Below are 72,089 nucleotides of genomic sequence, written 5' to 3'. Positions count from 1 at the left end.
TCTGATGTTAGAGTTGTAACAAAGCACACATGCATGCTGATGACAGAAAAATCAGCTAATTTGACATTTTAACCATGAAGATAAATGGGAAATGTATCATCAAATGTGTCATTTACTTGGTGTGGATGACTCAGAGGTCACAGTTCTAATAACTGGCCATATATTCAATTTGCCAATTTCAGAGTTGGAGGACATGTGATAATAGCAATGAAGACCAGAAGACACTTATGTAATATCATGATTATGTCAGAGTTCACACTGCAACACTGTGCACCTACACCTGTTGAAAGAAAATAACACTTCTTCTTCACCGCTGTAGCTATTTGTGATAACTAAATGTTTTTTACAGGCCCTTATTATGCTTATTTTACCTTTAGTTATGAATATGACTACAAGTACCAGTCTGTAAACATGTACAGTGTAACAGGATTGCAGAGAATGATTTTTTTTTAGAATTTTAGTACAAGAAAGGCTTATGTTCACAGATGATTTCATAGAAATTGGATATCACATTTTTATTTATTATTCAAATATGAAGGTAACAGGTATCTAGTATAACAATGTCAGCTTAAAAATCCCCTGAAGCTCTTCTCACAGAATCACTAGTGCTGCTTTTTTTTACAATGAAGATGTTCACCTTTTGTCAGAGTGATCTTGAATGAAGCAGAAAATGAATGACCTCCACATGCATGTCAAGAGAACCCAGGATATTCAAGCCTGTGACTGCAGGTGCCTGCCACAAATGCCACAAACGATGGGAAGCTATAAAATGTTCAGTTTTGGATTGAAGAGTCATGTAGATGGCAGAGAAAAAGACTCAATTATTGGACAATTTACACATGTATAATTTCTCTGATCATAAACCTAAATAGTTTGCACTACTATAAGGATAATAAATCAAGTGCATGAGAACATTGATTCTCTAACTTTTCCTGTGTAAACCAAAAATTGCATGACACCATTAAACATGAAATGTGATATGAAAGATTTACCACCAGAATTATATCATATCTACAAAATTATTAGACTTGGTGAGCTTAATAGAAAGCAATGGTCTCACCTAGCACAGGAACAACAGTAAAAACAGCAGACATAAATTCTGTACATTTAGCTAAACCTATGTTTTGTGTCAAACTGATCTATGCATGGTGCTGGCACAGACAGAAGACACAAGAACAAAAGAGAAAGAACAACATGAGGCACACTAGTTTTTGTCCCTAATATAACATTACCCTTTATGTGACTGAGATTAAAATCTATGATGCACCTTCTGTACCCTTTTTGGTTTCACTTTTCAGACTGATGTCTCGTTTGTCAGGAGAAATGAATCACCTTATATATTTTCCACTTCCAAGCACAGGAAGGTGTTAAGAGTTCTGTTTTAGCTGTTTTATCTGTTCTGGTTGAGCCTAGAGCAAAGTGAGTCACAGTGAATTACAGACACCAGAAGCTCAAATAGGATCAACTATACTTTACTGACATAAAGCCAAGAACAATCCAAGACAGCACCTTTACCTAAATAAATATCTTTAGGGTCATGCATTTTAGCCTTTGGACACCAAATCCCTGTAATGTGCTTCCATTTAGCGCAAATGGGTCACTTTAACAACCAATGACACTCTAAAGTCATAAAAATAATGTGTATATTGTTTATTGTAACACTGTATATTTTATATGTAAACATATAAAGACATAGCATATTTTACACTTGCATATCACATCCAGTTGGCTGAATGGCAGTCATATAATGTTTAACTATAAAACTAAAAAAATAATTATAAATAAAGAAATTATAAATAAATATATTGCACATATCAAGACACATTACATATCTGGTTTATATACAGAAATATATATGTATTATCATACATAAATGTAGAATTCTGCCATACAGGGCATATGTACAGCTGGCTGAGAGTGAGGCTTTGTTTTTCTTCATTTGCACCTTATCTTTTGTCACCTCCACATTTCCAATGGTCTTGTAAAGCTGGCTTTTAATTAAATTACTCTCCCAGCAAAATAGCTTATAGCATTACCTGTGACCCACTGCCTGTAGCTGTAAGCCAAACACAAGCAAAAGCAGACAGAAAACCAAGAGTGACACAAACACAGAGTGATTGTGTCAGAGTCAATTACATCAAACATATTTTAACATTTACATCTGATGTTTATTTAAGTTAATTAATTTTGGGTCTAGTGAAATGAGCAGAAAAAGGATGAGGACAAAGATATTTGTTCCCTCACAGCAAGAAGGTTCCTGGTTTGAAACCCGGCAGGGACCTTTCTCTGTGGAGTTTGCATGTTCTCCCTGTGCTTGCACAGGTTTTTTCTGGGTTCTCCAGATTCTTCCCACAGCCCAAATATTCAATAACCAATATGTAAATGAACTATAATTCTTAGCCAAGTTGACGCTGCTGTTTTTGTTTTTGTTGCTGACTTACAAAGCACAAGTGAAGCACGGTCAACAGCTGCATTACTAGAGTAATCCCAATAGGAAAAGCTAAGAGAAAACTCTCTAAAGTGGAGCTGCATGTTTTCTGCTCTGGAGAGTAATTCATTTCTTTTTAATATATCAGCAAAACAACCACAATGAGTTGTTCTGGATTAGTGAGTCCTGCCAGACACAAACAAGTGCCAGTGGACTGCATTGGGAGTAGTGAGTGGAAATGTGGTTTATGTGCTCTGACGTGGAAGGACATGAAATATCACTAATTTAAAGTATGTAATTGAGAGCAAGGAAAACAATGTGGCTTTATGGCTTGACCACAGCGAAATCCTCATGTTAATGCTAAATGGAAATATAATTAATATCAGCTTAACAGCAGCACACAGGTTGCTAAGTTTGCCTCTGCTTGACTGGATAAAAGTGTAATTCAGCTATTTGGTCCAACCCTCTGTGCATGTAGGGTATAATGACCTTTGCTACATTTTATAATAAGACAACCTCTAGCAGTAATTAATAATCCATACAGTTCGAATCATTTACTACCACCTGAACTGAGCCCCCTTTAACCTTATGATATGCTTTGGAAGTTCAAATGTTTGCTCTTACTGGTCTGAAAGAAGAGGTGTGTTTCTTTAAACCACACTGTTGTAGCTGAATTGTAGACAGAACACTTAAATGATTTTCCATGTGCAAACTGATGAATTATTTTGTCTAACCTCAGTGTTCTCTGTTTGGCACGTGATGCATTCAAAATGGTATGCACATGTATTAACACCTTCCTTGCACGTGCAAGTCCTATTAGGACTTTCATTATTTACTCCCACCTCGTCATTGATCTCTTTTCATCTCCTGTCTGGACTGCTGTCAGTTAGGTGCCACTGAGACAAGCAGCTATTGTCAGTGATCTGAAATGCAACTTCCCATATGAAATCCCCTTGATCAGCAAGTCTCAGCCTGAAGCTTTCCCTTAAAATATAACCTTTATATCACTGTATAATTCATTATATGTTTTCAGGAGTTTGACCTAATGGCAGGACTGAAGACTTTATTGACTACATCATAATATAATTATACAAATGCACTGTACATGCACAACACAGCTTTACTTTTGTTCACTGGATATTATAGATGATGCTCACAAACAGAATAATTCGATTATATCGATTATAGTCTATCAGGCTTATATGCACACATTTAAACATAATACTGTATGCACACACACTTGCTAAGGTTCCTCAGTCCTTCAGTGACCACCAGCTCTACACGTGCTGTTTCTTCATGTGACACAGCTGTGCCTGTTGTTTAGTGACTGCCTGAGCCAGTGACTTGACCCAGCTGGGTCCACCTACTGTACTTCTGCACTTATGTGAATGTGTGTGTCTATGTATGCAGACATTTGTGCACATGTGAATGTGTTCTACATGTACAGTACAGAGTGTATGAGTGTATTTGAGTTTAGTTGTATTAGTAAGTCACTGAGAACTGTAGACTCACGTGCCTGGGATGAATAGAAAAGCCCCCATTGCAGCTGTATGGTAACTTAGCACTCTGCTAAAACAAACTGAATATGTTGGTGTCATGTTCACAGCTTGTCAACTAATAAATGTTTTCTTCTAAATTAAACACATAAATAAAATAAAGCAACAAAGCAATTGTAAGCACTATAATTTTGGTAGCTTTACTGTATTTCCATACAATAATGAAGCTACAGCACATTCACGTGGCTATTAAATATTGCTTTAATCAGATCGATGTAAACGTTCAGCAGCATAATGTTTAAACTCTAAAGGCTTTTCTCACTACATTTTATAATTAGACTCAAATGCAAATAAACACTGAGGAGCCACATTTATACTTGATATACATGAAGTTCTAGAAAGGTGTTTACTCATCATCATTCTCATCCTGATTCACTTTTCCAAAGTTGTGTGCTTTTTGTTTAACTTACAACACATTCAAGTGTCATTTATACACTGAAGTTGAAAATCATGATCTAAATGTATAATTTGAAATCATACAACTCGTAAATGCTGCCTGATTGCTGCTTCACCTTAACTGTTCACCTCACTGATTCAGATTTGACAGGATGAGGGCCTCTCTCCACAGCTGTAGTATTGGAACATGGTATTAAAATAATGCTTTTGTTAGCTGCTGGATTTAAACAGATTATAGTGGCTGATCATCTAGGCACCCAAAGAATTATGATTCTAAATAAACTGCAACTTAATTAGGTCTCTGGGTCGTTGACACAAATGCCCAGTGAGACTACTAGTTGTTTTTGTTCTTGTTGGGGATTTAGTTTAGATGAGCCCAAATAAAAAGAGGTGGTCAGTGATGCCTGACTAAGCAAAAAGCAGGCTAAGGACCATATGTCCTCTGTTCATGGTGCAAAGCAAGACAAGTTGAAGTGAAATGAGACAAAATAAGATGAGACTAAACTAGAGAAACTGGGATTAGATGAGCTAAAACGACACAAAATGAGATTATATGAGATGAGACGAGATGAGACAAGGCAACAAAGTCAGATGAGACAAAATAAATAAGAAATTGAGAGATGAGTTGAAATGGGATGTAATAAGATGATGTTTAGACTAATGATAAAGTTCTTCTTGCAGTAGGAAACATCCAGAAGCTTTTAGACTTTGGGGACATAAAATCCACATGAAAACTCATAATAATCCCATAAACCTCCCTCTGTAGATCATTAATTAGTCTATTTAGGTTCAGGCTGTGTATAAACAGCATCAAAGTTATTTAATGAGCAAAGATGTGGGTACAATGCATCAACAAGTGTGACTGAGGTCATTTGTTCCATGACAGCAGAGCGGGTTTTTGATATCTGTCTCCAGGTCCACAGAGTCTCTCCCCCTGGCAAGGTGTCATATTAGTCCTTCTCTAGAAATGTTTTCTTCTGACAGACAGATGAGTACAGGAAAAAGACATAACATTAGCGTCATTTTCAACTGAAGTTCAAAAGACAGTAAAGTATATTCTTTTTTGAAAAGGTTTTAAAAGAAATGTTTTATATTAGAGTGGTCTTTACAAAAACCCATCTGATAGCATTAATGTTTTGTCTGTAATTGTATTCAGTACCTGGACAGCATCTTGTTTGTTATTAACACAGATCCATCAGAATAAATCAAAATCTTCAAATGGTTTGAAGTTGCTGAAAGTATGAGGGTGTCTATATGGTGTGATTATAGTGTGCAACAGCTGTGTGGACAGAGCAAAATTAACATATGGATGTCAAACTTAACGGAAAATAAAGTGAATTTTGACAATTATACTTTGTTTCCATAACTGCTGACTCATGCAGAATAGGATCAAAGTCATGAACCTTTGAGATAATAATTGCTAGTCACCAGATGTCCCCTGCTAATACTGATGCTGAGAAGTATTATCTCTAATTATCAGGTCTTATTCTTTAAAGTGGATAAGCATTAATTTAATTTCCACCCAGTAGACAGCAGACAGCAGTAGGCAGCAGACCAGGATGACAGTTGCAATTATTACACAGTATTTGTTGGGGAGCATAGACTTGTTTTCTATTGTCCTTGGTCTATCTTCATTTCAGGGTAAAACAAAAACTGATGCACTCATCAAAGCACTGACACAGAAGACCCAAAGTTACATGGCCAGGTTTTGTCATCCTTGACTCCAACTCTCTTCCCCAGAAACAACATTATTCACATATGTTGCCTATCTTTCCATGTTATTGATAGGGATTAAAACAAGTCTGACTGGTCTGGGGAAGTTGATGTCCTGAGCAGGGTGTGGGATAGAGATCCCAGTTTTTTTTTTTCTTCAAAGTAATAGGAAAAGGTTTCTACATGTTCTGAATGCCAACAAGAACAGTCTGTGTAGGTTGTCTGTGTGTGTGTGCAGCTCAGCTGTTCTGACAGGGGAGAAACAAGGAAAAAAATTCAGCTGGAAACAGGAATCAGCAAGGTGTAAAGATGTGCACAACAACTGTGCACACACCTACACACGCTGTCTTTGACCTGCTGCGTCAGGAGAGAGAACAGTTTGTCCATTGTGTGTGAATGTGTTTGTATTAGTTAGCCAAAGCTGGGCGTCCTCTCCTCGTAACCTTTTTCCACTACAGGTTCTACTTTTGGACCAGGCAGTGCTAAGCACCTGGGATAATGTTCTTCTTTGCTAATTATGCTTGGGCCATGTTGGCCTTACCATGAAGGTCTTGAGATACTGCCACTGAGCTTATGGCAGTCAGCACTTATCCTGTTCATCCTGTCTTTCTATGCTTTTCTGTGTCCTCTTGGAAGAACAGAGTGTTATGGCCAAGGTGACCATTTACATTGGAATCCTCATGAAAAGAGATTCAGTGTTTCATCCTGGGAGAACTCAATGAGGCTTTTCAAATATGGGGACAGAATGCCATGTTCCATTTTCAGTTTATACTTGTTGCATAACAGCATAATAACATTTGTTTCTTTCCTAAAAGTTTGTGAATTTTCAGTTGTCACGTTTCACTGTGGTTAAAGTTAGAGTCGGTTAGAGCCCATGCATAAAGGGAGTTAAAGTCTGTGTCTTCACACTTTTTGTCAACTTTGACAGATACCTGCAAAACACATTAATAATAAACTTCTGCTCTGTTTTTTTTGAAACTGAGAGCTCATGTCAAATGAAATGAGTAAATCCAGTCAGCTGGAGTAAACGTTCTTGTAGCACTTACCTGGTATGTCTGGCTTTGATCACAGATAAGCATATAACTACTGTCTTACACCTTAGTGAACTCTTCTATGTACAGTTATTATAGGTCACTAGATAACCCAACTACAACATCATATAGACCAGTGAAGGTCTACGTGAGGGCAGGTGTGTCCTTGTCTCAAGCTGTTCTGAGGAAGAACATGTCTTAGATAATGGCCCTCCCTCCCTCCCAGCTGCTGCTGCTGCCTTTGTGGCCGAAACTCTGTGTTCAGACCTGTTCCTTGTGTTCCAGCCACTACAATGTCCGACTTAGTCATAGATAATGTAAATGTTGTGTTCTTGTTCATATAAATAGCTTGTTTGTGAGGATTGTTTCACAATACAAACCTGCAATAAAATAAATAAAGATATATATTTTTAATTTGGTTGCCATAGGATACATGTGTACACACTGAACCAAATTTTTTGAGCTTGCAAAAAATAAAAAAATTTTATTTGATTTTAATTTACTCTGTAATCTTCATACTTTTCCTTTTCTTACATACAGGGCCCATTCTGTTAATTCATATGGTACAGCTTGTACATGCATAAAGTAACTGAGCTCACATTGTTATTGTCTTCTTGACCACTGCTGGTCCTAACCAGATGTTGTTTGTCCAAAGGGGAAAATGGAAGGACATGCACTGGCCAGAAGAACATAAACAGTACAATTAAAGACTGACTAAGTTCTGTCTTTAGTGCTGAATATTTCAACTATAATAGGTGTTTAAAATAATAAAAAACTTTTTCTACCATTTTTTCATTGGTAGAATGGATTTTTTTCTGGTTAACATCAAACATAAAACATGTTTCGTGGCGTTTAGTGACTTGTAATAGTTTGGTGCAGAGATACAATGGTGTTGTTCTGTTCACTGAGGATCAGTATATGTGTCTATTTGTCTTTCAAATGGCAAAACTGGTTGTTTAATTTTGAGACTTCTGATCACCTGCATTTTGTACTTGCCTGTAGATGGCAAAGATGTTACAATGGCAGCAGCTATTACTTCATTTGCCTGTAGATGGCAACACCACCATACATCGGCAGGTATGATATGCAACTGCTATTGAGTTTCACTTCAGATAGTGGCATGGGTTGTTGTTTTTATTGGACCCACAGGGACCAAACAGCTCATCTTTGGGAAGAATTTGCAGGTAGCTAAAAGTGAGTGAGCTTGAAACCTCCAAGTCATTTGCATTAAAAAACTGTCCAGGGTCATTTTCATTTGATTAATCCCAGTTTAGTTAAGTTAACAGGGACATGTACACATTCATTCACTAGCTATACAGTACAGCGTATGTTGATACTTGCTATGCTTCCCAGACTATAAATAAATGGTGAGAGTACATGCACAAGCAGACATGCACTTACCACAGTCCAAAGAGGTTAGTAACACATTCCAACAAATCATGTTAACTTGTGCTGCACACATTGAAATTTAAATTATTTTCATCAAACTCTTCCTGGAAGTGCAGTTTATTTTGTTGTATAATTTATCATTTGGGCAGTTTTATCTATTGAATAGTTATATAATCTTCTTTTCACTGTGTCATTAATAAACAAAATGTCACAGAGTCCATGTCTCTTTAATCTTCAAAGACTCCAAGAAAATCCCTGAAAAATGAAAGCTCATGGAGGGGTGTCATAGCTAGTTTTGCTTTATCATCACAGCCTAGCCGCCTAATGAGATTTAAGTCTATCATCAAAAATCTTTCTGATTTCTTTTTCCCTTCATCTAATACACAAATGTGTTTTGCCTGACATTATCATGTAATGCAAACCAAAGGCTTCCACAGATGCTTAATGTAGCTCCCACTACTGCCCCTCATCTTCAGATGTATTACATAAGACCTGATGCATTTCAAGAGGAGTAACTGTGTCATTATACCATTTAATTTGAAATGTCTTTTCAATGTAAGAACATCAAAATTTCAAAAAAGATGGCAAGGAACAGAAGCACAGTGTAACATTATATAAGATCTTTTTCCACAAGAAAATACACCAAAGAATTTTTTCCACTGTAATATTATGTTTGACAAATTACTTTGTAAGTACTACAGATGTTCAGCAATGAAAAGCAGACTGACGTAAGTGTGCGTGTAAGTGATAGTCCTGGTTATGAGAAGGCCACCTCTGTGCTAATTAGCATACATACACAAAGTATTTTGATTCTGTTGTGCAACTTCTGTTTCACAACTGGGAAATGAAAACTGTGAAAAGTAGCAAGAGTATTTATACTTGGTGAGAAATACAAGACTACTGCAAGATGCCAAATTAAAATGGTTATAGTGTTCAGTGTTTTTAATACATTTCTTAAGTTGCTGGTTGTTAAATTGTGAATATCTAATATTTTTCTAATATTTAATTTGCTGGGGTCATGATTACAATGGAAACCAAATAGCCTTGAATTTCATTTTTATTTTTCAAAGCAATAAAACACTACCCATTGTAGTGTATTATATGAAGTATTCAAAGGTAATACACAATACAATCAGATAGACAGTAGTACGCTTTGTACTCAGGTTTCCTGAGGTCAGACAGACACTGGGTGCACAGGTTGTTTAATGGGCATGTTGATCACTATCATGCTTCATAAACATAGTTGGTCAAATTAAGATATGAAGCATATTCTGAAGAGAAATGTTACCATGACAGAGTGAACTGAGATGGCTTATGGGTTCAGGTGAGAGCTCAGGTAAGAGACTCCAGTGAATTTAGTATTTCTGTGTTTGAGTGCATAGAGATCCCTACTGTGTAAATATAACTTCTTGTTTCAACTTACAGAAGCACATGCGAGGGCTGCCTTAAAATATTTTTATGATGTCAAATGATGTTTCTTTAGAAGCAGGTGAGTGAGTCAGCAATTCATAACTGAACACAATTCAAATCAAAAGATGACCTCAAGTAATAAAAATAATTAGGTGCTCAGATGGTCTGAAATTAAAAACTAGAAATTTTAGCTGAACTAACTGCAACATAGAAAACATAGATATTTTTGTGATACTTTGTGTATATGCATATTATGTTTGCACCTGTTTACCTCTGCATCCAGTCTCACATTACGGAACATCTGTTACTCTGAAAGATTAATTCTAGGAGTCATTGTGGACTCTAAGCTGCTAATGTACTCACAGCAGCTAGGACCAATTATACATAATTAGCTTGGTGCAGTGGCTAGGCTAACAGGTAGCCTGTATTGACCCAGTCTGTCATTCAGTCAGCACACTGTGTGCTACTGCTGTTGGTAATGGCTGTTTGGGGCCTTGTGTTCCCTTGCTTTGTCACATGGTCCAAGAACCTGCAGACATTACAGCCTGTCAGTTTTAGCAACAGAAACTTTCTATTTTGGTCATTGCCACATAGAATACTGGGTAATTTTAACTCACCACACCTATCCAAGCACCCCTACCCTCACTGGTCATCACCAGATCTAACTTGGTGTATGAATTTGTGCAGTCATTGGTGTTGCATGTAGTCGTCCTTGCAATTATCAGCAGAATGGGTGAAAAGGTGCTAGAGGAAGGGCAGAGAGGCCTTGTGTGTCTCCAGGAAAAATAATTAAATGTTCCCATTAAAGTTGCAGTTTATTTACCCAGACAGTTTATTTCATTGAAACTCTGGCCTGTGTAATTTTAGGCCGTTTTGAAAACATTTCTTGTTCTTAGTCACTGAGGGCAGATTAAGAATATTTTAGTCAGCTCTCTGCTTTTCTGTTCTTTGCTTCTTTGCAGAGAAGCTTTGATGTAACTTTACACAGAGCCCTTTGTCTCAGGAATTAATTGCCTGAGAAAATAATTAAAGAATAGGAAGACAATAGGGATTGTAATAGAAGACACAATTAACCATGAGAATTCTAAAAATGGATTCACAACTTTTAACAACTTGTCTAATAACTTTTCATTCGATGCTTGTGAAACCATGTTGTTGTTAGCAAGGTCTCCAATGTTCTGCCACATCCACCACCAACCAACAAGCACAGAAATGTCTGAGGAGCCTATGATCTCGGGGGCTCAAAGGCCATAAGTTCTTTGTATTTGGTGCTATTTATTTTGGGTATAAGGTAGAAGGTATAGTTAAAGCAACTGAATCAAAAGTTGAACTTTATTAAAAATGATTTGACTTCTGGTACTTTAGTTTACTTACTTTAGTACAGTATATAAGCTATGGTTAATATTTCAAAATAAAAGTCATCTTAATAGAGTTACAGCCTCTGTTATGGGTACACCTATGCTGTCTCATTCCCCTTCTGGTATTTGCGTTACTCACCTGAACATTAGCCATCTTTCCGCACAGCTGTTCCTGCGTGGCTCCTTACTATAAATAAAAGTCTGTTCCAGTGCTTGTTCTCTGGATTGTTAATGATGCTAGTACAGTCTTGCTCTTCCTGTTCCAGGGTGCCTCACCATTGCTACTTAATATCAAAAACTTTATTGTTCTAATGTGTCTGACATTTGTGTCTTGACAGTATTGAACACAATCTATTTGACACCACAAAATAATGACCAGGTAGTAATCAAGAAGCCTGTTTCTGGAACTTTGTGACCAAATGTAACTGGGATGTCACGTTGTCCACTGTGTGCACTGTACTTCAGATTATGTATAATGGGAAAGGGAAGCATGACAGCAAGGACTGATTACAAGTTTTCATATATTTATTCTTTGTGTTTTAATATTATGTAGACACACTGTAGGTAACACAAAAAACAAGAAAAATAAAGCAGTACAGACACAAAGAAATGATTGATTTGTTGAATGGCTGACAGGAACCCAGTGGCTAGAAAGGGAAAAGATAAGGAAGCAACTCTGCCTCAGAGGAGATCTGCTACTGCTGGTGGTGCAAAGGGAGGAACAAAGGTGAAGTGTCTGGCTGTGCACAACAGGAGACTCTCTTTTCTTGCTGTGGACTAATTAGCTGGCTTGCAACTGCAGGGTGAGGACAAGACTTCCTGTAAGGATTTACTTTTCCATTCACCTTCTGTCAGCAGCCACTGACCTCCACATGTTCAAAAGGATTCTGTGCTTTTGCCAAATAATGTAGTTGATGTAATGTTGACGTATTTCTTGGGAAATTTTGATTTTTATTATTGTATCAGTTTTTTGTACTGTAAAACCAGAAAATGTCAGTCAATCTAACAGGAACAGCAGAAGAAACTACTTTAACTCAGATATGGCTCTCATTTAAAACACAGAACACCATGTGCTTCTACCATGTTACATAAAACACCAGTGGTCCTATTTGATGAGGTTTGAGTTTAATAATAAAATAATGTTATTTGGACATATGTTTTGTATTAAATAATGGTAAATATATTTCGTTACTGTTTTCTTTTATTATTTTATTTTTGTTACTGTTCTTTGCAAGAAGGTTTGAGCACAAAATCTGTGACTTATATTATATATTAGCTATATCAAAAAGTCTTCTTCCGAGACACTTGTCATTATGGAATTTGTTATTCCAATCACATAAACATTGGGGCACGAGGTCCTTGAAACTAGAGTCACCTTATACTGTCTATCCATCAGGATTATATTTGTCCACACTAGTCAAAACCTCCTGAAGCAGCTTAAATCAAATCAAGCTAATATCCTGTAGCTTTCACAATCTACTATGATTATTTAGAGTTCAGCAGCAGCTTTTCAGCCTGTTTCCATGACACAGGATTTTAACAGTTTGGCCATTTAACCGACATAAGTCAATCATAGTGCATTGAAAATATTGGTCACAAGCTTTTCTTAATATTTTGTAAAGGTCAGGTTGATTTTTATTGTAACTCTGACACTGTAGCTTTATATTTCAGCTTTCCTCAGGTGGGTTCTCTGAATGTGCCTCCCTGTCATTTATACAAGGGATATTGTGGCTTGACAAACCTGCATAATGAGACCCTTTTCACTATTGTAACAGCTTCAATGGAAACACTGTTGTTGAAATCAGAAAATTAATATGAATTCCTTGCTTTAATTAATTTATTAATTTGTTAATTTATGCGACCTGTCCAGGGTGTACCCCTGCCTTCCACCCGAGAGAGAGCTGGGATAGGCTCCAGCAGATCCCCGTGACCCTGAGCCAGGAAAAGCGGGTATAGAAGATGGATGGATGGATGGTTAATTTATGCCTTTCTTGGAATTTACATGTACGGTTGTTTTCAGTTAGCATTACATGACATAACAAATGATAGTCACTGAAGAAGTGTCTGGTCAAAGGTCAATCTGCCCCGTGCAAAATAAAACCTCATTTACTACTTTTTTCTTTTTTCAAATTAGTGTATGTCTGTGTGTGTGTTTGATGTGTATACTTCTAATCATACTTATGTGTGCTCGGAGATCCATGTGATAACTTCCTGTTTACATGTTTGAGCAAACTCGAAAAGACGACAACAGTTGTTAGAACAGATCAGCACAGAGAGACACAGACACACACTGGTTGTTAAGAAGCCTGATTCATGTGTCTAAATTGAAGCCCACTGTACCAGTCTGGTGAGCACGCCTGTGCATGCTGCCTATTTAATTATTTGAAAAGAACGTCCATATATGCCTTATTAGCTAAACAGTAGGAATGTCCATGTTAGCCACTGAGCACTAAGCGTCCCAGCAGTTGGTGAGATTGGCATCACACTGAGTCAAACTGGATGCTGGTTACACAGTGTTGATGTAAACAAAAACAGAGAAACAGGGCAGTACAGGCCATGTGTGCCCTCTGTGTGTGTATATGAGCTGTGACTTGTCTTGTGTTACAAAATCCTGCTTACAGATGTATGAGTTACAGTGAAACTTATACATCATGTTGTTCTACAGTGGAAACTATGTACCTCCAAATGTTTTTCAGATGAACTGAAAGATTTATTTTTTTATTTATATATTACTGTTTTATACTACTACTACTATGTTATTTTAATTAAATACACAAAAAACACTGGAAAAATACTATATAAAAGCTGAAGATACATGTTTACAGGACAGTGCTGAAACCTTTAATTTTTGTATTCCAAAATATAGACATTTAGCTAAAACTACTAAAACAGACTTTAACTAATGGAGATTTATTCTTTTTATGAATAACATCCCAATCTAACTATTTCTTTGTGATGTGTCTTTTTCCATGCATCAGTACACTGATGTAAATGTCGCCTACAGTGAACAGCAAGTAGGCTTTTAGCAGAATTAATCTTGTCAAGGTGTGCATTAAACCATGCTAAACTGTGACGCTGCTCTGACTCATAGCAGCCTCCTGTCAGATGCTTTAGCATTAGAGGAAAAGGATTTGTGTGTCAAATATGTGACGGCAGTCAGCACTTGAGAATCTCTTCAGACTTTCCTTAAATTAAGCTTTATATGCTGACTTTATAAAAAGTACAGAGCTACTTTTGCTAAGAATAGGGATCTTAAATCATAGTTCAGTACAATTTGTTACACACTGTCCAAGTATCTTAGATTTTTTCCATATGAATCTACGTACCTGTAGGGGAGTTTATGTAATATTTTTAGAGTGGTGAGAAGGTGAGTTTAAATGCTGACATAACAGCTTGGAGGGTGGTTCAGCTGGTGTTATTAATACGTGGTATTAAATGTGTGTGTGTTTGTGTGTGAAAAGCGGAATTAAAATGATCAATCCATGTTTAACACTTGCTACCTTTCTTTCTTTCCTTTCCTCCACCCCACCTTTTTTTTCCTCTGTGTGAAGCTGTAAGAGTTACGCAAACAGTGCTGCAAAGGGCAGCAGCTCACTGACGTCTAAGGTTGAGCATTTATAAGATCACTCAGTCAGTCATATTTATCAAATACACTGCTCGGTGAAGTAGCCTTCGCAGGGAATCAGCCATTACCTCAGATACAAATCTGCAGAATCGCTCATGGAAAAAAAGTACTTTTAGCCAATGTTCCAAAACTGCTTTCACTGAGCTCCTTTGTCTGAAAAAATGATCTTACATTACATCTGTGACACACAGTGCTGAATAACAGGCTGGATACCAATTTAAAACAATATTTATTCTGTACTCTTACTTGACTGAACCTGCTGAACCAGCAGGTGTGTCTTAAAACTGGCCACTTGGGGCAGTGCAACAAGCTTCACTGACATGGTTTGGCTAAATGTTATGTGCACTGGGGCTGGTGAGTGGCTCATGTTGAGCAGGGCACTTTAATAACTAAACACTGACAAAAAGTGACATGTAGGCAAGCTAAATGCTCCACGTTTGGCTCTAAATTACGGATGTGTTAAAGAGAACTTTTGCATGCATGGATGATGTCATCAGCATGAGACACTCTGAAATCACTCTGTGAAGTCATGTTTCTAACCACCTGACAAATGTAAGTCCAGTATTCATTCTTCTTTTAGCTCTGAAAAAAATGCTGTATCTGGCTTCTAACCTGTATTGATTATCTATTGTAGTTTGGTGCTGTAGGTAGGTAGCATACGGTGAATTTCTAAGAACAATTTTACATATGAACATACAAAAAAACAAAAATGCATGGCAAAAATAGTCTACAGTCAGTAGATTAGAGACACCACTATGCTTTGCAAGCCATGTTTTCAAAGGAGCTCATGTCTTATCAAGAAGAGCCAAGATCCCCCTGGCTTCCAATAGTCCACATCATAACTGTGAGTGACCCTTTCACATACACACTCATTTGATCTGTTGTAAACATAAAATATTGATTACAGTAGCTCTGAAGTTGAGTGGCTTATGTAGATAAATGTCACTTTTCTCTATACTTGCATACTGGCCAATAGTGTTGCAGGATATTTTTTTTAAGATGGGAGCATGCATATTGATCTGACTGACATCTTTCCAGCACTGTAAGGTGACCTCAGGTCTCCAGGTCTTCATATTCATATAATCAGACATGTTTGTACATTGACTGCTCCTCAGTCCCCTATGAACATAACCACCTGGAGGAGAGACAGAGAGGATTCCAGATAGGTCAGACAAGGAGGATGCAGTGAACCACCATCTGTTCAGTGTATGTGAGGTTATCAAATAAAGCCACATCCGTGATGATAGTTCACAGAAAGAGGCTGGAAAGCTGAAAAAACCCACTGCAGGTAGTTCTGATAACCTGTTCTGTCAGGATGAGAGTTCCATGATCACCAATCTTTCAAAAGGCTAAAATTACATAGATGGATCAAACGTGATAACCTTTTTATTCTTATTCCTCAGGCTAAGATTAAATTTCTCCCAACACACTCACTAAACTGGTCAACTGGTCAAAACATAAAATACTAAAAATACAGGCATCGCTCTAATGGTGCATGGCTTCCATATCATGATGTTTTGTGTCACATATTGACAAACTTGTGTTGTACGTCATGCAGGGAGTCTAACATCAGATTACAAGTCACAGACAATAACAGAGTTGACAGACTGTTGGTTTATCAAAACATGCAGGTGGTCGGCAAACTAAACCTGGACTGAGGTCAGGACTCTGATTGGCTCTGAAACCTAAATCCTTTGTACTGGAAACCACAGTCTCATGCTTCATTCAACAGGTTCCCTGCAAAATGGGCTACCCTGACACGCAACAGCCCCAAGTCTCACGCCATGTAAACACAGCATGAATCACTCCTTTCCTTGGAATACAAGTTCAGCTGGCCTTTCCTGCACCAGGAGTATCAAAGTCATCAACACACACAGTGGCAGATTTTATAGTATCTCATGGATACACATGCAGATCTTTTTGGGAGTTTTGTAAGTTTTGACCTATTTCTGCCAAAGTTTATCTAATGTACTGTAACTGGAATACTGATAGGATTGCCACTGTGATATTGTCCAAACAATAAAATTTTTAAGTTTTCAGAAAATGTATGGGCTTTGTGCAAAAGTCCATATAAAAACATGTCAGACTCAAGACCATTTAATGGTTATATTATTGTAATCAAAATGCAGTAATTGCTTGCCATCATGTGCCACTCTTTGGCTTGAAGTTGCTTTGTGCATCTGTCTCCACATTATGTTGCAATTGCAGAAATGTGTTCAAGAATTATGGCAGATGCTAGAAATGTGATGCCTGGAAGATTTATGAAATGTTATGTATAAACATTTGTGATTCATTAAAATTAGAAGTGGAAAACCTCTTTTGCAAACAGAATGACTGTGTCTGGGAGAAGTTTTGGGAACATCTGCGGGTTTTATTGTCTAACAATCAATTGGCCTGTTTACATGTTGCAAAAATATTCTATAGAATAACCACTCAGCAGTCTTTCATGGTCTGGCTGTAAGACCACATAACTGCAGATACACTGATAGTTTTGCTCCATATTGCCTTAGTGACATGACCCAATAAGGACCATACAAGCTCAAAGCAGTGAAGTCAGTGTGTCCTAGTTACTTCTCTCCTCCAATACACTCAAAACTACTGACACATATGCACAACACACCTACTGACACACATGCACATATGCCCCTGCTGACTGTCAATTACGTGTCAAGCATGTTGCACACACGTGGCTGTTCATGTGTGAGCTGGCGTCACAAGAAACAAGGATAATGACATAATGCCAAAAATGTTCTTGTTCTGTTATCAGATTTTTAGCATATGTGTTAATATTAAATGCATCTCTGTTGTTTGTGAAGTCAGTAAGTGAGTGTGTTTCTTCTGCTAATTTGTGTGCATCAGTTATAAAGTCACGAAGGAAGTCAAACCACAAAACATAAAAAATGTCTGTAGCTCCTTTCAGCAAAAAGAATCTTGGAGAATTTCTCAGCAAGCTGCAGCAGCTGGATCACCAGTCTTTGTAGCAGTTCCACTGACAGAAACAAGGAAACTGAAACATCTAAGAAGAAGTTTTATTGCTAACACAATTTTGTTTTCAAATCGCACTGTGCAGTGCTGTGTCCTCACAAATGGTTGTGGCATCTTTTTTCTAGTCTTTTCTGTCCACTTTACTAATTGATGAAGGCAAACATGGCAGAGAAGGAAATTAGTGTAATGTGTATGATTGGCCATGACCTGAGTGGACTGCAGCTGGTGTGTTTACTCTGCTTGAGGGCCACGTTGCTAGGACAGTACATGTGTCGAGGTCCAGCTAGGCAACAGAACAGCAAAGAGGCTGGGACTCAGACATGGTTCAAGACTGACTACAAAAGTTAAAACACACACAGAGAGTGTCTGTGTACAGTGTATTTTGTCCAAAAGGACACACTATACCGTACTGTATGTTTGCATTTTCCAGGACTGACCCAGTTCTCCCTCAATGTCCAAGAGAACTACCAGTGAAATTGTTGTTTCTCTTCCTCTGAACAAACAAACAATGAAACTCTATTAGATAAGTTCTTGTCATGACCTGCTCTATTTCAGCTGCTACCAAGAAAAAAAAAAAATCTAAATCATTCTTTTGAATCATTAATATGATTTTTTTGTTCTGAGGCTGATTTACAGATTACTAATCACTGTACTTTAGCTTTTCTGGGCATATGATGCATGTTTGCTGAAGTCTGTTTGGCACTTAATCAATGCAGGAACAGAAATCTGCAGCCACCTCATTATTTCCCTTAGTATCATGAGTGTAGCCTCATTTTTTAAAAGTACATTTGAATAATTACTTCATTAATACTCTTGACAAGAACTGTCTGAAATGCACATAAACAAGTGTGTTTCTCTACGGATGTGAATATTTATGATCTTCTCTGTGTTTTGTTTTTGTGCAGGGAGTGGTAACGACAAAGCCTTGCTGGATGAGCCATTCTGCACGTGTCCTGTTACAGGTATTACTAGGAACACACTGGCTTAATTACTGACCAAAAAAATTACTGAGCAATAGTCAAGGTAGCAGCACCAGTTCCCTCCACCCTGGTTACACAAGACTTGGACAACCAGGCTTAAGTACACCTATCTGATTTCATCCTTGACACCCCAGAGTGGACTTAAAAAGGTCATCCATGCCAACAAGTTTTAGGTTTCCCACAAAATTGAGGTAAATACCAAGACAAATTTTTCTTAGAGTGATTGTGGGCTTTGTTAAAGATATGATATATTTAAAGACAGATGGAGAAGAAAATTATTTAGATGTCTTCAATGACTGTCTTGCTTCAACAGGGCATCTTACATTAAATGAAAAAAGAAAAATCAAAAATGTAATAATAATAAAAATGCCAATAAATTAAAAAAATGTAGATTGTTTACACAGTCAATATTAGAATGGATGGTGACACTGCCACAAGTAACATGAATCACACAGAAGACTTACTCTATTAAAAATTATCTTTTGTCTTTCCACTGATGTACTGATGGAAGATAAGAGTTTGAGTCACAAACAGTGGACTCTATCTTTAGACTGTCGGTTCGGTACTTCAATTAACACATGTGAGAAAGTCAATATAAACTGCATTAGATGGCTTCCAGGCACCAGTTACACCCAGCTGTTCTTCAGTTGTAGTTTTTTCTTCATTGTGACGTTTGCTGTTTGCATCCATGACATTTTGTCTGACCTGGCAGAGACAATCCACTTATATTTTTAGAAGGTAAATGAAGAGAAAGCAAAGAGGATAAATGCATTGCCTATTTTCAGAGGCCCTAAAAAAATTTAAAGGATCTTGAGAAGATGCTGGATTTTGTTTTTATTCTTTCACATGTGACATTATGTTTTATTGTACACTCTATTTATTATTATAACAATGTTTTTATTCTGCCCTTTTGGTAAATGCTCTAGAGAATAATTCCAGTGAAGCTTTAATCTTAAGTAACGGAAAATATTCGCCTATTATAGTTTGTGAGACTATGTAATTTTTTAAAGTAAAAACAATCTTATTCATCTTTATTGACTGGCAAGTTAATAAAAGGACAGTTGAAATACAGTGTGAACAAAGTTGAGACTACAAAAAAGAAATGTTAAAAATAAGAACAATAAAAAATAAAATGCCAATAAAAAATGATTTAAACCACTAAGATGGATGAAAATAGCAAATAAAATAGATAAGAGGAAAAAAATTAAAACATGAATACAACACATAGCAAGTACATCTGAGGAATATGCAGGCTCAAATAGGATTTTAAAAGCAAAAACACAAATGTACCACTTTAACATGTCTTGTGTGTGTATACTGGTGCGCCCCCCTCTGTTCTCCTAACCTCGCGTAGCTTTCTCCCGAGGGAGAGTGTTTTTTTTCCTAATTATTGGTGACTGAAACATGCTGTCCTTCCAAGCAGTTTGACTGCTGCTTGAACGTCTGTGCATGCGCATCAGATGTATCAGATGTTGGTATGAGGTGTATACATGGTAATGTCATTAAAACATCATCATCTTTGGTCAATTATAATGCACCTACACAAATGTTTTCATGCTGATAGAATTTATTACCCATTTGTGGTTTTTACATTTCAACTAAAAATATTATTCATTTTATAAGCAGTTCATATGAATCTGAAATTATTGCGCAATTAACTTAAATTATTGAACAATTCAACATTATATGTGAAAACACGCCCGGGTCGTTCCCGTTTTCTGTTGATAAGGAGTGGACATGGCTGACGCACTAAAAATTCTATAGTAACATTATAATTTCAGCCCTTGTTCCAGCTCCTAAAGCTGGAGCGTGACGCATGACGCGTTGGGGAGGCGCGGCAAATTTCGCCCATATATTCCCAGCCTGCTCTCCACTGACTTCAGCGACAGAGCGAGGTCAGATCCCTTACATCACTGAAAGGATTTAAAACTATCTCCAGCTACAGCACCGCTTCGACCTCCGGGTGCAACTGCTGCAAGTATGATTAAGAAAATGTCACCATCCGAGAATCAGTTCGATATACCAGCCAAGAATTGCCACAGGATGGTGGTTCTGGGCTCCACTAAAGTTGGGAAGACAGCCATCATCTCTCGATTTCTGAACGAGAGGTTTGACGACCAGTACACGCCGACTATTGAGGACTTTCATAGGAAATTCTACAGTATCAGGGGAGACGTTTACCAGCTGGACATTTTGGACACATCTGGAAATCATCCTTTCCCTGCCATGAGGAGGCTTTCAATTCTTACTGGTGAGTTGAGCTTTAAACCCACTTCAAGCCAATGCCACGCTGCTCTATGCAGTTACTTCAGTACTATTCTTATTGTTATTATTATTATCTAGTATTGAACGCGTCCTCTCTTGTTTTTGCAGGTGATGTGTTCATCTTGGTATTCAGCCTGGATAACAGAGACTCCTTCCAGGAGGTGCAGCGCCTAAAGCACCAGATTTATGAGACCAAGTCTTGTTTGCGAAACAAAACCAAAGAGAACGTGGACGTCCCGCTGGTCATCTGCGGCAACAAGTGCGACAGGGACTTTTATCGTGAGGTGCAGGAGGACGAGATCGAGCAGCTGGTTGGTGGAGACGAGCACTGCGCTTACTTTGAAATCTCAGCAAAGAAGAACACTAACGTAGACCAGATGTTTCAGACTCTCTTTACTATGGCCAAGTTACCCAACGAAATGAGTCCCGACCGTCACTTCAAAGTTTCCCTGCAATACTGCGAGGTTCTCCACAGAAAGTCCTTCAGGAACAAGAAGTGCAAGGATGGGAACGCATATGGGATTGTGGCGCCGTTTGCACGCAGACCCAGCGTGCACAGTGACTTGATGTACATAAAAGAGAAAACCGTAGGGGGAAGCCAGGCCAAAGAGAAAGGATGCATCATATGCTGATCATTTCTTTGTCAGGGTGCAAGAAACCTTCTGAGACTTTTCATGGTTGGACTAATGACCAGGTGTCCTGCATTCAGGGGCCCATAAGCCCATAAACTGCAGACTTCATCACCTGAGCCAGACTCACCTGAGGCCACAGGGTCACATCTGGTCCGAACCGGTTCAGGACACACGGTGCAAGTGGCTCAGCTGTTAGGCCTATGGCTGTGTAGTGACGCAGTAGATGCTCTGAAACATGCTGTAAAATCTGCCTCTGCTTGCCAAGAGAAAAAAAAACATGTTTACATTTTCTTATTTTTGTTTTAAAGTTGGCAGAACTTGAATGTTTGTTGCTTTATGAACAAATTTGATTCTGAATGTGTATTTATTATGTCTACATCAACTTTTGCATAAAAAGAGAAAATAAAATCACTTGTTAGATTCATAATTTGTCTTCCTCCCCTTTCCTTCAACAGTGAAGTCACATGAAACAACAGACTTTGTACTTTACTAAATATTTCATTCATCAGTTTCATCACCTCAAAAATGCTCTTTAAAAAAAAAGCTTAACAACTTTAAAACTGCAACACTTGTTTTAAGTAATTTTACTCAATTTATGTTAACCAGTACAGTCTGGTGCCTCCAGCTCTTAAATGTTAATATATGCATTGAATTATTGGGTTCTTAAAACATCCTAGAGCTTCTGTCAAAGTCAAACACACCAAAAAGAATGAGTGCAAATTATTTTTATTACAAAACAAATTGTAAGAATATTACATGATAAAAGAGACAGTGAAAAACATTTACACATAACCAGGCTTGCATTCTTGCAAATCAAAAAATAAAGAACAGACAAGACATTATCTGACAATTCAAAACATCTGTCACTGCAACGCAACCGAGGAAAATCAGTCCTTTCCATTTAGACGGTCCATCCCTGACCCCGCGGTCCTCTGCTCCATCGGGATGAACACACAGAGTCCCCCCTGCATCTCTCAGCTAGAACTGTGCACTAACCCACATGTGAGCGTCACGACGCTTTGGGCACATCAAACATGCACAGACCTTTGTATTTCTGTAGCAGCTGGTTCTTGGTGCGGACCTGCTCCCGTAGCGTTGCCAGCTGCTGCTGCTGCTCCAGTGGACTGCTGTCTATCCCGGGCATGTTAGCGATCTGCTCCCGCGCCTCCTGGATCTTTGCCTTCAGTTTGGGCAGTTCTTGATGGATGTCCTGGCTGTCCTTGTCCATGCTTCAATGACAAACACACCAGTGAATAAGCTCACACACTTTTCGTTTGGACATGTACATCTTAAAGTTATTAAGCGCCACAGCTAGCATTAGCTTTAGCTAAACACGCCAACAAGCTTAGCAACTCTACCAAGATTTACGACAATAAAAACGGCTTCCATAGAGCCGTCACTAAACGTGTAACTACCAAGTATCTCACCATTTGATAATATCATGAACTAAAGGCAGCAAAGACCAATCCCCGCTCTCTTTCTCCAGCTTCGTTTGTGCCACCGCCATGATGATCTCCGCTTCTCGGCGCAGAAGATTTACGTCATGAATCGAGAGCTTGAGTCACAAGGATGAATCCCAATTCCACTAATTGCATCCACGTTTCCTTCATTTGTATCTTTTCCTTACGTCCTAGTCCCGATGAGAAACTACAAAGAAAGGTGACTCCAGGGAGCATGTTTGAACCGCCATGAAACTTTATTTCCTTAAATGTGAAGCGTCCAATCATGATTTCCAAAAAAAGTGTCGTGTTGTAACAAACGTCTGCGAAGGAAGCACTCTTTAGCATTGGATATGTCTCCTCAGGGCAGCTGATAAGGGAACTACTCAGAGCAATAACCTCGGTCTCTGTCTCTCAAATGCAGCTGGTAACACACAGATTATTGATCTGGTGTCAACATGCTGTAATGTAAACTATATGTAACTCTCCAACTATAACTCTAAACGAATCCACTTTTTTCTCCCACTTCACTGACCTGTATTACTGAGATATTAGGTCTCTACCAACCACCTCCATCCTCTGAGTGCCATTTGGAAACCTCATTACTCTGGCAGATAATTCACAGTGTGGTCATATTTGTAATGAGGATGTTCTTTGTATTATCTGTCTCTTATCACCTCCCTGCAAATGGAAGGATTATGTAGACATCTACAATGAAAAGCATTATGCATTACATATTGACCTTTTGTCAGTCTTAGCCTGTATCAAACAAACATTGCAAATCCCTCATAGCTCCTGCAGACTATAAGCAATTATTCTCTCACAGCTCTACATGAGCTACATCACTAACCTGAAGAAGTGAATAATAATAAGAAGTCTAAATTGTATATATTTTGGATATTCAAGCGCTAATGTATTCCTTGGAAATTCTATCATCCTTTTGCACATTGTTGTGATAAGCCATTCACAAGCACATAACAAAACATTTTCATTAAAATGTGTGAATTTGTTTTTGTGAGGGTTTTTTTAGAAAGCTTAGATAAACACTGGAAGCTTGCATGTCAGTGTGTTTGTCTTGAGAAATAGTTCTATAAAGAAAAAAATCTAATCCATTGAGACAAAGAAAGTCCAGTGAAAAAAATCAAATAAAAAAAATCTTTCTTTGTATTATACTTCTCATTATAAAACACTTGTAAAAGCAATGTCAAGGAGGAATAAAATCAGTGAGAAAGCCAGTAGTGCAGTGGTTTGTATAAATTCTGGCTCTGAACACAAATTCCCATGTGAAGAAAACATTCAGTTTATAGCTCAGAGTAAATGCTGCTTTATGACCATCAAGAGACTTCTGCAGAACTTTTGGGCCTCAGTCACCAAAGGTCATTGCCAACTGAATCCTTTCATAGCACTCCCCAAGTGAATGACCTTGCACCACCCGCCCTCTGTGATGACGTGAAAGGGTTGTTGTCGCCTTCCAGCATCTTTGGCAAAGAGCTAGCAGGATGCAGATGTCCTGCGTGATGGTCTGTGGTCTAATCTTATCAAGCTTTTCCATAAGAAAAATAATTCAAGACAGTCAGTCACTAAAGTTGCAGATTACTTAAATGGACATTTAAGAAAAGACAAACCTTTCTTAATATACTGTAGACTCATTAAATATAATAAATGCAGAGAATTAAGGATAGTTACTGTAAGCACCAATTGGAAGGACTGTTTCATCAGTTATAGCTGCCCCAAAAAGAAAATAGTCAGTCAGCTGTTCAATTTCCATATCATTCCAAACCCACATTTCATTTAATAGACAATGCTTCCTAATATTTGGCATCATGCATCATGTAATGAAGAATCGCAACAGGGTCCACTGCCATTTAAACTTTTTTGTGTAGTGTGCCTTTACTTGACCTGCATGTCACACAGATAGCGAGTAACATCCTACGCTTTCCCCTCACATTTTCCTGTTTATTTGGTCAGTTGGAAATTGGCTGCAGCAATGCTCAGTCACGTTTTTATTTAGAAGGCAAAGACTTTGCTCAAAAACACATTTCACAAATTCTGCAGAAGTAAGGACTGCATGGTTAGTCAGAACCATAGTTGGAATGAGGGGGGAGGCATGGGAGCTGTACTGTAGCACTACAGTAAGTCCAGAATAGGTCCAATAAAAATATTTCTTGTACATATAAACATGAAGCAGCTCTGTTCAGCCCAACACTGATTAGATGCACCATGTCGCTTGCACTGTTTTGCTGCTGTATGTGCAACACACAGTGCAATAATTGGACAATGTACTAACATCAGTTAAAAAATGTTTTCCCCTGTGCTCAGAACTGTCTCAGTTACTAGATTATTAGCGCAGAATTGGTGTGTCCTCATCAGCGTCAGGGCATCACGTTTCATGGAAAGCTGAGGTTCAGTTCCACGGAGCCTTTTTAATCTCCTGGTTATAGCAGGCCTCTTTAGTGCCATAGTTCCATTACAGCAGGTGTTATTGCTGCAAAGAAATCATGCAAGCATTGAACAAACAGCGTAATTGCCTGTTCAAATAAATGAATTAAGCACTATGAACAAAAGGGTATAACTGTTTACAAGATAAGTACTTAATGTGTTTATGTGATTGTGTGTGTTTGCTTGCATATGCACGGGACATTGACGGACATAGAATTGTTAAATGAATAAATCTTTAAGTTATAAAACAGTAAACCTCCAGAAATCATTAAAATTCATTGTTGATTTTAGTACAATATTAACATTAATACCTTTCATCATTTGCATTGTTTTCTACCCTACAAGTTAGAAATAAACTTATAAGTAGAAATAAATCTTATTTTGATAAGATTTCCCAGAGAACCACATGTTAATTAACTGTGTTATGACTCCTTGAAAACAGACAATGCTGTTCATCCACTGGGAGGATCATGATTGTGAAAGATCCGCCCTCATGCTGAGAGTCTGTCCCTAAGACCACACTGTCAAAAACAAGCTTTTTTTCTCTAGTCCACAATAAGACAGAGGCTGAGTGAAACCTAAACCAGAACTACTGTGTCCCTGCCATGTGTGGTGATCTTTACTGACTAAAAAGCATAGTCCTTTCTAGCAGATGCAACAATAAAGGTTTATTTTGAGCAGTAACATAGATGCATCATGTTTTTCTGCACTCACTAACTCCACAATGCTCAATGTTCTTATGTATTTGTACAGACAAATTCAAGAGATATTAATTATCATGTGGAACTAGCTTTGAGGAAAGGAAAGAGGAAAGAGGCCTGTACAGATAAAAATTCATATGTACTGTAATTATGGGACAATTATCAAAAAGACTTCAATATAAAATATAACAAAAATACTGGAAAGATTTTCTGCTGAGGGCTCAAACTTTCAGTTGTTCAGAAAAGTAGACCTACACTGCCCCCAAGTGCAAAATCAAGACAGCAGCACTTTAAATGTGTTCCACGTACAAAAACAGTCTTAGCTGTAAACCATGCCATCCAGACCCAAACATGTGCATGTCAGCTGAGCAGTTTGTTTACTGTATGTTATAATGGTATGTAGTGGTAGTGTAGTTACTCTACACTACCACTACATACCATTATAACATACAGTAAAGTGGAAGTGGAAGTGGAGTGGAAGAATGGAGCCTAGTCTCAGGTCTACTCAATTATAATTACCTCTCCCACCTTTTCCTACTGCCAGTCAGAAACTGTCATCACTTCCACCTGAATACATAACTCACTGATCATAATGTACAATACAAGTGACAGTGGCATAAAGTCCCTCAGTGCGTCTCCTACGTGCTATAAATTGTTCATTATGATTGAATATTATTTAGACTTCAGACCTGTGCTAAGGCATGTTGTCAGAAAACTATACATGGACCCTGGTCCTATTAGTATGCTTTGTTTCCTTCCATATCTTCACAGTCAAGTGACTGAAATTGAATTTTATGTCAGTGACCACATACATTCACTTTATAACCACTAGGTGGTGGGCTTTAATTGATTATACTAAAAATGGTTGAACTTTCACAAATTAACGGCGAATTTGTATGAGAGATGTTTGTTGGAATGTAACCATTTAGGCTAATTTATATTAGTCACTGATTAAAAAATAATTATGTATAATGTATGAATAATGATGACTATCAAATACTTCAATTCGTTAGACAGAGGACGAGTATAATCTCAAAAGAATATCCACAATGATCGTTATGAGGTAAGAGCAACAACAACTGCGTTACGCCTGTTTCAGAAAAAGCACAGCTTTGCACCATTCAGAATAAGGTTGTAAATTTTTTCGATTGCTTTTAATTCCAGACTACTCTGAGTGGGAGGTGTTTTATCAAGACAACGTCATCCGTGCAACCCGTGGTTTGAATGCAAAATTCACCCATACGGAACACGCTGTCGTTACAAACCAAGCGCACCCGGCGTGCTCCAAAATCAACGTAATGACGTAACCTTTTCGTGCTGGCAAATCACGGTGGACGCTGGGCGGGCTTTCTCGAGCTGTGGTTGAATGTTAGCAGGCTAACTAGAGAAAGAAAGCTAACTAACCGTGAGGCTGCAAGTGGAGCTAACGTGAAAGGAAAAGGCAACTGTCAAAACAGCCAGAGGGACAGATATTTCAGTGGAGTGATTATTCTGTTAGATGATTACATGGACAGATTTGTAGCTAGTTAATCAAAGGCCGTGTTTGTCAGATGTTCGAGGAGTATTTTGGATACTACATCGATTGTCCCATTTCCAAACGGAAACCATTTCTGGACAGACAGTTCGTGTTAGCTAGCTAGCTAAGTGAATCATCCAGGGGACTTTTTATTGTCACCTAAAAAGCCAAACTGAATGTTTTGTCTGTCATGAGTCCGGCCGGGTGCTCCCATGTGAACGGTTATAAGGTGGATAATTGGAAACAAAATCTTCGAGTCATATACCAATGCTTTGTTTGGAGTGGTACTGCTGAGACCAGGAGACGCAAGGTAAAAACACAGGAACTGCAACGTTAGCTTCTGAAAGAAAAGTGAAATCATTTTAATGTGGCACAGGCAGGCACAGGACGAGGGTGCAGGTGATGTCCCACGTGAAGCACAATCACTGAACGGACTGCAGAGAATGACGGTCTTAGAGGAGCAGGAGTGATGTCTCTAGTACCATAGTTAGCCAGATGGGGTATCACCGGTAAGTTAGCTAGCAAGACTGGCTGGGTGAGCCGCTGAGACTGGTTGCTTCTTTGCAGTTTGAGCTGCAACACTTCATGTCTCTTCCTTAGCTCCATCCATGATTACTCAGCCTGTTTGAAGTCAATCAGTCGGGCTAACGTTGGGTGAAGTGAGCGGTGCTGTGTGGTAGAAGCCGAGCAGCTAGCTGGATGGCTAAACTTAGGCTTGAGGGGTGTTGTGGCCATGGGCTAACGTTACCACACCAAATGCACCCATTGTGCATCTCCACACGCACACACTGGGACCGCGGATCAGCGGCTCTCTCTGGGGTTATCCCAGGTCAGTGTGTTTTTTCCTGCATTCTGCAACTCACGAGTTTTGGATGCTGGGACATCGGCTCATTACTTCATTGCCAAATTCCTTTTTGGCTCATGTCTCACTTGCTCGGCCTACACAGCTCCCAGTAGCTCTCTACAATGTGATGTCATCACATTGTGTTGCAGTTATTTTCTCACTTTACTACCCTTTCTCTTCCTTTATCCCAACTTAAACTTGCTTTTTTTTGTTTTGTGCCACCATGTGCATGTTGAAAAAATCCAGAAGCACCAGTTTCTCTGTTGATTAACAACAATTATGCAGATTGCTTTTCATGAGAAAGTTGCTTGTTTTTTTTTTTGTTTGTTTTTTTTTATATGTCATACATTTTTATGCTTTGATAAAAATAGGTGCTTCAGAGTGATGCAGGATGGACAGAGCTTTTTCCCTCCTCATCTCCACTGACATACAATAGGTAGTTCAGATGAATCTGAGCTGACTTCCTGTCTCTCACCTACCTTTGTGCCCTAGTGCATATTCACTGAATGGACTAAATTGTATGTGTAAATCTATGCAGCAGAAGAATTCAGCCCCATTAGTGTATTCGCTGTGACACATCGTTAGAGCCAGTAAGACTACCTGGATGTTGGACTGTTAACAGAATAGCCAACAGCATAGCTCAGTTCCATTGCGGGCATGTCAAAGCAAATAGCTAGTGCAAAATGGTCGATGACCCTTTTTGTTTATACGGTTTTGTACTGACATGCTTTGGTTTGAGGCCAGTGTTCATCTTATCTTCATTAATGCTTTTTACGCTCTGAAGTACATTTGAATTTAAATGTGCAAAAGAGCATATGACAGTGTGTGAGACAGCCCTGAAAGGTTATTAGACAAGTGTAAAGGGCGACACTGCAACATCAGTGAATGTTAATTTCTGCTGTTTGCTCCTCACACTCTACTCAAAAAAATGCAGTCAATGGGAGCTGCAGAGGAAATAACACCGGTCAAGGGATGCTTTCTTTTCCTCACATTATAGTGATTCACAATGTTCTGCTCAGTACTCTAGACATGTGAAGCTGTTGCAAACTTGTTGGTTACTTTTACAAGAATCATTTCTGTGTAATTTTTGATTGGGTCACTGTCTGAGTGCCATCCGCGCCAACCTCACATGGTCCAGTGCGTCAATAGCAGCCACCACTTTTCACCTTAGCGTTACCTCTGAGAAAAATACACGTATGTGCCTTCTTGGGAGAACCAGAATGACATTCTATATGAGGGGTTTGGTGAAATTTCTGCTTCATGTTTTTCTACCATCCCCTGTACTTTTTTGGCATGCTGCAAGCCCAGTAGCTGTCAAAGACACTCAGACAATTTTACACAGAAACCCACTAGGCTATTCTGTTGAGAGCATGTTTCTGGAGACTTTAAGGCTGCAGTTGATAATTTAAGACTGAATTGCATGGTGCTTTATTGCTCAGTCCTCCATTAGCCCATGTCACTTGTCAGGGCTGTTTTTTAACCAGGAATAAGCACTACCTAGTTCCCTTTTCATGCCACTGTGTTGCAGTATCCCTGTGGCCTTGGAATGTTAAAATAATCTTACATAATAGATAATACATAATCATACATAGATCATACATAATAGGCCTTGCTGGGGTTTTTTTTTGTCATTGAGAAATTGCTGTGTAACAGCAGTAGTGTATAAAATAGTGATGGCTTAGATGTTTTATGTTTTTAGTTATTTTTCTGGCTGCACTGCAAGTGAAAATAGGTCACATCTAAAGTTGGTTTTACTTATGAGAACCAACCTTGTAGCATTGTATGTGATCTTGTCACATAGCAGCTGTCCAACGTCTGTTATGGTGCATACCTAGTGCTTCTGATCAACCCATCTGGACCCAGACACTTATGATCCAGGTGACTGATACAGAGAAAAAGCAGACAGCACTGGCTCTCTACTGCCTAATTGCAGCTGAGGACTGCTATATGAAAGTATGAGTTTTGTTTGTCACGCCCCCTCCACTGAGCCTATTTACAATCTAACTAATATGACATGAAGAGCAGATGTAGTGGCTGCTCTAGTTGTACAGAGGTACTGTATTCTCCTGGCGTGAATTATGAGTTAACTAGCTAAAACTCTGTTAAAATGGCATTCTGCTATCTTAATATTGTGGAAAGGACATACGTATACAAATAATGAATCCGTCCATGCTATGTTGAAAGGTTGTTTGAATAGCTGACAGTGACACAGAAGTATTCTGAATGTTTAAATGATTGGTTGACAAACCATTTATCATAGCAGTGCTTACTGTATATTAATCTTGCAGTATTACAATAATGGACAAGAGAGGATAAGTACTGTTGTGAAACAGGCATTGAAAGACATCCTATTTCTTGACTGAAGGATAGAGAAGATGCATTTTGCATTGTGTTCAGGCCTGGTTTCATTAGCCATTGCCTTTTATAACATTGCTGTTTTTCACCTCCTAATTCCATATTTTGTTTTTTTTTCCATGTCTTTAGTCTGTCCTCAGCAGCCTGCCTCCAAGCTGTCATCCTCTCTACCTCCAGCTAAAATCAATTCCCAGGTGATACGCAGGAACATTGGTAGAAAATCTGTCACCTGCTCTGAATGCACAATCTAAACCCCACATGGGTTCCAAATGGCAGAATGAATAACATGCTTAGAATTTCCAGAGATAACACAGTGGCCTAGTGTGTCTTGGATCTCATATTTTTTTTATTATGAGACAATAACATAATAGTTCTTTTGGCATGCTGGTACTTGATGAAAAGCCTCATTAGCTTATGTTGAGCATGTAGGTTTATACTGACACACTATGTGAGATTGTGTTCTCTGTAACTGGCAGGCAAGTGTCAGGCATAAATTAGGAATTCAGCTTGATGACAAATTTGACATTGACACAAATGCCCCATGCAGAAAACAATTAAAAACAAATTGGGTCCACTAAGGGAAATGGCAGGCATGAAGAAGTATGTACTAGCGTTTTCACTTTGGTGTTACTCGGCATTAAATCCAGGCTAATAACACTTACATCTTTTGTGCTGCGCTGTATTCTGGTTGAACTAAGGTGTGTTACACTGCTGTCATTTAGCAGAAAGGTTCTGAGTGGCCATGCCACATAGCCAGAGGGGCTACACACACTGTAGACTGTCCGTTTGTGTCATGTAGCAAAAATCAGCTCCATTTGAGATTGCAGAGGAACAGCTATTGTTGTTATCTACCCCCCTTCAGTTTCCTCGGCCTCTAACTTTGACTCTCGTCTCTTACACTGTTACTGCTGTGTTATATTTAGTGAACGATTGTTAGAGCATACATACTAAAGCATTAGTGTGCTTTTTTCTGAATAGATGTATGATGTTTCTAGTCTTAACTAAGACTTGCATGGAAGGATGTCAACATAGCTTGTAGATAGAAACCTTAACAGTTCCATTTATTCATTTTTAGGACTCATCAGTCATATTCATAATTTATAAATTGTGAATGGCTTTGGAGGTGGAGTGATATTGTGAATATTTATGAAAGTCATGGTCTGTTTGCTATCTATAAAAGGAAGTTCTGTATCTATTAAAAGACTGGCACCAGGGAAGAATCTGCCATGCAGCTAAACCAGAGTTGCTATCTTAGGTTAAGTGGAACTTGGACCAGAGGAAAGCAGGGTGGGTGGGGTTTTGAAGAACTTGTCATTTCGATTGAAGGTGTAAGCGTCGTGATTATAGAGCTGACTATCTCAATTTCTGCTTTAATCTTTAGGTTTTAATAAATCATATATGGCCCGGTCCATAACCATAACAACCCCTTGCTTTCCCACAAACACCAGCCTCGTTTTTGCTTGTGATGAGAGAAGATGAGAGAGAGAGAAGGTGTTTGCTAGATGCTGCTTGGAATTTCAGAGGCAAGAAAATAATATTTTCAAGGATGACTCGCGTACCTCCTTCTGTCATTCTTTTCTCCCACTTCACCCCCACGCACACACAAATCGCAATGAGGCACGGCCTATCCCAGCGAGCGCCTGATTCATGTGCTGTGAGCAGATCTCTTTGTCAGATCAGTCTCCATCACATCACAGGCCTGCTCCCTGACTCATCAGCATACGTTTGTAGCATCCGGCTCTATTCCTCCAGTCTCTTCATTCCCTCTCTTGTTCCTCTTCTGCACTCACTCCCACACTGCTTCTTCCTCCTTTTGCTTGCTTTCACTTTTTTTTTTTATTTTAGCCCATGATTCTTGTTCCCTCTTAATTATCCTGTTTAATTTGTACTAAAATGTTTGTGTTATTTGGATGTAGTGTTCAGTAGCATTTTATCAGTTCCAGACCCAAGTTCTGAATCTATTGGTTACAAACATACTGAAAATTAGACATTAACATTGGATTCAATATTTTAATCCAATCATCATCATCATCAATAGGTAATTTGGAAATTTCCCTTTGCTATTAGAAACTATGATGATTAACTACCAAACCTAAACCAAAGAGGTTCTACTGTGTTAAAGGGTTGATGAGGGCTCACAGATGTTTTGCACAGGTAATGCTTTTAGCATAACTTGTTACTGCTATAGGTCACAGAATCAGATGGATTACAGAATATAGTGCAATGCTGGTGGTACACTGAGCTCTTGTCCCTTTCCAGTTATTAAAAATGGCAAAAGGATCTTTCTTTATCATGTTGTATCCTGCCTTATCTCCTGCTAAATCTCAAGTTGCTTCATTGCAATTTGGTGGGTTTAGCTGGACTTACTGGACACAGAGCTTAATGAATTCAGGTATTTTACCAACTTTCAGTGAGAACCAAAATGGAATCAGATATTGGAGCCCATCTCTAGTATTTTTTATAATTGTAATATTGATTACAATTTTAATTTGCTGAAAACATTTGTAAATTTTTGTGCCGTTAAATCTATATCCAAGCCTATAACCCTCTTATTTTCCCCTCTTCCTTTCCTCATTCAATTACTTCACAGACAACACTCAGTGGGTTTGGTGATGTGAGACATTGGCTTCTGGCACACATACAGGCGGCTTTCCTCAGTGTTTGTGCATTTTCTGTCACTCCCAAATCTTGTCTAATGTGGCTTTTGGTTTGTCAGTCACTGTGACTGCCTTAGTGAGTCAGACTAAATAAATGGCACAAGGTCTGTATCCTACTCAGTTATCGTGGGGCTGCTGTGTCACCTTGTGGTGTCCCTTTCACATGGCATTTCTTCCCAGTCTCTGACTGTACTGGGTGTGTTGTGCCTTTGTGTTTCCATTCTTGTTCTTAATTTCTATTCAGAGATGCTAAAAGAAAGGAAATGCACTGCTACAACAGATTTGTATCTAACTAGGCTATGATTTAGAAATCTTCCATCAGTGTTTAATCTTGCTCACGTACATATAACAGTGACATAGGTGCAATAAAACTGGTGGTAAAGATGGGTGGGATGCTGCAAGAGGCTGTTAACTGTCTGTGTACTTGCCTTCAGAGAAGAGAGGAAAAAATGCATTGACATGATAAACAAAGAAGTGGATTTGTTTTATTTTTGGGGCTTGTTATAGTTTACCAGATTATGTACAGTCACGATATACACATACAGGGCTTGATAATTTGAAATTTGAAAATGTGTGTGTGACTAAGGCCGAGCATTTTGTTGATGTTCATCAGTGTGTAAGCTGCGAGCACCTCTGCTCTCAGCCCCTCCTCTTCTGCCAAATTCTGTTTGACTGATCCCCCTCTTCCATCTCCCCCTCCTGCTGACCATTTCTCTTTGCCCTCTCTTCAACTGGGGACGATACTTCTCATTTGACTGTCCAGCAGGCTCTGAAAAGACATCACTGCTGCAAAGCATGCTGGTCATAGTCAGTGCCAGCCAATGAGGCTGCTGTCCAACCTTCCCTTAAAACCACCATCTGGCTAATGAGCTGTCAGTCACTCTCCAGGGGCCGACCAAGCCCAGAACCTGGAGGTAATCAATCTCTTCTAGCGTGGACCCTCAATTATTCCCTATTGTGAAAACCTTGGACCCATGTGACAGCTTTTTGTGGCATATTATCTGGAAATGGTTGTCTGTCCTTGTGAAAGCAGTAAAGATTGTGGCATTAAAACTAGAAAGACACTTTATTATGTAGGTTGACTCACTTTTAAAGACTTTGTAGTGCACTAATAGCCCCACTGTGCCTATATTCTGTAGGTAATGCTCATAGATTTTCCTTGAAGTTAAGAAGGCTCTATGGAACCTGATTAGTGCCATGGGGATAAAAAAGAAAGCAACGTATGATCTGATGAGATTTTTGTCCAGTGGGACTGAGCTTCGTGCACTGGTCTGTCAATCACAGACCCCCTTCGTTGCATCTGCTTTCGGTGGGGCAGTGGGTTTGTGGGCATCTGGTAGCTGCAAGGTTTGACAAATGATCACACAGCCTTTGTTAAGCTAGAGCTAGACAGTTAACCATCTGTGGAGACGAGCACAAATCACAAACACAGCCTTCTTGCCATATATGTTTGTCAGTGTTTTATTTTGATGATTGATTTTGTTTGTTTTTTTGTTTTTTTTTGTAGTTTTGCCAGCCTTGGTCACTCTAAACACTGGTGTGTTGGATAAATGTTGGCTTTGGTTCATTTGAGTATTGGGTCTTTCTGTGCTGAGTCATGATTGTTTTTTGAGTCCATTGTCAACTGACTTCTGGAAATCAGAAAAACAAACACAGCCTCCCACATGGTAATTGAGTGGTTGCAGTCAGATTCTTATGTGTATACATACACGTGCATTATCACGCCAACGTATACAACTTGCCCAAACCCCCGAGAAGCATTAGCCATGAGTATCTCTGTGTAGTTCAGGTCTGCTCCCATTTTATTGAATTTAATTTCTTTTGCTGGAGATGGCAAGAAGCTAGAGTCTATAGGCTGGGACTAAGGGTTTGGCTATAATGTGTTTGCAGCAGTGTGTGACAGTTTGAGGCCAAACTCCACACTCCAACAATCCTTGTTTCTCCCACAACTAGGATCCATTTGGATGAGGTTGGAATACATTCTCATGCAAATATTATACAGCATTTCATTGTCAACAGCGGTTACAATGAGTTGGAGAATGGCGGAATAGAGTAAGATTCATGTTTTGTGTATCTGTAACGCTGCTTTATGAGACCTGAGAGTGTGTTTTGCTGGCCAGGCATTGTCATGTGGAGATAGTGGGGGCAGGGTGGGGTAACAGCATCATCCTGCCAAGGCACTGACAGGCTGTAGCCCCATGGGGTCAGTCAGCAGCATGGTTCTAGAGCATCACCATCAGTCTCTTTACCCAGCATCCCTTGGTTTGTGCATATTAACTGTATAGAATTGAAATGAAGTATGAGTGTGTAAGTGTCTGAGTACTCAAAATCATAACTTGTGGAAAGATTCTGTCTTCTTATGCATGTTTGTGTTAAGCATGCACAGACTGATGACTGTGAGGCAGCATGGTGAGTCACTGCTTTCATATAGCTGTGCTCTGTATTCTCTGTTGACACGCTCTCCCCTCCCCGGTCTGTTTTTTGCAGCAGCAGGAGCGTGCTCAGTAGAGCCAGACCTTTGTCCACATCATAACTGGTATTCTCATTTGATCTCCTCCTCAGTTACAGCTCATCATGTTATCAGCTTCGTTTAAATATGTGAATGAATTAACCTAAATGCTGATTGAGGAATAACACAGCCACATTGCAAGAGGACAAGCTTAGTTTGATATTGGATTAGTGTCTTTATGTTTCTCAATTTAATTTATACATATACTGTGTATATATATGCAAGTTGGTCTAGAACACTGGAGGATTTCAGCTTCTGACCCTGGGTCATTGTTAGCTGACACCCACTCACAGCTTCAGTTGACCCACAAATAATGTAATGTTACCTTATATTCACATTAAAGATGTATTGGAGAATACAGATCTATTCATCCAGTTAAAGCAATTCAGCATCTCTTCTTCTGTCTGTCATCAGCTTTAAACATTAGTGGGTCATTCACTGGACACAGTTTCCAGCCTAACTGGCTTCTAAAAGCACATCCCAGGTGGGAGTTTCAGCTTAGCGCAGCACAAATGTGAGCTTGCTACCTGTCCAACACTTGTTCCAGTCATCTGAGCCAGCAGCTGATCAATAGCAGATCTGATAGAACATTAAAAGCTCTGGGTGCGCAGAGATACAGGAGTGCTGACACTGAGGAATAGACGGCCTGTGAACCATGGTGAGAGCGAGCGAGCACAGAAAAGCAGAGGGGGGGGGGTTGGGTGTGGAACTGTGATAGATTTTCTGCCCGCTAAAGGGGTGTTGAGGGAGGGGAGCGTGAGGATGAGGGCAAGGCGTGGCATTGGCAGGGTTTCTTGTTTTTCCCTTGGAGTCCTGGTGCAATGGAGGTGGAGTGGGGATTAATGGCATCATTGCTTAGGTAGGATAGGCACAGAGGGGCAACTAAAACCGTACATTTAGGAGCTGTGTTTCCACACAGTGTATGCTCTATCCTTTACCTTTTACTAGTGCATAAAGGATCATTTACTTATACCCGTTTTTATCTTCTGTGTTGTTCCTTTCTCTATGGATGTCAGTGACCCAACTTCTACCTTTAACAGTGTAAAGAGTCAGGAGAAGATGTCATAGTTTAGGTTTTAGAGTCAGTCAGCCCTGTGTTTCTTCTCTCTGCCACTCATTCACCATTCGTGCCTCTTGGAAAGGCTCTCCTCCCTTTTTTTGAGGCTACCTCTTCTCCCATTCAGATTTGGTAGACCAATTTAAATAAAAACAGCTTAGTGTCCCTGACCCTGAATATCCCCTCTACTGCAATGTCATCGCAATTTAGCCTACGCCTTCCAATGCTCAGCCAAAACACAGGCCTGTACGTTAGTTTCGAGGCCTATTCACAGCAGTGCATAGTAAGGTATGTTTTTAGACACCCATCCCTAGCGTGCCATATTGCAAGCCAATGTGACGTGAATATTGAATCGATTAAGTCTCTTGGAGTCAGAAGGAGCAAACGTCTGTGCAGAATTGTTGCACCCACCTGCTCATGTAGAACGTCCGACCATTTCCGCCCACTCACAGAGACGAGGCAGGTCTCAGTGCAACTGTTTTTCTGTTACAAATCTATCAGTCCTCTCCCACTAGGAAAATTAGGCCAAATTCTGGAGAAATGGAAGTTATTTCTCTGTTTATTTAACCATCTTTAGAAGGCATGTGCAGAATATAAATATTAAGCTTAACCTTAGCTTCAGGCATCATGAAACTATAGTATATATTATACAGTATAGAAACTATGATATATTATCATTACCTGTTTCTATATTTTTTGCTTTTGCCTTCAGTGATATCAGATTTTATAGCAACAGCAGTGGTCTCATTGTTTATGTATACATTAAACTGTGGTCTTGTAAATCCTTGATTGGAGACATTTGTGTTTGGTTTTCATGGGAACCAAAACTCTCTAAACATACCTTCATAATAAAAATAACCTGAAATGTGTGGTCCTCGATTCTGAGCTTTTGAGTCACCATATGTGTTATTTAGTGAACTCAGTTTTTTTTTTTTTTTTATTCTGTGTTAGTAGTTTGGTTGTGTCGTCATCCCACAGTTGTGTGTTATGTACCCTCCAGGGAGAAGTAAGTGAAACTGACTTCCTCAATGTCTTTTATTTCTCTGGTACAATAAGCTGTAATGTTATTCAGATGGTGTCAGGTTATGCTTTTGTATCTGTAGTCAAAAGAATGCAATAGACACACTATACAGTACAGGGCATGTCTATGAGCTGTAGATTATGTAGGGGCGTGTGAGTCTGTCTTATGGGTGTACAGGAAGCCAGAAGCCGGTAAATGTCTGACAATAGTCACTTTTTCATTTTGTGTCTCTTCACCTTTGCTTCACACCTCCTTTCCTTCTGTCTACTCTCTGAGTGGGCGACTCATAGCGGCAGGTCTGCACCCTGAAAGGATTTGGTTAGATAGCTCTGTGGTTCCTCTCCTTCCATCTCCTTTGTTATTCAATCTCTCCCTCTCTAAGCAGGCATGCTGACGACATTCTGCTGTACTTTCACTCACAATATCAGCAGGACCGTTTAGGCAGGAAGTGAGTGTAATTACTGCTCAAAGACGGTTTATGTTCTAATGTTTTCAATGACCCAAATCATAGGATTTCAGTATACAATCTGCTTACTTGTATACTGAGTAGAGGTTCTGAAGTGAAACAGAATCGGGGGTAGCCCTCATACCAAATTACCACAGTCTGTGCCCAGTATCATAGTCACATCTCTTTTATTTTATTTTTTTTTATTTTTTATTTTTTCAACATCAGAGCAGCTTTTGAAGTGTCCAATCCCTGGACAGTGTCACCTCTACATTTTCTGTGATGACAGCATTAAACAGTCTGTATGTCTGTGTTGTCTATGCAGCTGAGTTCATAGGCTTGAGTGCTGTTGGATGCTTTTACAATGAAACCTGTTACAGAGGCCATGGGGATGTGTGTAAGATGTAAGAGCTCTTAGACAGCTGAGGTTTTTAGCCATGAATAATTCAGTTATTAAGACTCCAACTTATGTACATGTGCACCTGGCTCACACACGTCTCTCACATTTATCCCAAGAATTTGAAACTATGTTCACCATATCTATACTCGTCTACCACGCCGTGTTTGGTTTTTGTGTTCTCTCTACGGACTGCATTTGTCAGAGTGTTAGATAGTGACCTTTCTTTGGACTCCTTTGTCATTTATTTTCATCCGTACAGCATAACATCCAAATGCTGTCTGAATTGTGCGGACCTCTGCTAGCCTGTGTTGTGCTCTTTTGTTTTTTTTCTTGCAGATTTGCCACTGATGTCAGATATTCAAATGCATACTTTCTTCAGTCACCTCTGAGTGCTGTAGTCATACACACTCCAGCTGCTGTTAGTGTGTGCTTCAGACAGATTCCACTTGCCTTCTCCAGTGTGCTTGCCAAGCATTAAATCCCATCATGCCCTGCATGTGTTAGAGAGCAAAAGATGTTGTTATTCAGCTGCACTGGGTTTGTCAACAGGACCAGCAATTTTTATGTCTGTCTTCATATCAGGTCTACTCAAGCACCATGTCCTCTGAAGTGTTTGTGTGACTGACTGGAGAGTTTGCCTATGCCGGTCTACATTACAACTGCAGGATATTCCTGTTGCAGAGGATTTTCTCACTATACTGACTTCTCCTCTTCTTCCCTGCTCTCAATTCCTTGTCCCTTCTGTCCCCACCCCAATCCCCATCATCCCTTGGGTCTTTCTGTCCAGGCCAAGTCGTGTATCTGTCACATGTGTGGCGCCCACCTGAACCGACTCCACTCTTGTCTCTACTGTGTCTTTTTTGGCTGTTTTACGAAGAAACACATCCACGAGCACGCAAAAAACAAGAGACACAATCTAGGTAAGCCTCACGCTCCATCAGTTCCTCTTAACCATGTCAGAAATTATTCAAGAATTTAACAGCATCGTGATTCCAAGTAGAGCTACAACGATAATCCCAGACTGAGTCCCTTCATGTCAGTCTTCATATGCACCCCTGTGGCCCACTGCAGCATCAGCTATTATTAGTGTAGGATTATGGCACCGCTTTGGGCAACTTCTTCTCAGCAAACAGGCAGCACATAACCATTTTGGTGGTAAGCCAGTCAGATGTCATGGGTTTACGTTACTACACTCTGCTTCGTATGGCAGTGAGGAAGGGGTAGACATCGCTAATCCAGAAAACCTAACTTAAACTTCACATGCTATTTATGCTGAACAAGACAATGGCACTAATGAGTAGGATTTTGATATTATCCTCATGAGGACTAATATATATGGAAACAGGGGAGACACTAGGGTGGTGTGGAGGTCTGAATGGCTTTAATTCATTCAATGCACTGCAACAGTTTGGACACACACACACACACACACACACATCCCAAGTGCACGAATACTGTACAGTCTTAATTAGCTTTGAGCTGTTCACAGGAGCCTCTCCTACATTGGCACTCTGTTCTTCCTCTTCTCTAATCAAATTAATCCAAACGTTCCTGTCTGATTCAATGATAGATGGAAAACCCCATTCTCAGGTTGCCTTTTACATCTTTTTCTCCTTCTTTTCCTAACAACATCACTCCTAAGGACTCCTTTCATATCGTCTTCCTGTTCTTTCCACATCCTTATGTGGACTCCCCTCACATTGCCATCATCTCATTTTCCTCTACCGCCGCTTTCATTCTTTGCTCTTGTCCTTCACATAAGTGAGCAAGATTTATGAATTCAAGCCCATGTCCAGTATGCGTAGTCTGTATCATCTTCCTCTTGCTGCTGCTTGTGTTGCTCTCAATTTTCTCTTAACTGGTTTGTTGTTGTCCTGTTCAGTGCACAGTTACCAATTGTGGCCATGCTTTACCAGAGAAAAGAAAGATGACATCAAAAGACGATCATGTTTTTCAAAGTAATTCATTTTTTTATGCATTACTTATCCCCCCCACACACAGACAAACACATAAACCCACTAGAAAACATGGCACTATGACACCAATGTAACATTCAGGTTTCCAACATGATGTGTTAGCTCATTGTGTGAGTGTGGGTAGCACTAAAAACAGAAAAATGTCCGATTAAGATAAAAATAGGTTGTCACGGCAACAGAGATGAGGTATTGTTGCCGTGGAGTTTGAGAAATGAAGAGGATGGTATGTTAGTTGAAAGCGGGTGTGGGAAAGGGGGTGAGGGAGGGTTGCGGGGGAAAGACAAATACACCTAGTCCATCACTGGTTCCCCACACATCTCTTATAGTTGTTCAGTGCAGGCAATGAGATGAAAACATTTTGTGGTGAGTGAAAAATGCTGGGGTGGGCATGGCACCAGCAAGGTTGAACAGTAAATATAACCAAATGTGTGTTATTTTGTTGAAAATATTTAATTGTAATTATGGTGCAATCTTTCGTTCTCTCTTTCTGTCTCTCCTCCTTCTAGCGATAGACTTATTATACGGTGGAATATATTGTTTTGTGTGTCAAGACTACATATACGACAAAGACATGGAGCAGATTGCCAAAGAGGAACAGAGAAAAGCCTGGAAATTGCAAGGTATAGCATTTTGGTTTCAGTTGGAGAACATTACACAGCTTTTTGAAGCAAAACCACCTGATACCTTACTGCTGTCACATTTGTGTTTCTTTGTATGCCCAGGCATAGGGGAGAAATACACAACATGGGAGCCAACCAAGAGGGAGCTAGAATTATTACGACACAATCCAAAGCGAAGGAAAATCACTACGAACTGTACCATAGGTAGGTAATAGACTGCACTTTTCAGTTTACTCTTCAGCACAGCTTTTCATCCCTGGATAGTTATGCGTGTGTATATATCTGCCTATGGCACAAGTGCTTATGAATTTTAGTATGATACCCAGAGTCAACAGGACTAGGCGGTCCTACAGACATTGCACTGGGAAAGGCAGAACATAGTATTCCCTCTGCCACCGTGGACCTGAATTTGTCTGTGTCTCCTCGGAACTTGTTTTCTCTGTTGTCTGTTGCTTTGATTTTTCTATTTTGCCTCTGATTTTGCACATATATTTTTGCTGATTTTAGTCTTCTCTCTGTCCCATTCTCTCCTGCCAGTCTTCAGGCCTTTATGTTTTCAAATGGCTTTGTAGGCGAGCAACGATTGGCCAGTAGATCGTATGTGTTTATCTGTGAGCATACCAAGACTGGGCTGAAGTGTTTAAGCTCTCACTGGGCGCTCTTTTCCAGACCCAAACCTTGCTCAGTTGGATTTGCCCCAAGACATTGCTGTGTCTCACCTGTTCAATGGAGGACTGTAGCTTTACTTTCTCAGTCTAAATGAATCAATTCACAGCTTTGGGGCTGCCCCAGGACACACACAGCTTTGCTGGCAGACCCAACCCAATAGCAGATTGTTAACTTTCCAGCTACAAATACAAAAAAAAAAAAAAAAAAGAAAATCAATCTCAAAGGGCCTTTAATTTTTATGTTTAATAATTACATAGGTACTATGCACAATTAAAGCACAAAGGGACATTTTAAATGTTTTTGTCTCATTAATAGTCCATAACCCAGAGATATACAGTTCACTATGACATAAGACAAAGAAAAATGGCACAACTGAGGATGTGTCAATAGATGAATAGATGACCTTTCAGGTTTTGTTGGTGTATATTAAGACTCAGCCAGTCCAGAGAATGATCATGTCTTCAGTGGTGTTTCAGATTCCCCACAGGATGAATCATACACACTGTAATGTTTTATCTTTGTTGCCATCTTGTTCTCACACTTTCTTTCCTTCTTCTTGTCCTTCAGGTTTACGAGGGTTAATAAACCTGGGCAACACATGTTTCATGAACTGTATTGTTCAGGCTCTAACACATACACCGCTGCTGCGAGACTTCTTTCTCTCCGACAGACACAAGTGCGAGATGCAATCAAACTCCTGTCTGGTGTGTGAGATGTCACAGCTCTTCCAGGAGGTATGATGCACAGTTTGCCTGTGGTAACTTGTTACAGAGGTTTGTATAATTCTAAAGAACAGTGTATAATTTTGGTTAAAGCAGAGGCATAGTTTGATTTTTGTTACAGAGGGTAACCCACTGCAGAAAGCTGAGTCACACATACTGAATTGCACTCTTCTGTCAAGTCCAAAGAAGGAAGTAGAGGGGAAAGAAACAGTCCTGCCTGAAAGGAATGTACAGAACCATGAACAAATGAATGAGCAGAAAGCAGTAATTACATCTTTATTGAATCTAATCAGTCAAATGCTGGGATTTATAGCCTTTTACACCTGAATGTGATACAAAAGCTGGCCATCTAACAAACCCGTCGGCCCTGAATGTTATATAATGGCTGCCTGATCTGCTCCCACACCACCTTGGTTTTTTTTTTTTTACACCCGCTCACTTCTCAGTATATATGGGTGCGCAGATGACAAGTGGTGCAATAATGAGTTGAGTCACCACCGATCCCCTCTCTCCACAACACGCACGCACGCAAACAGAGAGTTGGCTTAACTGTTCAGGTACTTAACACATCAAGGAGGTAATCACTTACCTGTGTCACCCAGAGCTGCTTCTAAGACAGATAATTCAGGGTCAGTCATACAGAAATAATATCTTTAAATGCACAAGTGTTTGCACCTCCTTACCTTGTTCCTGTTTTATGCCAAAATGAGAAAAAGATGCTTACTTCCAATCCACCTCCAAATTGTCATCAAAAGCTGTCTTCTGACTGTCTCACGCACATGCACAGAACTCTTCAGCTTTGAAGGTGAGAGGCACAGCCTGCTTTGATCAGGCAGTTTTTCCCATTCTCTCTCCCCCCATTTCTACTTCATCTTGTAGTGCCTTGCGTTTGTCAAATACCTTCAAACTGCTGAAAGAGTAGCAGAGTTTGTGAGATCCAAAAGAGACGTCAGCATGGCATGTTTTCCAGTCTCACAGCTCAATCAGACTTTAGAGAGAGCTGGAGAATGGAGTGAGGTGTGTGCAACATATACGTGTTGAGAAATGAGAGCCCTCTTTGGTATTTAAAGAGTTTCGTTCGCATTTGTACCCTACCAGGTCTGCTCAGCTCTGTTTCATTCTTATCAATGTCTACTGACCCTAGCATGGATTGTCACTCGTCTGATCCGCTTGGCAACCCAAGGACTTCATACATGGATGTTTTTGCACCAAATGCTTCTGTTTTTTAGGCCACTTAGTCTCCTCTGTCTAGGACCTCACACCTCCTCTGTCTATGGATGTGATGATGTTAGAACTGGTGCTGTTGGGTGATGTCGTGGATTTCCTTTAATATCTGGCAAGACTAAAAAAGTCATATAATCACCTTGAATGTCAGAATATTTGTGTTAGTTCAGCAATGAATTATAGATGACAGTGAGTGAGCAACGTGGCATAGAGGTGATAAAATATAATTACCCATAACACCTGGAAAAATAGGCTAACCATTTCTTCCATATTTGCTCTCTGTTCTCAGTTCTACTCGGGCCACCGTTCGCCCCACATTCCCTTCCGGCTGCTGCACCTGGTGTGGACCCATGCACGTCACCTCGCAGGCTATGAGCAGCAAGATGCTCATGAGTTTCTCATCGCAGCGTTGGATGTACTACACAGACACTGCAAAGGGGATACCATCAGTAAGCCTAACTTAATTCCCTGTAATCCGGCTCTGCTGTTTTTAAAAAACAGTATAATAATTTCAGGGTCAAAAATCAGACCAAGTTGTCTTTAAAAGTATGTTTGAAGTTTCTTCTATTTGTTTTTCCTGTGTATTGATAAGTACAGTATTTTCTGTCAGGATTGCTTGCTCAAGTCTGAATGGGAAACACAGCAAAGGGCAGTGTCAGCTGAGATTGAGAGGAATGTGTCTGGGACTGTGCCACCTACTGATCTGGCTTGTGGTGTTCCAACTTAGATAATCTCACACTGCACAGTGCCTTACTTCACTCAAAACATACTGAAGGAGACTGTCAATTGTGTGTACCAAGGGACAGCAAGCAAGCAGTGTCATGAATGTCAATAGGCTCTGCTGCAGTGCAATGACAGGCTGACTCACCCACACACCATGCAGTAAGGTTTACTCTGATTGGCTATAGAGGATTGAGAGTTGTGAAGTAGCATAGAGGCTCCGTTGCAGGAGAATGGTAAAGTGAGTAAGAGGGCCAGGAAGAATCAGTGGGAGGTGCTAAAGAGGTTGTTGGTGTTGCCTGTGTATTTATATTTACTCTTTTCTGTGGTCCACAGGAGACGACAATGGGAAGAAGGCCAACAATCCTAACCATTGTAACTGCATTATTGACCAAATCTTTACTGGGGGTCTGCAATCAGATGTTACCTGTCAGGTTTGCCAGTAAGTTTGTGTCTTTTGTGCGTGAAGAAGCCAAGAATAAATTACTGAAATGACATCCCACCTGAGATGTTTACTTTCCATCCATCTCATTGGAGTGTTGCATCATCACCTACCCCGCTCCTCCCGCTTACACTACATTTACTCATTCATCAGTCATCCATCCATTCCAGTTGTTCTCCGATACTGTAGACGCCTCTTCCTGCTGGGCTAATCGATGTGGACACCACATGTACTCACAGAAAGGCTGAACCACTGGTTGTGTCTTCTCCACTGCTCTTATTTAAAGCTCCAGACCTTGCTGAGGTGTTTTAAAGGGGGTTGTCTAGACAGCAGCACAACCCAAGCGTTGCCTGCCTGCCTGCCCCCTAGAGCTGTCCTGTCACATTAGCACTAACACGCTGCACTGAACTGCAAAACACCTTGCCCAGACTAGCAGGCAAGCCCAGCCCAGCTCAGCTCAGTGTGACGTTATGTACCTCTACAGTGAGAAGAGATGATGTATGGCTGGTGATGTTGCCTTATATATCATTCTTTCACAAAATGAACTTCTTCACAATCCCTTAACAAATTTAGTGATGAGTCCAGGTTATGTTTGTGTAAGGCCTTAAGAAACAGAAAATACTTCTCGTAAGGCCATATAACAGCAGGGTTGTTGTCTCACTGCCATAAATGTGTGCCCACTTGCCTTAATAGCCACCTGCTGGTACCACTGGGTATTACAGTACAAGGACTCTTCTAATCAGCAGTGATGATGTGTGACAGCCCATCCGCTGTGCCTATATATTTATATACTGTGTGCATTCGATATTGAAAGCCTCCATTTTGCTTGGCTGCAGTCCATCACAGTCCTCAGACCAATAATACATATTCCTTATGTAAAGACAGTTTTCTCTGATACAACACTTCACTTAATTGCAAATGGGCCTGGAAGAACAGTGTGGATATTCTGCACATGCACGCACTCAATCTCCCAACAGGTTTAAACAAAAACATCATTAGAATCTACAGAGGCTCTGTGAATTTAAGCTTTCATATTGCTATCTATGTCATCGTTTCATTATGACCTTTAATAAGTGACATACAATTGTACACACAACAACCCATCATAAAGCTTTATCATTTTATTCACTCCACTTCTTAAAACTATTTTTCTAGTGGGGTTTCGACAACGATAGATCCGTTCTGGGACATCAGTCTGGACCTGCCTGGATCATCCACGCCTTTCTGGCCCCTTAGCCCTGGAGGAGACGGCAGCACAGTCAACGGAGAAAGCCACCTGTCCGGGTCCACCACGCTTACAGACTGCCTACGCAGGTTTATTTTTATTTTATTTCTTCCACTTTTATTAACCAGGAAGTCTAATTGAGATATAGTGTGTCACAGTAGTCCAAGACTGTTGAAAGTGTTGTCTGAACAAGGTTTTTTCTTGGTAAGTAAGGAAAGCCTTTTTAAAAATACAAATAAAAAGCTTTTTTTGAAATATGTTTCTTTACAAGATTGTCGATATCATTAGAAATTTGCCATCCTACCAAATTTCACGATATTTGTACAGAGACAGCTGCAAATCCAGTCTTAGCTGAAACCGAAGAATGTCTTTTTTTTCTGCCATGATTTTCCTTTCTGACTACAAAAACTGACCAAATTGAATTCCCCATCATCCACCATATGTAATAATGGTCACATATATTTCATTCATCCCTCCACTTGCATTAGGGGCATCTTCTCTGGCACAACAACTCTGTTATCCCTGAATCTCATCTTCTCCCATCACCTGGTTGGCAGAGCAGGTGTGACCTTTCATATCTGCTCCTCTGCCTCTTCAGTCTTGAAAATTTTGTTCCTACTCTTCTTATCTTATTTCATTCCCTCCGTTCTCCACCTAATTTTTTTTCCTGTGCCCTCACTCTGCCTCTTGCATTCATCTTATTCTCCCCCTCTTTTTCTCTCACCTCATTCCTTTCTGTTTTTTTTTTTTTTTTTTTTTCACTGCAGCTCCTTACACACCCCTAGTTGCTGCAGCAAGGCTCTTAAAGGTACAGAACTGGTTGATGCTGTTGCCCTAGTGATAGATGTGTTGGCAATACTATCAGGGCTGTGGGTCGCTGCACCAAAACTCTCCAGGAAGACTTGAGGCTTAGGCCCTCACATACCTTCTGATTAATTTCAAGCCAGAGCTTTATGTGTAAACAGGTGTGGTGGGGTGCGTATTTTGAAGGATGTGTGACTTAGCCAAAGAAAATATGCCCTATAGACACTATAACAGCTTTCATCCTCTTTCTCCCAGTTTCTACTTCCTGTCTCTTTTTGCCCACGTTCTCTGCTCTTACCATATATATATATTGTCTCTCACTTATTTTATTTTTTTTTTAAATTCCAATGCTCTTGCTGCAGGTTTACACGGCCTGAGCATCTAGGAAGCAGTGCCAAAATCAAGTGTGGCGGTTGCCATAGTTACCAGGAGTCCACTAAACAGCTGACAATGAAGAAGCTCCCCATCGTAGCATGTTTCCATCTCAAAGTGAGTCAGCCAGTAACAACGTGCTGCCAATTAGCACTCGTTACGTTATCTGTCCCTAATAATTAATTGTATATTGAATTTGATTTTTTATGGATGACACTGCCATTCATAACAATCACTCTACACATACACAGACATAAAAATAATATTGGGATTTTATTTCTATAAATGTACAAGTACAGTTACAATACATGAATGTGTTTACACATAATATAGGATGTGTGTGTATGCGGCCACTCTGCTGATGGAACCAAAGTTCAGATTTTGCAGTCTAGCAAAGTGCCTCTGTGTAGGTGTGTTTATAATTTGATTCCTTTGTTATTGCATAACCTCCTACCGTGCAGCCCTTTCACAAAGTGTCCCAGGACAACTATAATTTTAATAAGTCATACAGTCCTCCACTGTCCATGTTTTATTAATCATACAGTATTGGAGACCTCTAATGTATGTATGTATAATATTCATAAGAACAGGCTACAAGAAGATTGTGTTAGGACAGTTCAAGCCGGTCATTTACTTCTTATGAATATCTATGCACTCCACTTTTCACTGGGTTTGTTTTTTTTTTTGTATGTTGAAATGATGTTCATTTTCTAAATGTATCTCCTCCCTTCACACCTCTTTTATCTCGCTCATCCTCTTATTTTTCTGCCCCTTCCCCCTCTTTCCATCTCCAGCGCTTTGAGCACTCTGCTAAACTGCGGAGGAAGATCACTACATATGTTTCCTTCCCTCTAGAATTGGACATGACGCCTTTCATGGCATCTAGGTGAGAGGTCACTGTCACTGTGTTTCTCTATCTATATATATTAAAGGCTGCGCTGCCAGTGTGAACATCCAGATAGGCAAATATTAATTTTTCTAAATATCCAATATCAGCTCCCCCACTTATGTATTTACATAGTTAACATAATAATTAACATTGAATGTTTTTAGGTGTGCTTGTGATATACTATGTAGTACATTGTGTATTTGCACACATCTGCATGTATGCCAAAACAGCTCTATTGAATGCTCCCTATAAATATATATTAGTGTCAGTAGAGCATGCAGCAGTAATCTTGCCCCACCCATGGTTGTAGCATCCATTCAGATCTGTTCAGAGACAGAAAGCTCATTAGTGGTACAGGCAGAGGAGATACCAGCTTTCATAGAAAGAATAATTCTGCCACCTAGTGGATATATATGCCAGTGTAGCATTTTTACACATGCACGTAGTTTTTAAAATGCTTTTGTTTTTCTTTGTTCTGTCAATAACAGTAAAGAGAGCAGAATGAACGGGCAATATCAACAGACGGTTGATGTATTAAACAATGACAATAAGTGAGTACCCTGGGAAATGTGTATTACAGAAACTTGGTTTGTTAACACTCAGTCAGTCAGCAGTTGCACAGCAACACTTATACGATGGGAGCAATGTACCTCAGCACAGCAGTACATGCTAATGATCTGAAGCATTTGGCTGTGACCTGCACAGATTAATTCAGTTTGAAGTCTATTAAAAGCTGCTTAGTTGTCTGTGTCTATGGCAGTTACAGTAGTTTTCATTTTCCAAGACATTTGCCATCCAAAGAATGTACTGTCCTAATACCACTGACAGATTGCCCTGAGGAGTAACATTTATAGGAATCTACATTTTCTTTTTTTTTTCTTTTTTTTTTTTATTAAGAATTAAACCACCAGTGTATGATGAAGATGCACTGGATTGTTAGATATGTTTCCATATGTTAAAAGTAAACATCAAAACAAGGTCATGGAGGTTTAGCCAACCTATCATGCCTATTTAATCACCTTTTTATTTCCAGGTATTCCTTGTTTGCGGTGGTGAACCACCAAGGCACATTAGAGAGTGGTCACTATACCAGCTTTATCCGCCAGCACAAAGACCAGTGGTTCAAATGCGATGATGCCATAATCACAAAGGCCAGCATTAAAGATGTACTCGATAGTGAAGGGTAAGAATGAAGACATCAGCAGTACCACAAGATATTATACAGTATGAACCCTGATTTAAATGTTTTTTCTTTCCCCCTTAGGTATCTCTTATTCTACCATAAACAGTTTCTTGAGTATGAGTAGTCTTTGTAACCACTGACCATGAAGAACCACTGCTTCTAATGAGAGAGCCAAGGGACTGGGGACAGGACGAAACACAAAGCTACCTGAAACTCTTTGACTACCAGTCTGCTTCTCCAACTCTGGAGGACAAAAATATAAAGACGTGTGAAATCATGCAACCTTTCAAAAGAAAAAAAAAAAGAACAAGCACTGAGCTACTTCTTGGTATCTACTTGACAAACTGAAACTAAATGAAGAGGAGAGAAGGAGGAAGAGTCTGTTGTCAGTTCCAGGCTTGGGTAGAGGTCCTATGCCCTTTACTCTCTCCCTTTCCCTACCTGCTGCAGGGGTAGAGTTTGAGCGTGACTGACTGTCATGTTGATTGGGCACATCTGGATTTTTCTCACAGTATTCGGACTCCCTTCCACCCCCCCACCACACACACACACACACCCTCAACCTCACCCTCACCCTCACCCCCACCCCCACCCCCTCACCCTCCATATCTCTCCCATGGTGCTTATTGTTTCAACTGACCAAGCATTTAACTCAGTCATGATTGAAGAAAGTTTGTTGTCATATGCATATGGGACTGAATGCAAAAAAAAAAAAAAAAAAAAAAAAAAGTACAATAAAAATAAAATCACCGTATTATGAACTTTGCAAGAACATTTTTAAAGCTATGGTTATGATTCTTATCATTTGTGAATTTAGTTACAAAATACTGTACGAAGCTCGTATACAACTATTTTTAAGAGCAAAGAAAACATGGGAGAGCTTAGAGACACTGTTGCTGAGGAAGTGCTGCCATGGAAACTAAGCAGATTTGAATCTGAGTGTGCTCATGTTCCATTATTTACTGTGTTGATTGTTTTATTTTTAAGTCTGGTAAAGGGCAGGGAATTTTTTTTTTTTTTTTTTTTAGCAAACTCATTGAATTTTCAGTTTTTGTTTACTGTTCTTTTCTGTGTCTTTTTAAAAAAAAAAATTCAGTACAGTCATATGTCCCTCACTGTCCTAGTACTGGAAATGTTTTTGGACGTATTATACTTTCATTCTTGTGGAATTGTTGGTATAATGATGGTGGTGATTAAATTGGCTCACCTTTGCTGTTTATGAATTGTATGTTGAATGTCAGCTTTGGGTTTTGTATGGCATTCAGAAGAGAAGACTTAATGATGTGGTCTCTCCTCAATCAAGACCTTGAATGCTCTGTGCAAAAGAGAAAAAAAAAAAGCCCATTTAACAACACTGCATGCGACTGGGCTCATGATCTTATAATATGTGGAAAAATTGCCCTCAGTAATGCCTCAAGGCCTGCTGCCCATCATGATTTTTGTTCTGTAGCTTGGGGATGGGAAGGTGATCATATGAGATATATAGAGGGTAAAACACATTGCATATATATGTGTGTATATGTATATATACATACAATATATGGGCACTGTGCAACCACAGCCTGGCTCTGAATCCATCAGTGTTAATTTTCTCCATGGAAACTGTGTGGCTGGTGTAGACCGGTGTGGTTTGTGGTGTGTCTTGCCTCTGCAGTGCAGTAAACCCAGCACTCTGTTCAGTCAGTATGCTGTCAAGTAAGACTTTAGATTATGCACATACACATCAGGGTGTTGTAGTCTGTTATGTTTGAATGTCACTGATTGTGTATGTTTAAAAAATACAGTTATAATGTATAAGATGAGGGGCCCTAATCTATCACTAAATAATGCCACATAAAAACCACAACCCCTGTTTAGCTGCTCTGTAATTGAATACATGCATATCCTTTGGTCTGCTGCATAACCTCAGCTAGAGGACACTGGCAGTTTTCTGAACAGTAATATGAAAGACTTTGTGTGAACGGTCGCACTGTGGTTTTGATGTATCATGGAGCAGTTAAGACCACCCAAGGACATTCAGGGACGCAGCTGAAACGAAAAGGAGGAGGAGAGCTTCATTATCCGTTTCAGTGATTAAATGCAGAACAAAACTGGATTGTGTATGTGCTGTGTTTTGTCTTATTTTGTTCACAATCCGTTTCATCTGGATAATATTTGTCCTATAAGTGACTTGCTGTCATGTGTCTGAGTCGTACTTGTTTGAGGGCTGTGTAAAGTTGCCTGCTCTACAGTCCTGTAAGAAAAGAAAAGCATTCTTCTGATAGACCAAGAGAAGACGGTAAGGAATAGAACCTCTGTTCGTAACGGGGCATTTTGCCCCTGGTCTTAGACCAGATGAAGTTTACGTTGGGCTGTGGTGCCACTTTGTGGTCAAACCAAGAAGCACAACACAAGCTTTTATATTCATATTTGGTACAGTGTAGCACATATTTATTTCAGACAGAAGGGCATTCCACTGAAAGAAAATGCTTTATTCTTATTTTTTATTTAGTTTCAACATGACTATTCACACTCTGCTCCATCAGACTTGGTGTATCAGAGTTATTTAACAAAATAATTGTAATTGTAAGAACAGACATAATCCAAATTTTACATGGAAACAGTGAAACTTTAAACAATGATATTAAAATTTTCCATAGAATGTGACTCATAGCATTTTAGCAGTTAAAACAATTAGTCATGATAAATCCACAAACACTGGACTATTACGGCAATGGAACAAATGCCAAGTAGGAAATCTGCAATGTAGTCTTAAAATGCAGCAGTTATAACCTGTAAGCACTGTTGTAAGAGAAGCCAGCATTAAAATTACAACTCTTACAATAACTCAACTCTCTATTGTACTACTTATGCATTTCTAGTCAAATATTAATTAACAGTAAACATCCTACTCTGTAATATCTGCTATTATGATGCATGAAGCAAGATGTTTTGCTTGCTCTGAGTTACATTGTGTACTACACACTAACACAAGCTACAGTATACATTTTATTCTGGTTTAATGTAGCTCAGGCATTTAGTTTCACAGCTCAGAGGATGGTACTGCAACTTTTATATCTTCGTTCATCTCAGGAATGTCTACATTCATAATGTATGTCTGGAGTCACCTCCCTGTTATTATTATTATGCTAATGAATGTAACCATGGGACCAACACTATTTGTCACTGTTGCTATGGAAATATGGGACATTGAGATGTGCCATGTCTTTTAGCGGTAAAATGCTCTTTCAGGCTGGGTAACAAATTCAGCAATACTGCAGGGACGGAAATTGTATGTGGAATTTGATTAGTCATGGTGGGAGAATGCGTGGGTGTTCACCTCGGCTTATCGTGCAAGACTCACACATAATGAAGTTTTAAGCACAATTTTAAAACATGCTCAGTGTGGTCCATTGCATCCATTAGCCTTGGGTTGGGAGGAGGACAACTACTTTCGATGTGTTGAATATCAATAGTTACACATATACAAAACACACACACACTCAGGATACTTTAAACACTCATCACAATTTGTTGCTAGCTTTGTTGCATATGAGGGAACTTGCAAAGGTTTCATTTATCACACATAATAATAATCTGACTACAGCAACAGATGGAATCACAGGATGGCAGGTTGAACTGTGGACTCCTACAGCGGCACAGTGAGGATGATAAAGGAACACCAGAGCCTCTTGGGCATAAGTGTTCTAGCCCTTCACAAATTCACATCTCAGACAGCCAGGATCAGAAACCACACTCAACATCTGGCTTTCCCAATCACAAGGGTTTATAAGAGGAAGATGGGTCAGTGTGAGCATAACTAGCTCACAGTGTGGGGCAGTAAGGGACAACTTCCTTAACCCCATCTTCTTCTCAAAGTCAAATCAAAGAAGTAGAGGATTAAACAAAAAGTCACAACAACACTTACCAATATAGTACAATTGAACAATATTAAATGGAACATGTGTTAAATACAGGTAAACTGTGGTCAGTCACCCGGTGACTTGTGACCTCTGATGCATACTATAACCCTGAAGTGTTAAGTAAATGAGAGTAAAATAAAAACTTTTTTTTTTAGACCACCACAACAAAAAAGGCTCCACTTTTCAGCATTAATACTGAATAACTGAGAATCACACAGTCTAATGCTAAATAAACAATGATATAAAACACTACCCAACTGAAATTCTGTCTTTTAGAATATGGCACACAGTCAAACAGTGACATTATTTTAGATAATACTGTATGGGTTCCTCTACATATTAGCAGCACTTTGGTTAGAAAGTAGCTCTGTGTATCAACTGAGCCAGTGCCATTAATGTGGTATGAATTATGTATGTGCCTATTATGAAGCAGGGGAAAGTAACAAATGACAAATATTTGGCCACTGACTGAAGATTATTTACATTTTATACAATTGTATCTCAGGTAAAACTGCTCACGCACAATAGAAATGTAAATAAATAACAGCTGTATTACAGAACATTAATGGCACCGACATTCAGCACGTCTGTAAAAATATTATCACTTATTTACTGGTCAGATTGAGAGTTTCAAAACTAAACGACACCAAAATATAAAAACTGTAGACTTTCTACATGGTCTTTGTGTTGGGTACAGTTATTTACAGTCAAGCCACTTTCTAGAGAAAATATGTTGCAGATGAGATATGGACAAACATTGTGCAATGTTACAGTTGCCAATTCTACCAACAGTACAGTGTGTTGTTTATAGCATATGAGCACACTGTTATGTTGTTATTTTTACATAACACAAAACAGTGAAACTTGGCACAGGCCTTTTACTGTAAATATGTTCATAAGCCTGGGTATCTGAGGAAAACTCATGACACCCAGGGGACCATTTGATGTCTGTTCTACCTCACCTCAGTTAATACACTGAGGATAAACATTTCATTTACGGCATGGATTTGTTTAAAGCCAAGGAAACCAACAGGACAAATGCGGATATAGGAACTGTGTCATTTTTAATTTTTAGTTCTCTTGTTCTCCACAATGATGACGTTACTTTGTAAACACCTTGTTCAATATTTAATAATGTCTGTAACTTTACAGGTTGACAGGAGCTGACAACTTTCAGAGAAAATGGCTGTTTGTATCTGTGTAATGTGCAGGCTTATGACCTTCCTCTCAGATGCTGGTCTGCAGGTCCCCATTCAGTAGAGTACTTTGGGTCTCCGTAGGGTCATTCATCATGCGGGATTTATCTTGTCGACTATCGCTGCGCTCAACCTCATCCAGCCCTCCCACCTTCTTAAGACAAAGGACATTCTGGAAACTCTTTTTGAAGTTCTCTGACAAGAAGGCGTAGAGGATGGGGTTGGCACAGCTGTTGGCGTATCCTAGCACCACCACAAAAGCAAAAGTGCTTCTCAGGATGGGAGTGGTGCTGATGGTGCCTGTCACCGAGGTGACGTTAAAGACGTAGAAAGGCAGCCAGCAGAAGACAAACACTGCCACTACGATGGACACCATCCGAGTCACCTTCCTCTCTGAGCGCTTCCTCTTTGAAGAGCCCACCCGGATGCCTGAGGACTTCACCTTGATGATGATGAACAAGTAGCAAAGACAGATGACCATGAGGGGCAGGAAGAAGCCCAGGATGAAGGTGTAGAACATAAACACTGTGTAGTAGGTCTCTTGAGGCTCAGGCCACACGATGGTGCAGAAGCAGACATCGTTCTTTGTGATGATGCCGCTGTAGATAACAATGGGCAGGTTAACCATCAGTGACACCCCCCACACTGCTAAATTAATAGTCTTGGCCATACGAGGCTTGCGCCACTTTGTGGACTTAATTGGATGCACCACAGCCAGATAGCGGTCGATGCTCATGACCATCAGGCAGAAGATAGAAGTGAATTGGTTCAGGGAGTCGACGGTCATAACTACCCTGCAGAGCACAGGACCAAATGGCCAGTGGACCAACGCCAACTGGATGGCGATGAATGGCAAGCCCAGCATGAAGAGCACGTCAGCTACCGCCAGGTTGAGGATGTAGATGTTGGTCACTGTCTTCATCTTAGCATAGCGCAGGATAACGTAGATGACAAGGGTGTTTCCACAGAGCCCCACAGTACAAACCAGAAAGTACATGCAGGTGATGACCACTGTACTGGTTCTAGTGAAGCTGTGGTCTGTGTAGTTCCCATGAAGGTCAGACTCATTGCCCTGCATGAAGCTGTCATACATGAGGTGCTCCGACAGGTTTGGAGGAGACGATGAGAAGATCCAGGAATCCATGATACCTCAGTCTCTGTCTCTGCTAGTTATGGCATTCCACCTGCACACACGAAGATCTATGTAAGGTACAATATAGACCACTTTAGAATTACGTCTATTATAAATACAGTCCTCACAGAATAAAACAATTATTTTTTTTGAATTATTAGTTATGATGCAGCCTCTGTGATTTGCAGATAGAGAAAACTGAGATACATTGTTGTAATTTTCATCAGATATTGCAAGTGATCTTTCTTCTTCCACTACTCAGACTATTTTCTGACAGATATGCTCAATTGATGCACCAGTTGATCCGGATGTAATAAGTGGCTGTCACGTTCTGCAATAACACTGGGCACAAACAGCAAGACACAATACAATAAACTCTGTCATGTTGTAAATCCTTGGTATCACCCAGGTAAACAGCTCTTATTTTCAGATGTTACGATAATTGTGTCCTTTTGAATCTCCCTCATAGCAAACAGTTTGTGTGGTGAGTTTATAGATTTTACATTGGTCCTATTTAAGAACAAATCTCATTTAAGGCATGTGTAAAGATGAGCACCTAGGGCTCTAAAGCAGTGATTTCTACCTGAGGCCATACCATTCCTGTGTGATTATTTAGTCTGGTACTAGTACCAAGGGAAATCATTCTATGCACCCTGCAGTCATAGGTTCTCCCTGGGGAAATACTTGCCTTTTACATGTAGCTTAATGATCAGCTGCAATGGGCTGCACAGAATTATTTGCTGACACTTTTTTTTTTTCAATTTATTAGGGGGTGGGCATGGATGTAAATTAATTCTAGGCTAAGTAATTGAATGGCAGAGCCTTGCTGCAGATTGAAGTGCCTGTCACTGCCACTGCACATGAGGCAAACATGGTCTGACAACTTACTTTAGTGCCAATAACAGAAGAGGTTTTATTTTGCCAGTTTATCATTTTCACCATGAGAACAAGGACCCTGGCTGCAGTTTTTGTTTTCCTGCTTGAACAGGTGATAAAATGTTAGTGAAGTACTGAGCTTTTCCACGAACTGGCCTGCTCGTCCATTCTGCGTTGTCTGAGTCAGGCTGATGGACAGATTATTGCATAATGTAACATTTGGAAACACAATGGGAGAGACATCTTTTGTTTGTCTTGCACAAAATAAAGAATAATATAATCATGAATCATTCCTACAGAAAGTATTTCAGCTGAACCACATGCGCAATCTCTCAAAGGCATTGAACACCTTTGAGTAGAGTTTTACTTTATATTATGGAACATTTCACGAGTTATTAAACTGCTGGAGTTAAGACATTAGGCATACCGTGCAATATGCATTCCACCGCGGAGCCACCACAGTGGAGACAAAGTGAAAAATGTTGTCTGCCATCAAACCAGCTGGTGAAATAATATTTTAACAAAGTGGTTGCTTTAGGTTGTTTTCCTCATGTTAAGCCTCATCCGCTGCGTTCTGCTCTAACTTATAGCGCCTAAGAGGTAGAAGATGGAAATTCATTTGAATAAATTATTACACGCTCGTCATTATTCATGTAAATCCAGCGTCTGGAAAATAAAGTGAGATTGAGGTGAAGGAATTTTATTTACATTGCTGTCAAACCCTGCAGAGAGCCATCAGAGGATTTGGGTTTAAATTAATCACATTTTGTTACGCACATGCAAGTACATCATCATTTTACCAGTTAACCAGTAAAACTACACACTGGAAAACAATAGCACTTCTTAAAAAGTCAAACATGTTCAGTCAGGTAAATTTGGTCATTTGAATGTACAGAGACTAATCACATTAACCTGTCAAAGTACTCATGCCACTTAAAGTGCATCTGCGACATTTCACCATTCACACTAATGTCATTAAACACAACAATCGCTTTACCTGTAATCGGATTTAATCTCACCATTTACAAAATACACCACTTCTGCACAGGTGTGAGTATGTCGGTTTTTAGGGCCGATTCATTTTCTTCTCCAAATAATTCCTTAACTTTCCATCACCGGCATCGGAATGGAAAATATCTCTTCAATGCTGGTTTTAATAATCCCACAGTGTGGTCTGCATTACATGCCAGGAGAAAAGGACAAAAGGTAGAGCAAGTAAGTAAAATCAAAAATACATTTGCTTGGCTCCAAAGCTCCGGTGCGCTCGTGTTGAGATGCATGTGATGACTGTCTCCAGCTGGAGAGCGCGGAGATGTTAACGGACGCACATGAGCAGCGCCCTGAAGAGGTGCTACATAGACTCACCTCTGAACGAAGGAGAGGCTGTCTCCTGTGATGCACATATCCAGTCGTGCATACAGATTGAGCTGATTTACATGGCGCATGCCCTTTAATGGCACCTTCTGACGCGCGCAATGGATGAGCAGAACAGAACTTTTGATTAAGAGGTATGTTTAAACTGACAAATCAAAGTACCACTTGACTTCATGGAAAGTCAATAGGTCTTTTGAGTAAGTATGGATCGAGCTCGAACACAACTTTCTTTTCCCACTTTTGACCCTGTCGGGAGGGAACAAAACATTTCAATTTCAGATGGGGCTCTTTAGTATAAATTCACATCTCCATGACTCTATGACTTCTACCATCTCTGCCACTGACGGCCAGAAGCTATATTGCAAGTCGATGATCCATCAATTTTAATTTGTCTTCCAAACATCGGGGGCAGCAGCGAGTAAAAAATGTATAGAGCAGACCCCCAATTACGTGATGAGGAAATTTATTACACGCCATTGGAACATTTCAATAGTTTCCCCCTTATTTTTCCTTATTTTCGGGAAAACAGTTTATTATGATGAAAGAAGATGAACCTAAATTTAGTCTAAAAAAAAAATCCTGAAAAAGCTGAGTGATTGCAGAGGTCATGCATTTTCCTATACATCTCAAACCCCCTGACGGATCCTTCCCAGTGGTCTCACAGTTACTGTACAATATGCTGTACCAGGTAAGTTCTGTTTCATAATCTCCTTAGGCAGAGTCCTATAGATGCATTTACTGGGTTAAAGCGTCTTGACAGAAAGAGAAGATTCTGGTTACTACAGTTTTGGCTTATGTTGTTTGCTTTCATTCAGGTTGTCATGTGATTTTCCATTTGGCATTTCCAGTGTCATTGTGATGTGTCTGTCTTAGAGAACTCTGCCAAAAGTTGTTGTATTAAGGGATTTTTGCACATTTTTAGCAGCTTAGGATCTTGCTAAGCATTTATTTCTCTCAACTCTATTTTTAATACTTGGCAACATATGGCAACTAAGCTGCACTTTGGCAATGTGCAAGTGGTTAGAAGAAAACCCAACAATAGCCTGTGAGCAAGAGAATTGCCAAGGAAATTGTTTTGGGCACTGTCACTCTCACCGCCTTAGGTTGCTGCTTTAATTTCTTGATAGCTGCATAAAGAGAGATATGCTGCCACTGCTGACCACTGCCGAGTTGGCTGCTCTGTCTTGGGATGCTGATGCCCTTTGTCTGTTTTCTTCCTAGCTGGTTGGAGAATTGGGATATTAAATGGACTAGATGACATTAAATGTTGGGTGCCCTTTGACTATTGGACAAGTAATGCACATATGCATGATATGCACTTGGTAGTAGTTTATTTAATTTTCATCTTGAGAATAACAACATGGCTTCTTCAATTTGATCTAAGCATTTGAAATAAACAGTGCAGACCTGTTTGTATGTGTCAGATAGTTCAAGCTAGAAGTCTTACCTACTGTAGCTATGGAATCAGCTGGTTGCTACAAATTCCACATCAACTACAAAACTGAAAAGGCCCTTCATGCAGCCCAGAAGGGTTGTAGTTAACATTGTTTGGAGGCAAAGTTATTATTTAGTGGCTCCAAGAGGCATCTGTGACTCCTTTTACCACAGGTGGGAGGGGATTAAATTATGCAAAGCAGGAAAGTGATGCATTGATGTGAATCAGCATACAGCAGGGTTTGAAATGTGTCAAGTTTTTTGACAGGCAAGGAATGTTTTATCTCTGATATATGGGTCCTTATTAAGTTGATCCAAGTGGTGGAATATGTCAGATAAGTTGCCTGATTGTTGATCATGACTAGCAGGTGTTTGTTTTATATGAGAGTTAAAAAGCAGTGTGACAGTAAGGAACACAGCCGTGATGTATGTGTCATTATATCATAGCATGTCTCGAATGCAGTGACTGTGAACAGCCTGCCGGGCCTCCCTGTCTGTCAGGGGTGATCTGGGTAAAACCATGTTTCTGACTTGTGGTGAGACAAGCAAATATCTCATTTCTGTTAAAACATAACTTTGCAATTTCAGGCTGTGAAATCACAATTTAAAAACATACTTAGTTTTCCATGAATTGTAATTCAAGGAAAAAGATGTTGTTTTATCCATTGAACAGCATCAGATCAGTGATTTGTTAAATTGATTTTGTGTTAAATATGATAAGGATAATCTAAAGCAATATAATCACTTTAACTAGACTGATCTTCTGAATATGACCTGAATGACTTTCAAATACAAACATTGTTTGTCAGTATTCTCCCAGAATGAAACAAGCCTGATAGTACATACCGATACTGAATGATATCCAGAGTGAAATCTTTATGGATCCCTGGGTTGATTAGTTCTGGGTTACTTTAACTGATAGTGGTAATATAATGCAGGCGAGAGCTTGAAGCACAGATCTTTATTTGCTTTGTAATTACTGAGGCATGATCAAGTATTTCCCTGGTTCAGGCTCTGAATTGAAAACATTGATTATATCATCTTGTCAGGGTAAAGTGACAAAGAGTCAGTAGCCTGAAGCAGTGAAAAGTATTCAGTGGATTCTAGTAATGCTCTTGGCATTTTTGTAATGATTCTGCTATGAGAAAAATGAATTAACCAGGTGTATTGCAAGGTATTGCTGCAATATATTTGCACAGAGCAAATGTATTATATTCTGCTCTGGCCTCAAGAAAATTTCTGATTCATTAAGTGAGGGCTAAGCCTTGTAATAGATTTCATGCTGCCATTGATGTAACAGCTGTGCTTTCCTTCGGAGATGCTATACAGGACATTCAGGATTTTCTAGGGGCCCTGTTAGTCAGTGCTGCTTGTATGCATTTAGTTTGATTTTACTGCTGAGTGAGTTGCAATATATATTTTTTTCTGTCCAGATTATTGTAATGGTCCTTGGCCTTTTGGCAGCTGAATCAGTATCAAAATGTTAATGAACCACAGTCATTGTTATATTTTTTTATATCAGGCTGTACCATCACTAAGCTAATGACACCATAATGTGCAGTTTGAAAACGAAAGGACTTCATGAATTAAGTTCTCATTTCTCATTCATTCTGCTGTTTGATTTTTATTGTCATACTAAATGTGCTCATAAAGAAATGAAAAAAAAAAAACAACTGATATATAAAAACCAAGCAAGCAATAACAGTGTAAAAGATTGTATGTCCTGCTGTAGGAAAAAAAAACAGAACAGTGTAGTGTTTGCTTTGCTCCAGACAAATGATTATTTTCATTATTGCTAATTATTATCAAAATAGATTCAGTTTAATTTTCTGTTCATCAGCTACTCCCTAGATCAACAAATTGTCTCATTTTTACTGTACAAAGTCTTATACTTCACAGTGGGTTATGTGATTCTTAACGAAGTAGGTAGCCATATTTAACAGTATGAAAGCATGAATCTACACTGATTTGGTGTAACTTAACAGTTTTACTATTGAGTGAAATTTAGTTTGATGCATTCTCACATTTATCCTGTAGCCACAGTATAAACACAGACTTGCTACTTGACTGCGACTCCAGCTACCTTGTCTATTCTGCTCCATGTGCTCTTTGCACATTGCTGCTTATTTACATAAAGTGAGTCTGTCTGTTGTGATAAAGCTGCTGAGGCTACCTCTAGCTCCTAGGAGACACAGTTGTGGTGACCGGGTGATTCTGGAGGATGTTGATCTTGTCCGCGGTTGGTGTTTTTCCAGTTGCTCTGTTCATAAAGCGACTACAGAGAGAAGCAAAAATGTGCATTACATTACTAAATATTAAATGAATCTCTTCCTAATAACTTTTCTTTACAACTTCTACCCTCCTCCTGGTGTATGAAATATTTTTATATATATATATTTTGTCTTGTCAGTCTTTTCAGACTCTGACGTAAATACTAGTCCTGTGAAGCTGATGATGTACCGCTTTTGTCAAGAATGTTTTACACAGTGTTGTTTGTTAATTTGTGATCATTTTGGAGGTATTCATATGGTCAGTGTTCACTGAATCAACATGAATCTTCAATATTACTAAATAAAACTTTATTTTGAACCATATTTTGAATCTTTAAGCTACTCTCCTTGCCATATATGTTAATTTAGCTGACTTGAGCCAGTATGTGTTTTATAAATGAGTTTGTGATTGAATTTGTGGGTAAAGTTGAGGCTATGTTTCATTAGAGGGAGAGGTGGAGACTTGAAAACCACTGTAGTTAAAACTTGTAAATGGCCAATTAGCAATAATAATGTTCCCTCCTGGTGTGGTAGATTAAATCAAGCACTGGCAGGTAGCTCTGGCCATATTGCCAAAAATATCAGCCTGGGGTTCGTGTCACAGCTGCAGCTCGGATGTAATTGAACACATTACATAATTGATCATGTTACAGAATAACAAAAACACTTAAAAGTTAGTGCTGGATTATGTGGCCATGCCCACACGAAATGCCTGTTCTGTGTCTTGTCACCTGTTTACATAATAGCTGACAGCTGGACAGTCGCTAACTGTGGCCCCAAAGCCTCAGGGGCTTGTTACAACCTGTTTTCTGGTATGTTAAGCAGCTGCTGCTCACTTTTTATGTCGTTTATCTGCTTGTGAGGCTGTTAAGTGTGATTGAGAGCGTTTGCTGCAGATCGTGCGACCAGACTTTTTATAGTTCTTGGATTCTATCTAAAGCTGTTTTTGGCTTCCCTTTTCTTGGGAAGTAAATCTCTTTACATTACACATTTCCTTATACATTTCCTCCTCACAGCATTAAAATTTAAGCAGCGGTAGTTTATGTGAAAGACAACACATTAGACACCACAACATCTAAAGACATGACTTAAAATCGATGTTTATGGTGCTGTGAGATGACTTTTAGACTCCATATTTCTGTTTTGGGTGGTAATTTGTGTTTTTCTATTTGAGTTTCAGTTGTTACTATGCTGATTTAATTTTCCTTTTCATTATGCATACACAAGCTTTATATCTATTAGAACATACTAATTAAATGCAGATGAAGCCTTTGAATACTACTATTATAATACTATTTTAGGACTTCAAGGTCAGTGCAGCAAGCTCACAATGTTGAGATCACTGTGGGTTAGCATTTGAAAGTCTATTGACTCTTTATGTACCGTTTGTGTCTTCTTGGTATAAAGGGCCTTGATGATGTTTCCACCCACTTTTACGCAGAGAGATTTTTATGAACCTGTGGGCTGTGATGTTTGACTTACATTCCCTCTGTTCGAATATTTCCAATTCATACTAATACTTAATTTATTGCTTTCGTTACTGGTTGCTTTATAGGATTTTGCAAACAAACCATGTGGTAATATATTAATTATTATAATATTAATTAGTAATGAAATGTTATAAAATGAAACTAACACATTTAGGTGTATCCGGTATCAATTTTGCATTCTATTGTCTTACTTGTTTCCTCAACAGAGAGCACCCACAGATACACTTTTAAGCTTTGCAATTGAATGTGAAAGCACAAGTTGTGTCCTGGTCACCGTGTGCAATTTTCTAATCTCATGAAACCAGAATTGGTTTTTATTCTTCTTTTCAGAGCCCAGAGATGATAGATAGTGTAGCTCATAGAGGGAGGCAGGCGTCAGCTCAGATTTCTCAGGTGGGCTCTGTCTGAATGAGCTGTCAGTGGTACAGACCACCGTGTTTTGGCTGTCTGTGACTCACTGTGCACAGACAGGAATTATACGCTTAGAAACAACATTCGCTGCAGATGAACAAAGCATTTTCCTTTTTACATTGACTTGGCTTTTATGTCATATGTCATTTTAGATGTCCATCTCCTGTGAGTCCAAACATCACATTACAGTATGTACAGTACTGTACAGAGCCTGTTTAAGGAATGAAAAACTGCATCTGCGAATTCATACCTGCACTTGCCAGTTTTTCACATCCAATGCCTGTTATTTTGCAGCTGTACTTACATACAATGAATGTTGGAAAGTTACATACAGCTACACCTCAGATGCCACTTATTTTTGTTAAATATGCTACTGACACATCAGCAGGAACCCTTCCTCACAATGACACTGATAATTGCCTCGCAATTGAAAAATAATCATTTCCTCCTGCTGGTGCCCTTACAAAGTTCAGTGATGTGATGAGTTCGTTTGTACATTTGGGATGTAAATAACGATGTGTGATTCCAGTCGCATTTTATTTATAAATTGTCTGGGGAGCATAGAAAAGAAATGGAGTAAATAACACAACACTGTCTCAGCTGTGTTCCTGTTTCTAAGCTAGATTAAAACTAAAATGGTGCATATAAGTTAAAATGATTAAAGCTGTCAATCAATGGTAAGGCATCAGACTAGTAATGTTTACACAGCATGATGTTTGACTCCAAGCTTATGATTAATTTCACATAAAAATCATAAATGATCAAATGAACTGGTAATTCGCTGTAATTGCTCTTTCTGAATATGTAGAGTTTAAGGCTATTCAACCCAGTAGTTTTGTAGTTTCGGGTTTAGATGTGTGTATTGTACATTTGTTGTTTTTAATAGAATTTGAATATTCATCACTACCATGATACAATAGTTGCTAGTTGGAGCTTTGAAGTTGTGTTACTGTGATTGTATGTCTCATATATAACATGTGGGAGAGTAAAGTAATTATCTTAATCTTGATAAGTACAAAATAACAGCAGCTGATTGCATCTAAGACTCAGAGATAGCAGGTGTTTTGTTTGTTTTTTTTTTTTTTTTTTTTAAACATCACTTGACTTTGTGAATCATTTTCTTTCAAAGGGCCGTCCGTATCGGTTTGTATGTGGTACACTTAATATATTAGCACTCAGACTGGGGTAGGGGAGGTAGATTTGGCTGTAGCAGTGCTGTTCTTGAGGAGAGGTGTAAACAGAATGGACAGCCATCTGCACAACACAGACCTCTCATATACCAACTACTACTGAAACACCTGCCAGTATCCACTGCTTAATTATTAGCCTTAACTCTGACTGTATAATTTGACTGGATCTGGATGTATGGACTGAAGATGTGCTACTCGGAAGTCATAAAAATGCCTGGATCATAGTGTAGTTAAAGAAATCCAGTGAAGTGTTTTATACCTTGTGTCAAAGGACACCTTATTCAGCTTTTTTAAAATTGATTATTTAAAATAAACCCTCTGAGAACAAATGGATCCATTAGCTTTAACTATTATTAATATTGCTGCATATTTTTTTATGTTTCATTTGGATGGTACTAAATCCAACGGCCTGTATCTTATAGCATCTTTTGACATAGACAGCTGACTAAGGTGTAAAGAATATTAAAGTTAGCTCAAAATAAAGAGGTGCAAACACTCCATGTGGAGGCTTATGCTTTCAAGGTTCATAAAACCTGAAACTTGTGGCTGTGAAAGAGGCTTTGATTCTGGTGCTCTCTCTTCAAGCTGATATGATATGTCACTGATTGTTTTCCCTTTGCTCTGTCTTACATTGTTTTGCATCTTGCACAGCAGCAGCTTTTCCAGAGCGGTCCTCTGAAATCTGAAGAGTGAAACAGTTCAATTTACATGAGATGGTCTGACAAGACATAGAAAATGGGTCAAGAGTGTGTGGGACACCTGAGAGGATAGATTTCAACTGAGATCTAATCTTTTCTTCATTGTCCCTCTTGTATTGTTTGTATCTGTTTATGAAACCAGACTACTGACACTTTCATTGGGAGGAAGCAGGCTCAAGTGTTTCATCTACAGTGATGCAGTTTTGTTCACAGTGGCAGAGACTATTTATTAGACTCTTTCATAAGACTCAGCAAAGCTCATGGCCTTTCTGTGAGGAATACAGAACATAGTTACAAGACTATTGATGTAAAGAAACTAACCCTTCTTGTTTGCATTCTGAAATTGTCTCAATTAATTTAATTACTTTTCTTTTAAACTTTTCTATCTAGAGTAAATGCAAAAGGCAAAATATCTCTGATGAACTTTTTTGTAATGATTCAGCACAGTGCTTGTGATTCTTTTATTGTGAATTCTGAAATTTGAACTCATTGGCATTCAGAAGATTGAGCCACAATAAATATAAGGCAACATCTCTCTTTAAACCTAAATGGATGCAGTCCGTTAAGTGATGGTGGTCTACAGAACACTTGTCTGAATTCCAGTTTAATAAGTGAGATGAAATGTAGCCAGCTGTTAGTGAGCGTCACTGTCTGTCCACCTGTCTGTGCATCTGCGATAAGTTGTTTTCAGCTCTGGCTTTATTCGTTCTTACACTGTGCACTCCATGGCCCTGTGGGGATTATCTCTGGTGCCATGGATGTGAATATTTATTCTGCTTAAATGCCACTGCCTTGAAGGTAACCCATGCAGAACCTCAGATTATGACATGAAAAATGTACATTTCTGCAACTACACATTAAAACTTGGTCTTACTTTTACTTATTTTTCTAAATTCTTAAATTATGAATTCTTACTTAAAACATATTTATATGTTATATAATGTAACAGAACCACGTCTGTTGTTTTCTTCTCTCAGTTTACTCCTCTTAAGGCACATCTGTCCACATCAGTTCACTTCAACAGAGGCAGGTATGATGTATATATATATAGACAATGATCTTAAGTTGCTTTTATATTACCGCTTAGCTTATTTAAATCATTTGAGTAAATGTTATCTGGCGATGATAGGTGTGTCAGGGAGAAGTTGAGGAGTTGAATGTTTTTTTTTTCCTTATTAAAAATGTTGATGAGTTACTCAGACGTGTGAGTATTTGGGGTCTTACACAAAATCAAAAAGAAATCCATGTGTGTGTACATACACACTGGCTGTCACTTGTTCTGCCGAAGTGTCTTTCTTTCCCCTTTTCACTTTAAAACACTGAAGTATTAGCAGTATTTCCTTTTACACAGGTCATTTTCATATATTGTTATTGACACATCAAAGCTACTGTAGAGCTGAGTCATAAAAGCACATCACGAAATCAGTAAACATGTCTGAAAAAGATCAGGCATATGTATTTTTTCCAAAGATATGTATTTACAAGAGGAAGTAATATATTGGATATTTACATTCTGCCGTGAGTACCAGCCTAGGATTTGGGGTTGAAAACTCTCTGTGAGGCTTCCACAGTGTTTGCTCAGCAACACAGATCACAAAACACACAGGCCAGGGACAGATGGCTGTGTAAGGAGATACAGAAACACGGCGAGCGGCAAACTGAGAGAGGGAACGCGAGAAAGTGAGAAGGTTGCTTTCCTTTGGTGGCGGTGCTGTGTTGCCGTACACAACCAGAGACACAGTGACAGAGATGGAAAGCTCAGCCGCCTCCGGCTTCAGTAACAAACCCTGTTTCAATAAAACATTGTCTGCCTCCTAATGAATCTTTAATATTGAACAAACCAACAGTGCTGTTGCTATTGGAACCTGCCATGTGTTGTGGGCTGTGTAATTGAGGAGGAGATTTGTAAATGATGCAGTACTGAAATATAAATAACTGGGAATTACATTAAACAAAACAGTAAGGTCTCAGCCATTATAACTGCATGTGATTGGTATTCACTGTATATTGTCATTTTGTTTTGCACATGAATAACAATCTTGTATGAATGTGTGCAGATAGTGACGAATCAAAACAGGAAACAGAGCTATATGGTGTGGTGGTGAGTGCTTTCTAAAACAATGCTTGTGAGTAAAGTCTGCCCACTCTATTCACACCAAATGCTACTCAATAAGAATCGCTTCAAGTCACTGTCACATTATGCTACTGAGAGTGTGAATCCACAGCTCATTGCTCATGTTCACATAACACTTGGTGACTGCTTTGCACTCGTACCTGCCTCTGTTGAAGTGAACTGATGTGGACAGATGGGCCTTAAGAGGAGCAAATTGAGAGAAGAAAACAACAGACGTGGCTCTGTTACATTTGTTCCGTCTGCCACGGTGAAGAAGACCTCTCTGTCTCCAGAGTAAACAGTGTCCGTGGGTGTCAGTTAGATGAGCCTGTGACGTGTGCACTCACGTTGTGGGTTTTTAGCTTCAAGAGGGGATGGCATTCTTTGTTATTGTGTTTTAAAGCACTGTGTCACAGAAGCCCAGGTCATGGCAAACACATTATCCTGAGCTTTACTGTGGAATTCAAAATATTGCATGAAATCAAGGTTGGAAACTATTAGTCCTTGTACAGTAAGCCAAGAAAACAGGGCACAAACCAGTTTGATAAATTTCTGCTTTGAATCCTGATACGTTCTTCTGGATTATAGTTGTTGTTACATTAACTTGGATCTCTGTGATCTCCATCCTCTGTGGTTAATCTTTTTTGTGATTGCTCAGCTGTAATTCTCAGTGGATTTTAAGCAGCCTGAGCACAAAAGCGACTCAAATGGGTTGTTTTTGGATTACACTGTAATAAATACAGCAGATTTGTAGTGCTTCCATCCTATGCCAATATTGGATCTGCACTAGTGGACAAGAGCAACCATGTGCACGTAATATTGTTTTTAGGTTGAAACAGTCATGCAAATATTTGCTATTTTTTTTATATTTGAATGGATAGCCAGACATACTAATTTAAGACACATTTATAGGCTGTGTTGCAATATTATTCTGTAAAATTCTCAAAACCTTTATGTTTTGGGGGTTTTAAAGATAGTTCATGTGAAAAAGACTGGGATGGAAAACTGGAACATTTAACTGTGTCAGTGTGGCCTTGACATCACTGCAGAAAACAACTGTGCCATGGCCGAGCTAATCACGGGAGGTGTCAAGAGTCATTTAGGACTCAGCGTGCCAATGGCACACACACCCCAACACACCCATGTCTTCTTTTTCAAGGATTCTGACTTTATCAAAGTAACTGTGCAAATATACTGATAAACAGATAAGCAGCAGCTCCAAACACAACAGAGAGATGAATCTTATTAAAATGAAACGCATAAAGCTGTGACATTTAGTGAAATAACTGCAGCCATCACAACACTGTGTAAAAGAAAAACAAAACTGACAATATTTGTATCTCACCAGCAAAAATGAGCTTGCAAGCTGTGTGGACAACATACACTTTAAAGTAAATCTTCTGAGGAGAAAAAATATATCAGCGTTTAGATGAAACAGTGAGCCTGAGTTCATCCCCCACTGTTTGAAGCTGGAGCTGAAATAGCTTTCTTGCTCCGGTGAAGGTTTGCGAGGTTTAGTGAGCATTTCATGGCTTTAGTGGGGGGTTTAGATGGACTAATGGCTTAGTGAGGTGAGGGGGTAGCATGATGAAAATGAGGGGCTGTTACATCAAACAACAGGAAAGATACTATTTAGGACTTTCATTTCCATGTGGAAAATAAATTTGTTTTCAGTTTGAAACACAATGACATGGTACTATAAGTAGCTATAGTAAGAAATATAAGAAATATCACTTTTGGGAGATATTAAAGACAGAAGTGTAATCAGATACAACCAAAGGCATTAATAGCTATGTCTGCTTAAAGTGGTACTCCAATAAATACACTTAACATTTTCTGATTCAGTATTTTATGAATTGAAATTCTTTTCTTTTTTAACCATTTGGCATCTGAATGTTATGCTACTTTTAACTCATAAGACCCAAGAACATTTGCAAATATTGGAATTCGATTCAATGTGTTTCCTTCAAATGATGCTTCTGCCTCTTGAAATGAGTTTGACCTGGTTTTCCACTGCTGTGTTTTCTTGTAATCAAGCTCTCCTCAATGAAACGTCTCATTATATGACCCTGCTTCACCTTTGATCTCAATTTCCTCTCAACAGTAACAGTAACAACTCTATTTATACTTTTAACCATTTGGGAGAAAATGTGCAGTCGAAGCCTTGAGAGTTGATCTGCCTCAGTCTGGGAATCATGTGCTGCTGTTCATCACTCCAAAGCCCCGTTCAGATGCATTTACAAGAAAGAGACATGCTTCGACCTATTTTTTTAAACATAATTCTAAAATAATCTCGGATATAGAAAACAATTCATTTGCATGAATTTATCTATCTTTAAATTAGAGTTATTAATCTAAAAAATGGCAAAATTCAGTCACCCACCAACCTAATCTGTGCATTGAGAATTAAAGGGATTCCAGCTGCTCTACTTTTCCCTTTCCATGTAGACAAAGAAAATCTGAGTGACCTCTTTAGTGGCACATCTTGACAACTCTTAAACATGCTATTTCCATGTAGGCTGCCCCTGCTGGATGAAAACTAGGTTCAGGCACAGGGGAAAGAAACCTATGTTTAATCAGGAGTCCAACAGATCGAGGGCCAAAAGGCCAGACTTCATCTGGCAAATATAATTCCTTAGGTGAGTTAATTTGGTAGAAAAGATAAGTAGTTCATTTTGACGGGACATACATTGTAATGTTAAATGTATCCTGCGGAGTTTTCAGTGTAAACAAACGTCTGCCATTGCTCATTAAAACACATTGTCTGTAGTAGGTTGTTTGTCAGAAGGTTTGTAGCTCAGAGGGTATTCCACAAATTAAATGGTAACTCCAGATGAAATGACCAGAGTATTGATTGATGGGGTAAATAAGGTGGAAGGGGACATGCTGGGAGAGTCTGAGGAAAGGTAAGGGCTTAGTGATTGAATTATTTGTTAATCTGTCATCCCTAGGCTGACTGTACAGAACTGTTCATGTCAATTTATATAGTTTTTTTTTTTTTAATGTTTTTTTTTTCTACTACTTCTTCAAAGTGGTCACACACACATGGATTTTAGTGACCGTTTTAATCACAATAAAATATCAGAAAATCAAACATAAACCTTTTCCAGATTTAAAAGACTGCTATTTATTCAGCAACCCCATGAGTGCCTGATCTGAAGTTAAGCAACGATTGAGATCATTGTTTTTAAGGACTCATGTTTTGCTGTGCAAGCAGAGAACCGAAAATAAACGAAGAGAACAGTTGAACAAAAGACTTTGTCATTATGCAGCTTTTTAGTACAGCTATAGAAACTCACTGAATACTTTACAGACTAACTGGAATAAAGTTTGAAACACATATTTGATTTGAAACCCCTGATGAGAATTAAAATACTGTTACAAAAAACCAACTCACTAAAACTAATCCCAGTGAGTGCAGTTCGAGCCACAAATGTGTTGTCTCCACCAGAATCCATTACAATTCTCATTATTATCTTTCTAATGGCCCGATAAATTATATATTTCATGATGAAATTTTCCATGCAGTGCTCTGTGTGACCAAACTCAATATCTCTGAATGCCCATGGCATAATGTAGCTGGAGATGAGTGCCAGAGAGCTTGTCTTGAATACACCTGATGAGAAAGATTGAAATCATTAGATCCCAAATGGGATGTTTTTGTACTGGCCAGGCCGTTACTGGAAGGGTTTAATGTTGCTAACTGCATGCTTTTACTTCTAAACATATGACGAACATTGGATGAATATATTTCAGTTCTTCTGTAAGTCCAAGAGCTGACTCACTGGGCGTCTTGCACAGATTCATAGGTGATGTTTGAAAAGTTATGGATGCTATCTAAGCTTCTTAGTGGTTGAGTGGTTACTAGCTGATTAGCAATAATACTTTTACAATGACTGAGCTACAAAAGCAGAGGTTCTTAACAAGTATATGCGTCATTGTGGCTGCCTACAATTTTTTTTATTTTTATTTTTTTATTTAACCACCCAGAAAGTAATTGAGTAAG

General features: G+C 39.2%; 4 protein-coding genes across 7 annotated transcripts; 2 read left to right on the top strand and 2 right to left on the bottom strand.

Annotated features, from left to right (window-relative positions):
• The first annotated feature begins 20,788 nt into the window (after positions 1-20,788).
• LOC113141304 (dexamethasone-induced Ras-related protein 1-like) lies at positions 20,789-21,848 on the top strand. The gene is made up of 2 exons (XM_026325632.1): positions 20,789-21,122; positions 21,245-21,848. Exons 1-2 carry the CDS (start codon positions 20,852-20,854, stop codon positions 21,766-21,768), a joined length of 795 nt encoding a protein of 264 aa, XP_026181417.1. The 5' UTR covers positions 20,789-20,851; the 3' UTR covers positions 21,769-21,848.
• A 630-nt stretch (positions 21,849-22,478) lies between these two features.
• med9 (mediator complex subunit 9) lies at positions 22,479-23,321 on the bottom strand. Its single transcript, XM_026325640.1, has 2 exons — positions 23,196-23,321; positions 22,479-22,997 (listed from the first exon to the last, which is right to left on the bottom strand). The coding sequence occupies exons 1-2, from the start codon at positions 23,273-23,275 to the stop codon at positions 22,778-22,780; spliced, it is 300 nt and encodes a 99-aa protein (XP_026181425.1). The 5' UTR covers positions 23,276-23,321; the 3' UTR covers positions 22,479-22,777.
• A 4,395-nt stretch (positions 23,322-27,716) lies between these two features.
• LOC113141223 (ubiquitin carboxyl-terminal hydrolase 22) lies at positions 27,717-52,092 on the top strand. Of its 3 annotated transcripts, none has more exons than XM_026325498.1 (13): positions 27,717-28,173; positions 39,939-40,071; positions 41,634-41,747; positions 41,850-41,951; positions 42,984-43,150; positions 44,652-44,811; positions 45,419-45,524; positions 46,680-46,838; positions 47,916-48,042; positions 48,720-48,811; positions 49,303-49,365; positions 49,848-49,997; positions 50,079-52,092. In XM_026325498.1, exons 1-13 carry the CDS (start codon positions 28,054-28,056, stop codon positions 50,119-50,121), a joined length of 1,536 nt encoding a protein of 511 aa, XP_026181283.1. In that variant the 5' UTR covers positions 27,717-28,053; the 3' UTR covers positions 50,122-52,092. The 3 variants fall into 3 exon arrangements, with proteins under 3 accessions (XP_026181283.1, XP_026181282.1, XP_026181284.1); XM_026325499.1 differs by lacking the exon at positions 27,717-28,173 and adding an exon at positions 41,034-41,109 and having other exon boundaries at positions 39,937-40,071; XM_026325497.1 differs by having other exon boundaries at positions 41,634-41,951.
• Positions 52,093-55,126: 3,034 nt separating this feature from the next.
• On the bottom strand, positions 55,127-60,577 carry LOC113141224 (somatostatin receptor type 2-like). 2 transcript variants are annotated; one of them, XM_026325501.1, is made up of 2 exons: positions 60,535-60,577; positions 55,127-56,208 (listed from the first exon to the last, which is right to left on the bottom strand). In XM_026325501.1, exons 1-2 carry the CDS (start codon positions 60,575-60,577, stop codon positions 55,127-55,129), a joined length of 1,125 nt encoding a protein of 374 aa, XP_026181286.1. The 2 variants fall into 2 exon arrangements, with proteins under 2 accessions (XP_026181286.1, XP_026181285.1); XM_026325500.1 differs by lacking the exon at positions 60,535-60,577 and having other exon boundaries at positions 55,127-56,239.
• Between the last annotated feature and the right edge of the window lie 11,512 nt (positions 60,578-72,089).

Source organism: Mastacembelus armatus, chromosome 8 (genome assembly GCF_900324485.2).
Source record: "Mastacembelus armatus chromosome 8, fMasArm1.2, whole genome shotgun sequence".
Taxonomy (NCBI): domain Eukaryota; kingdom Metazoa; phylum Chordata; class Actinopteri; order Synbranchiformes; family Mastacembelidae; genus Mastacembelus; species Mastacembelus armatus.
This window is presented reverse-complemented; position numbering and strand designations above follow the sequence as displayed.

What these genes read in the sequence shown, in the direction of transcription:
- LOC113141304 (XM_026325632.1), top strand. Translation starts at nt 20,852, where the DNA reads ATGATTAAGAAAATGTCACCATCCGAGAATCAGTTCGATATACCAGCC. An exon ending in GAGGCTTTCAATTCTTACTG is followed by an intron (nt 21,123 to 21,244) that starts GTGAGTTGAGCT and finishes TTGTTTTTGCAG; the next exon opens with GTGATGTGTTCATCTTGGTA.
- LOC113141223 (XM_026325497.1), top strand. Translation starts at nt 28,054, where the DNA reads ATGAGTCCGGCCGGGTGCTCCCATGTGAACGGTTATAAGGTGGATAAT. An exon ending in CACTACGAACTGTACCATAG is followed by an intron (nt 41,952 to 42,983) that starts GTAGGTAATAGA and finishes CTTGTCCTTCAG; the next exon opens with GTTTACGAGGGTTAATAAAC. An exon ending in CTTACAGACTGCCTACGCAG is followed by an intron (nt 46,839 to 47,915) that starts GTTTATTTTTAT and finishes CTCTTGCTGCAG; the next exon opens with GTTTACACGGCCTGAGCATC.
- med9 (XM_026325640.1), bottom strand. Translation starts at nt 23,275, where the DNA reads ATGGCGGTGGCACAAACGAAGCTGGAGAAAGAGAGCGGGGATTGGTCT. An exon ending in GTTCATGATATTATCAAATG is followed by an intron (nt 22,998 to 23,195) that starts GTGAGATACTTG and finishes TTGTCATTGAAG; the next exon opens with CATGGACAAGGACAGCCAGG.
- LOC113141224 (XM_026325501.1), bottom strand. Translation starts at nt 60,577, where the DNA reads ATGGATAAAACAACATCTTTTTCCTTGAATTACAATTCATGGA. An exon ending in CTTGAATTACAATTCATGGA is followed by an intron (nt 56,209 to 60,534) that starts AAACTAAGTATG and finishes CATCGTCTCCTC; the next exon opens with CAAACCTGTCGGAGCACCTC.